General features: G+C 40.0%; 1 protein-coding gene across 1 annotated transcript; it reads left to right on the top strand.

The window, feature by feature from the left end:
• The first annotated feature begins 32000 nt into the window (after positions 1 to 32000).
• Positions 32001 to 69843, top strand: SLC16A1 (solute carrier family 16 member 1). The gene is made up of 5 exons (XM_082614636.1): positions 32001 to 32150; positions 51050 to 51310; positions 56098 to 56241; positions 61880 to 62746; positions 65027 to 69843. Exons 2-5 carry the CDS (start codon positions 51094 to 51096, stop codon positions 65302 to 65304), a joined length of 1506 nt encoding a protein of 501 aa, XP_082470762.1. The 5' UTR covers positions 32001 to 32150; positions 51050 to 51093; the 3' UTR covers positions 65305 to 69843.
• The last annotated feature ends 2246 nt before the right edge of the window (positions 69844 to 72089 follow it).

Raw genomic sequence — 72089 nt, 5'->3', positions numbered from 1 at the left:
CCGCGGCATGTGGGCTCTTCCCAGACCAGGGCTAGAACCCGTGTCCCCTGCATTGACAGACGATTCTTAACCACTGCGCCACCAGGGAAGCCCTGAAGAGTTTTTTTTAGAAAACTCTGTGACTTTCAAATGATGCCAGTATACATGACTTTACCTGCTCTCCTGAAGTATTTCTTCTCTCCCAAGGTACAAGTCAGGGCAGTACTGTGGGTTTAAGAGAAAAACATGAATGGGTAATCTTTGTCCAGTACTGAAATGAGGAGTGCAATTGATTAAGTGGTGACCCACAGATTTCGGTCGGAATGCTTAGGACTGCAGGTGGGAGGAGGGGAGAAGAGGGAAGGGAAAGTCAGTGCAGCCATGTTGGGTACCTCCATGTTCCTTTATACATATAGAGCCTTCTCCTTGTGATTCTCACATGTATATTTATATACTGCTGTTTCAGTATAGAGTCAAGGGTAAGGTTATAAAGGAAAAACAGTTACTGTCTTAAAAGGCTCATTCTTGTGCTTTAGAAATATTCCTTTCCTGGGCTTCCCTGAGAAAACTAATAAAGTTCAGATGCACATTTTGTCCAAGTAGTTCTTTAGCATTTGAGGAACCATTAGATAAGAAAAAAGATTTTGGTGGGGGGAATTCCCTGGTGGTCCAGTGGTTAGGACTCGGCACTTTCACTGCCGTGGCCGGGGTTCAATCCCTGGTGGGGGAACTAAGATCCTGCAAGCCACGTGGCATAGCCAAAAAAATAAAAAAGAGAGATTTTTTTGGTACAAAATGGGTGGTAGAACAAAGAGAGGAACCTCTGGAAAATTATGTTTGAAAATGATCTTTTTGACTTCAAACTGCTGGTAAAATTGGTAGATTAACTGATTGATTTTTATAATGTCACACTTATAGGAAGTCAATGTTTCTAGAACTCCCAAGTATTTGGAACACAGTCCAGGGATTAGATATAAATGAGTAAATAGCCATCAGAAAGCACATGCACTTTGCTCCTTAGGAGTTTTAAGTGCCCTCGTACTTCAATTCAATTGTGTATAAAATATAGGGATTAAGTATACAGACCAGAGATACTGATAGCAGATAGCAGAGTCTGTTCAGATGATCTAGAAGACAGTGCAATCAGCTGGAGCTATTTAGCTCAGATGATAACTCTGGTGGTTATTAACAATAATGGTAAAGTTCCTACCATTTATTGAGTGTTTATTATTGTCTACTGGGCACTGTTCTACATAGTAGGTACAAATGTTATTCCCAATTTATAGTTGAGAAAACTGAGACACAGATTAAGTAACTTGACACGTTGTAATTGACAGAAGCAAGTTCAAACCCACATCTGTCAGACTTTAAAGCCTAAGTCTTACCTGTTTTGTTTTATGGCTACTGTATATTCTTATTCTAATTTTTTCTGAATATATTTTCAAAAAAAGACAAATCTATATTCCACATTGTCTGATAAAGAGCATAAAGAACTATGTAATATGTTTTAGGACATTATAAATCTAATATATATAAACTTGTTGGTATTTTAAAAGTAAGCTTCATATATCTAGAAATTTCAGTTATATGGAAGAGAAAGGACAATGCCTTCACTTGTTCATGTGTCCGTTCAAGGAAGGTTTGATTGCATATCTTTTATGCTTGTCTTAACCATTCCTTAAAGGACCCACTTAATGTAAGATTCCTTCACCTCTGGGGTGATTAACTCATCGAGGTTTGCATGAGACTTTTCCTAGTTTAGCACTCTTAAGTCCTGCACCCCAGGAAACCCTTCCCTCAGTCCTGGGAAAATCAGGATAGTTGGTCACTTTACCTTCACAATACATGTGGGTGCTTTGAGGTTGCTTTTGGATGATGGTGATGATTATAAACAGGATCTGATAGGTTTGAGTCCTCTCTTGGGGAGAAAGACATAAGTTGTTGAGTTTCTTTTTCTCTGGTGCACCTCAAATGATGGGGAAACTTTTCTGAAACCTCATTTCATTTTTAGTTTTTTGTCACTTGTATACATTTCTTTTGCATTCTGAACTAAAAATCTATCTCAATGAAGCTTCCACTCACATCCCCATGTGATTACACGTTAAATATTTAAAGAAATTAAAAAAAAAAGAAATCAATCATGCCCCCCAATCTTTCACCTTCAAACAACATGTCTCCTAACAATTCAACATTTCTTATATTCTTTTACCATAATGGTTATTCTCTTCTCAATATAGTTCAGTTTTTTTTGTTTGTTTGTTTCACTTTGGTTTTGTTTTTTTTGACTGCACCAAGCGGCATGCGGGATCTTAGTTCCCTGACCAGGGATTGAACCCGTGTCCCCTACACTGGAAGGGTGGAGTCTCAACCACTGGACCACCAGGGAAGTCCCTGAATACAGTTCAGTTTGACCCTAAACCCTCTTATATTGTCTTTTCCAGAAAGTTAATCAGCAGAATATGTCACCTCCTTTGTCTAGAATCTATGCTTCCTTTAATTCAGCTTAATATCTTAGTATTTTTCCTGGCAGTCATTAACTTAGGTTGAATTCCTATCTACTAAAACTTCCAAGCATTTTTCTTATGTGCTTCTGCTATGCTATATTTCTTAACCTGTACACGCAGTTAATTTTTTCTAGCTTGAAGTAAAGCACCTTACATTTTACTCTGTTAAATTTTCAATCCCCTCCCCCCTTTTCTAAAATCACCCATCCCCAGCTTTGATTTACAGGTTTGATGAGCATACTTTCATGTCAATAACAGAACTGTTAAAGGGACAAGGCCTTCACTGGGGATCCTTCCTTATTTTATATTAATCTACCAATTAGTCTTCAGTTACAATAATTCAACCATTTGAAATTAATCTAATTTGTTAATGGCAATACATATTTACTAACTTCACCCCATACAAAACCCGTGTGGCAGGAGAGTGAAGTCAGCAACAATAGAAAACGCTCTGTGATGATGAAGTATTTGCTGCTTCTGACAAAACTGTGGAATTGCTTTCTAGACCGCATGTTTTTCGACCAAAGAAGGCATTTCTCATTGTAATTCTCCACTTTATTTACTGGTCTTGGCACTGAGTAAGTTCTGTTACTAAGGAAGACCAAATCTTGTCTTTTTGTTTTTAAACACATTTATTTATTTATTTATTTTTGGCTGTGTTGGGTCTTTGTTGCTGTGTGCGGGCTTTCTCTAGTTGTGGTGAGCAGGGGCTACTTCATTGCAGTGCACGGGCTTCTCATTGTGGTGTCTTCTCTTGTTGTGGAGCACGGGCTCTAGGCGCGTGGGCTTCAGTAGTTGTTGTGGCTCACAGGCTCTAGCGCGCAGGCTCAGTAGTGTGGCACATGGGCTTAGTTGCTCCGCGGCATGTGGAGTCTTCCCAGACCAGGGCTCGAACCCGTGTCCCCTGCATTAGCAGGCAGATTCATAACCACTGCACCACCAGGGAAGTCCAGGAAGACCAAATCTTCTCTTAAAGAACAAAGATTTGCCCTTGTTAAGGGTGTTCCAAAAATATATCACAGATTTCTCTGGTAAGTCCAAAAAAGGAGTTCCGAATAGGCTTAAGAAAACATATACAGTCTTCCAAATGTATTCCTCTAAAGGAAAGGACACTTTTCAGAAGGGTAAGTTTTGCTGTGTTTGTTAAGCCATCAAAGACAGTTTAACCTAGTAGTCAAATACATTAGCTTTGGCCTGGTTCAATGCCCAGTTCTACCACTTGCCAGCTGTTTGACTTTGGGCAAATATATCAACGCTTAGCATAGTGCCTGGCATCTAGTGAGAGCTATTAAAATATAAGTAACTACCATTTATTAAGCAACACTTTATGTTAGGTACTGCATGAAGTGCTTAACACGCTGTCTTATTTGTTTCCAAACAATTCTGTGTTGAGGACATTTTTGTTATCCCCAAATCACAAGTGAGAAAAATTGAAACAGAAAGATTATGAAATTTGCTTAATTTAAAACTGGAAGAAAGGATATATACCAAGTCTCTCTGATTCCAGACCAGGATCCCAAACACAATTTTATCCTGCCAGTCCCTGAATATAGATAAAATGCTTACTAGGTCTTATAACTTTAGGAGTATGAGTAGGAAGGATACTGACCACCAACCAGTCAGGGAGCTTCCAGGGACCCCAAAAGGTCCTCCAGGGCATAGTTTTACTTTGATGACTCACCAGGGTGTAGTTCTGGTCCTCAGTCCTACAGGCTTAGAAATTCAATCAATTAACACATAGATTGTGGATTCATCTCCCAGAGCAGACTCAAGCTTCCAGAAGCTGGTATGCAAAATCAGAACACCAGTTTATTCATAATGAAAATTATGAATAGAAATAGAAATATAATAGCCAAGGGCTAAAACATTCATGTCCTGTGACCAGCACCTGAGAATCAGATTGTAAGAGTAGGCTGCTTGCAGAGCATGGAATCAGAAACAAGGGTGTCTGTTTTATGTATGAATGTTTGACAGAACAAAATTCATCCAACTCCAAAGCAGCAATTTACTTGCCTGTAGAATTGAACAGGCCAGTGTAACCTCTCACCTAAAAACACTTGGATAAACACTGCCAGCATTTGCTTCTTTTTTTTTTTTTTTAATTTTATTTATTTATTTTTGGCTGCATTGTGTCCTTGCTGCGTGTGGGCTTTCTCCAGTTGCAGCAAGCGGGGGCTACTCTTCATTGTGGTGCACGGGCTTCTCATTGCGGTGGTCTCTCCTTCCTGCAGAGCACGGGCTCCAGGCACGCAGGCTTCAGTAGTTGTGGCACGGGGGCTCAGTAGTTGTGGCTTGTGGGCTCTAGAGCCCAGGCTCAGCAGTTGTGGCGCACGGACTTAGTTGCTCCGTGGCATGTGGGATCTTCCCGGACCAGGGCTTGAACCCGTGTCCCCTGCATTGGCAGGTGGATTCTTAACAACTGTGCCACCAGGGAAGCCCCAGTATTTGCTTCTTAGACTCTCTTTTCTTCCTGTTTTTAGGGATGACCAATTCTTTCCTGAATTTAGGTTATTTTTTTTTTCAGGTTACAGCATAATTCTTCTTTTGCTAAGATTTTGGTTGATTGATTGATTGATTGATTGTCACGCGGCTCCCTAACCAGGGATTGAAGCTGAGCCCTTGGTGGTGAAAGCGCCAGAGTCCTAACCACTGGACCACCAGAGAATCCCCAGATTTTAAACAACTATACTTTGATCCATTATGCATTGATTGGAAGGTTTAAATCTAAAAGGGCAACTTTAGTTCCAGGTTCTTAGGGGGAAGTCCTCTCACTGAGGCTCAAAAGTACTGACAGCGACAATAAGAGACAAGACTCCTCTGGCGGAGCTGCCTTCTCCTTCCTGAAGGTTTTGCTGGTTGGTTCTCTAGCTTCAGAAACAGAGACTGTTGCTATCCATTTTCGCCCATCTACTGAAAACTAAAAGGTAACAAAAATGCTGTTCTGCAGCTACTGTAGAGATAGACTGCTTGGAGGAAGATTTACGTGGCTCTGCAGACTCCTTCGGCTGTGCCAGCTCTAGGGGAGTCGGGTGCACACGGTGTTAAGTGACTTTTTTCCTTGGCTCTTTGCTGTAGGTCCAGGCAGCTACAGCAGCAACAGCCATTCCTACTCTCATATAGAGCTTCCAGAATGCCTGGGAGTCTCATGCTGATAACAACATGGAATTTATGAATTCCTTGCAACTAGTGAAGAGAAGGCTGGAAGCCCTACTGGCTAGAGCAGTCAAGACTTAAAGGAGGGAGCGACTTCCCTGGCGGTCCAGTGGTTCAGACTTTGCCTTCCTGTGCAGGGGGTTCGGGTTCAATCTCTGGTCGGGTAGCTAAGATCCCACATGCCTCCTGGCCAAAACAGCAACACATAAAACAGAAGCAATATTGTAACGAATTCAATAGAGACTTTAAAAATGGTCACATCAAAAAAACCACAAAATCTTTAAAAAAAACAAAAGAAAGACTTAAAGGAGGGGAAGCTGCTCCCAGAACCTTTGGGCCCAGGGTAACTGCAGAGTTTAAAGTCAAGTAATGGATGCCTCACTGCCTACATGTGCTATGCAGCAGCTATGAACAGCAGATGATGACAGGGAAAGAATGGTGTGGACAAACTCCTCTCTCTTCTCCTTCTGCAGGTGAGGATTTTACACATCTTCAGGGTACAAGGAAAAGGAAGAGGGTCCTGCCAGAGCAATATTTTTCCAGCACTACTGGGCTGCCACATTGGAAAGGTCAAGAACTGAAGCCCTTTCGAGGCCTACTCTTCCCAGCTCTGTTCTGCCAGATGGAAAGAATTTCAGGTAGACCCAGAGCTCCTGGTGCATAAACACAGGGCACTGGATAGACTCGATAATAGCCACAGCGTCTCCCTGGAGAGATCTCTAGATGGTGCTGGGAGAGGGGTAGGGTGAATCAGGGAAGTCAAGCCACTGGTACTGATTCTCTTCACTGAAGGCCAACCAGGGGACTAGGCTGTCAGGTCCACCCCCTCGAAGTATCATGATTTACCATATCCCACTTTTCCCCAACAATCATACATTAAAATGACGCTCCTACCAGTGATTGGGGGTTAACTGAGTAGAAGACTTGGCCCCTTTATGACTCCAGATTCTTGCATGGAGTTTGTTTTCTGAACATTCCTCTCTGTACGCTCCCCTCCCTACCCACTGAGGTATATTCCAGATCTTTCTCCTGTATCTTTGGCTTGGCTCAAGCCTCTGATCCCTCCACTGTGGAGACTAAAAGCAGGGAGATGGCCAAAATAGGCAGTCAGGGAAGAGCACAGGCATTCCTATTGCATCTGCTCAGTCTCTCAGCAATCCTCAACAATCCTCATCTCAGCAATCTTCGCTCAGTCTCTCAGCAATCCTCGTGTCAATCCTCGCTCAAGTTTCCAGGCTGGGGCCAGAGAGAGAGTCTCCCCTTCTTCACTCCCAGTGTGAGACATAGAGCAAGGTCTCTCAGGGGCTGTCTCCTGAGTGCGGAAAGTCATAGGTACTGGTGTTGAATGTGGGTGTTCTCCAGCGGCTCCCTTCTGGATGTAATTCCTCAGAGCTGTTCCCTGGGTCTGTTGGAGGCAGGGTCGAATGACTGTGCTCCCAACATGACTCCTTGCCCTTTCTCTCATTGTCATTGGCTCTCACGGGAGTTGTTGCTCATGGTTGCACAGGTAACACCTATTATTGTTATTTTTAACATTCAAGAGAACCGACACGCAGGGTTGAAAGATTTCCACAAAGCCAGGCAGTAACGACAGGCAACCACTTTGGCAAGGCTTGCTTGACTGATTGATTTATCAAAAACATTTGTTGAGTATTGGCATGTGCAATGTGGATGTGCAACTTGACGAGGTGGAGGGAAACGAAGATGGGTAAGAAAACAAGATTCTCTCCTCCAGGAGGTTGCATTATAATGGAGGTTTAGCTGCACGTATAAATCACTGAATTATAAGGTGAGGACAGAAAGGCAGGTCACAGTTACCCTCTCCACACCTGGAAAAGTTGAAGGAGAGCATTTTCAACTGTCAGGCCACCAGGCAGATGCCTGTTCATCTCCTGGGGTAGTCTGATTCTGTTTTTGCCTAAGAAGCCAACACTAAAGTTAATAAAGTAAATTGTAACACGTTAAGCACCATAAAGTAAATACTTTGTAATGCCCTATGTGCATATAACAGGAGCTCAGTGTGTTATCACTTTCTTTAAAATGGATCTCTTTTAAATTAATGAAATAGGTTGACCGCAATTCACTTCCTTTTTTTTTTTTTTTTTTTTTTTTTGCGGTACGCGGGCCTCTCACTGTTGTGGCCTCTCCCATTGCGGAGCACAGGTTCCGGACGCGCAGGCTCAGCGGCCATGGCTCACAGGCCCAGCCGCTCCAGGGCATGTGGGTTCTTCCCGGACCGGGGCACGAACCCATGTCCCCTGCATCGGCAGGCGGACTCTCAACCACTGCGCCACCAGGGAAGCCCCACTTCCTTTTTATGAAAGGGAAAGAGAATTAGAAAAATAGAAGGGAGAAGTAGAAGCTGCACTTCCCTTCCCTGTTCCTCAGGGCAACTAACAAGAGAACAAAAAGGGTTCAGTACCAGGAATAAAGTTGACTCATGCTCTTAGGCTTTCTCTCCTTTTAGAACACATTGATTGAATACTTGGAATGGGATAACATTCATTCTCATAGAGAAACAGATGAAGTCGCCAAGGAAGAGAGGGTAAGGAGGGAACAGGGAAAATGAGGTGAAGGAACAGGAGGTAGTGGTTGCTGCACTGCTTTTGACAATCTCTTCATCTCAGAAGAAAAGGCTGTCCCAGGGGAAATTATATTCCAGGCAGAGTGATGAGGATGAGTAGAAATCATATATATTCTGGCCCAATATCCTAGGGGAAGAAAGTAAGTCTTGTGACAACATGAATAAATATATCTTTGTGGCCTTGTACCAGCCCAAGGTCCGCAGGTCTAGAAAACTGAAAAACAAAATCAACAAGAATATAGGCCCTAATATACAGAATTAGTAGTAAAGAGAGGAGGTGGACATTTCCCAAGGCAGGAATCTCAATGAGTGCCATTGAGTAACCTTAGGTCAAGAGATGAGAACCAAACATCCAGGAGATGGCCCAAGGTACATGGAAGTCTTATTTAGGACAAGGACATCATACCTCTTCCACAAGTGCACCTCAAAATAGTAACATGAAGGAAAACAGGGTATGGGGAGCTCTGACACTGGGATCTGGCTTTCTAGATAAAGGGGTAAAAATGATGTCTTATCCTCCAGTAAATTCATTTTTTTTCTGTATAATCTGTCAGTTGTCTTTACACTATTTAAATATTGATGTTTGTTTTTATATAAACTATAAACTACTTGAGGGCAGTGATCATATATTTGTACCTTTGAGGGTAACTAGCTCAGTGCCTGTTCTTATTAGGTCACTAATAAGAAACGTTGTTTGATTTAATGTTATAGGAGAATTGGACTTCAAGGGTCAACAGCTGCAAGGGCCAACAATCCATAGGTCTGGCCAAGAATTTCCATGAGGCAAGGCAACATTTGGCAATTACAAGGGCATCCCAGTGAAGTAAAGAGGAGTGTCAGATTTTGCAATAGTTCTGCAAATAAGATAGATTTTCTGGAGTGGCTGGTTTCTCGGAAAATTATGTGCTGAATGGCAAAAAGTAATCTAAGTTCTCACCTTTATAGAGATCATATATAAACTGTACCAGATTCAAATAGGAAAGGGTGACATTAATAAGTTGTTTTAGATCTATATAGCATTATGCTAGGTACTGCACATGTAGAACATTTTATTTATTTATTTTTGATTGCGTTGGGTCTTTGTTGCTGCGCTTGGGCTTTCTCTAGTTGCAGCGAGCGGGGACTACTCTTTGTTGTGGTCCGAGGGTTTCTCATTGCGGTGGCTTTTCTTGCTGCGGAGCACAGGCTCTAGGTGTGCGGGCTTCGGTAGTTGTGGCTCACAGGCTCTAGAGCGCAGGCTCCATAGTTGTGTCGCATGGGCTTCGCTGCTCCGCGGCATGTGGGATCTTCCCGGACCAGGGCTTGAACCCATGTCCCCTGCATTGGCAGGCGGATTCTCAACCACCGCGCCACCAGGGAAGCCCTGCAGAACATTTTTAAAAAGTAAGATGCTATTACTACCCTCAAGCTTAAAATGTTAATGTAGAGTCGATGTAAATATAAACTAATCAGAGAACAATATGAGTGTTACACTGAGTTATAAATTAAACATTACAGCACTGCTGTTGGAGGTGTCCTAAGACGGTGGCCTTGATATGGGTCTTCAAGACCCCCCAATTTTTGTGGATCTTTGCCCCTTTGAGGCTTTAAAAGTTATCCTGTGGACATTTGAAATATAATAAAGTTTATTGTTTTAGACCCCACCCCACTCCACCTCACTCCCGTCTATTTGTATTTCAAGATAGCATTTCATGTACCTCGTGTAACAATGTTCTTAGCTCTTAACTTTGTAATGCTCTAGCCTTTGAGCTTGAATCTATAACCCTAACTTGTAGTTTCAGCTTCACTCAATTCAAGGACTCAAATTCTTCCTGCTAGAAGAACATGAGGAGACTAGGTCACTAGTTCAATGATTCAGTCTCAAAGGTAATCGAGCTTTAAGGGGATTCCTGTCTTATACTTCTATTCCCCAGAACTAGATTTCTTGCTGGTAACTTCTCCTCCCATGAATAGAGTTACAGCCCCCCAAACTATATTCTTGTCACTGGCGGCTCTGTTTTCTATGGTTTTTTGGATGCCAACTTTATGCACATCTGAATCGGTTCACATTGTCTAATGCTCGCTTAGATTAACACCCTGAATCTTGGATCCATTTTGGACTTTTACTATAAGTAAAAACTTTCTGCATGGTCCTCGGGGGCTAGTTTTGGCATCAGAGTCACAGAGAAGGCAGTACACTGGTAGCCCAAGGGTCTCTTATTTCAAGTGTTTCTGGCTACAAGGCAAGAAGAGCAAGTAAGAGGCTGCAGTTCTGTGACAGGCTCACAGTCATCAACTTGTTTGTGATCCAAACAGTAGCACAGATGATTTCTGCTTTAAAGCATGAGACAAGGGAACAGGTATTTTAGGAAAAAAACTTAATATAGAATTAAGTGGATTAGATAGCAAGATGATCAAGATACTACATGCCTCAGCATTTACATCAGATCAAACGAGATAATGCAAGCAAAGTACCCAGCACAGTTCCTGGCCCTCAACAAACATTAGTTCTTTGTCCTCTGCATATAAATTTTACAGTTAAAGTGCTTTTGCATACATTAAATCCCCTCTTAAAACCTTCAGAATTAGGTATTTCCCCAAAGAATAGTGACTTGACCCCTGGAGCAGCTCATCTGAAAAACCACAGGGCTGAGAGTCAGGCTCAGGTCTTCAGACACTAAAGCCAGTTCTCTTTCCTCTTAACTCCAGACCCTTCTTAATGCATTGCCCTAGATTTAAGGCTTGGACTGGAGTGCTAACAATGCGATGGAGTTCAGAGAATGATGTGAGCTCCTGGGGAGCTGAGCTTAATGTGGTCTTATTATTATATATCCCTTTTGGAAAAAAACAATACTTTATCTCTTCCAAGATACATCTATTTTCACATTTTAACATCTCTGAAATTGAGACAATTGGTCTTTTTCAGTTGTTTTCACTGCTCAGCAGTTTCAGTGTACTTGCTATTGTCAGCTCATCCACAAACTTGGTCATTATTCCTGATGGTGTGACTGGATAACTGAAACCCATGGACGTTTTAGTCAAAAAACCATTTAAGCACCATTAACACAAGAAATACAAATCCTAGTTGTTGCCTGAAAACCTTCCCTTGACAACTTCCAGTAAGATCAAGAAAGCAACAGCATTGGGCTTCCCTGGTGGCGCAGTGGTTGAGAGTCTGCCTGCCAATGCAGGGGACACGGGTTCGAGCCCTGGTCTGGGAGGATCCCACATGCTGTGGAGCAACTGGGTCCGTGAGCCATAACTACTGAGCCTGCGCGTCTGGAGCCTGTGCTCTGCAACAAGAGAGGCCGCGATAGTGAGAGGCCCGCGCACCACAATGAAGAGTGGCCCCCACTCTCTGCAACTAGAGAAAGCCTTCACACAGAAACGAAGACTCAACACAGCAAAAACAAACAAATAAATAAGTAAAATTAAAAAAAAAAAAAAAAGAAAGCACCAGCATCAAAACATGTAGAATGGATGTCAGAAGCTTGGAAGAAAGTCTCAGAAAAAAAATGGTGGAGCCCTGCTTAAGGGATGCTGCATCGCCAGTGCTCTTGATGGCACAGAGGGTGATACTGTATTGAAAATACAGACATCAGTGGCTCAGAGTTGAAAAGTGATTCAGAAGACAGACTCTGGGGCTCCCCTGGTGGCGCAGTGGTTAAGAATCCGCCTGCCAATGCAGGCAACACGGGTTCGAGCCCTGGTCTGAGAAGATCCCACATTCCGTGGAGCAACTAAGCCCATGTGCCACAACTGCTGAGCCCGTGCTCTAGAGCCCGTGAGCCACAACTACTGAGCCCACGTGCTGCAACTACTGGAGCCCGTGCTCTGCAACAAAAGAAGCCACCACAATGAGAAACCCATGCACCACAACGAAGAGTAGCCCCTGCTCACCACAACTAGAGAAAGCCTGTGCGTAGCAATGAAGACCCAATGCAGCCAAAAATAAAATAAATAAGTAAATATATATATATATATATATATATATATATATATATATATATATTTTAAGTGCAGCCTAAAGGGACACAGCACATTTTATTTATTTATTTATTTTTTGCAATACGCGGGCCTCTCACTGTTGTGGCCTCTCCCGCTGCGGAGCTCCGGACGTGCAGGCTCAGCGGCCATGGCTCACGGGCCCAGCCGCTCCGCGGCATGTGGGATCTTCCTGGACCGGGGCACGAACCCGTGTCCCCTGCATCGGCAGGCAGACTCTCAACCACTGCACCACCACGGAAGCCCCAGTAAATATATTTATACATTAAAAAAAAACTTAAAAAAAAAAGCCTCCCTTTTGGCAAGGAAAGTGATTGACAGGGCTGTAACAACAATAAATCACTGTTACAGCCTAGTACTGTGTACTAGCACATAAAAGGTGTTAAATAAATAATAGAAGTTGTATCACTCAAAGTAGTTAATGCCGGCTGTCCCAGCAGTCAAACCCTGAATTCTTAATGACTTAACCAACAAAAATGTGTATCTCACACATGCCCTAGGTTGGCAGGCAGTGAAGGTTTGCAGGCAGTGAAGGCTGTGTTGTTCTACTCCACACCTTCACTCAAGTAACCAAGATGACTCAGGATCTACCATCTTGCAGCTGTACACGTGGAACATGTAAATTCCGAGGTCACCGTGAGGGGGAAAAAGGGTTAGAGGAGGCACATCATCTTATAACTTCCTCAGCCTGAAAGTGATACAAGACTTCCTTCAGGCCATTAACCGGAAGTCATCACTTGACCCCAACCTAGTTGAAGGAAGGCTGGGAAAAGCAGAGGAGCAAAGGAATGTTTGGTGGCTACTGTTTATACTACACTAGTCCTATCATTATTTCCTTGAGGACAAGAATGTTTTACCTATATTCCCAAATATCTAGAATGCTGTCTGGCTTATAGTGTTCACTAATAACTATTGAATTAATAAATCAGTGAATTAATAAATGGCATATGAAGCTGGTTTTCCTTGTTTCAACTACAAATCTACCCTGAAAAGTTTCTAGATATAATTAGATACTCAAGTTCAGGTTAATAGTTCAGAAACACCTAGAGTCAATGAGAAGGCATTTGGGTAAGAATGTATTTGAAGTTGGCAAACTCTTTCTCAAAGTAATCAGATCACATGAAATCTTTTTTATGTGAGCTTAATGATTCTTTAAATTTATGAAAATATTAGGAAACACAGTACTCAACTCTAAAGCCAGTTTGGATTCTAAGTTTTACTTAAAAATGAACACAACTGCAATCTTCCTAAAAATGATTGCTTAGGGAGTTGGAAATAATTTGCCATGATGATAAGAATTCAGATTGTGATACAAAAAGGCAAACAGTAGTCAGGTATGGGGAACTGAGCAATAAGTAGCAGTCCTTTTGGCTCTAATTCAACACCTGTTCTTAATATCACCTGCATGATCAGGAAGGCCCAGAGAGTTCAACACCGATTTTCACAAAGGAATCTCAAAGTAATTATAAGATGTAATTCATCATTCATTCAACAAATGTTTATTAAAGCACCAAATGTGTGCAAAGCACAATGCTTCGTGGAGATTCAGGTGCAAAAGACAGATATGATTCCTACCCTAATGGAACTTAAAATCTAATAGGGAAGATAGACACTGAACAACTATTATCATAAGCGTGACACAGGTTGCAAAAAGGGAAGTACCAGATGCTATGGAGTGATGAACTGGGGGACTTCTTGGTTTTGAGAAGTAAGAAAGTAGGATTAGGAAAACTCTCCTCAAGAAATTAAGATTTCAACTTAAACCCAAAGGATAAAGAGGATTTGGCATTGGACAAGTGAGGGAAGGAGAATTCCAGATGGAGGGAATACCTTGTCTACACAACCCCACTATGAAGTCACTCAGGATTATATGCTTTATCGTATAGCTGGAGAAGTGGTAGAAGAACAAAGTGATTTAAACAATGTTCAAAGAACATTGTTTAACAAACAACTTAATTAGGACCATAGGCCATATTCCTTACCTTTCAGGGCAGAGCACACAATTGTCTCTTTCCTGACTTAAAACAGTAGCTGAGCCAGTCACTCTTTTTTTTTTTTTTTTTTAAATTAATTAATTAATTGTTTTTATGGCTGCATTGGGTCTTTGTTGCTGCACACGGGCTTTTCTTTAGTTGCGGCGAGCAGGGGTTACTCTTCCTTGCAGTGTGCAGGCTTCTCATTGTGGTGGCTTCTCTTGTTGTGGAGCATGGGCTCTAGGCGCACGGGCTTCAGTAGTTGTAGCTTGCAGGCTCTAGAGTGAAGGCTCAGTAGTTGTGGTGCACGGGCTTAGTTGCTCTGCGGCATGTGGGATCTTCCTGGACCAGGGCTCGAACCCGTGTGCCCTGCATTAGTAGGTGGATTCTTAACCACTGCGCCACCAGCGAAGCCCAAGCCAGTCATTCTTATAACCCACCAGGCACATCAACCAGCCATGAACTAGACTGATTTAATAGATATAAACTTATAGCCTGTTTCACAGTGTGCAGGATGAGAACTAAAGAGCCCTAAATGGCTTTCATGCAGGAAGAGGGTAGAGTGTAGTGGCCGAGAGGGAAGCTTCATTGGTGAGAGCCAAGTGCTAAAAGCAGCTGCTTGTGACATTTCCGTCAGCAGTCCTCCCTCCTTCATTGTGTATGAGATACACATCAGATGTTCTGGTTTATGATTTCAGCTTCAGAGGACATACCTTCTGAGATCTAAGCTCATGTATCTCTCCCTGGCATGGTTCCTGTTCATTAACTGAACACTAAGCCCATCTGAGACTGATAACTAAATGCTGAGAATACTGAAACCCCTTTCTCCTACCTTCAAGGAGGTCTGGGATCTTGTGGAGTGGTTGAGTCTTAGGCCCAGGTGCCTAGTTGCTGTACTTGCTAGAAAGTGACAAAGCACAGGCTACCAAAAAGATTCTGTCCAGATGCCAGAACCATGTCAGACACAAGGTCACATACAACTGCTGTCTTCTGTTTGTATCAGCCAGAGGACAGTATATTCTGTTCCCTTTGGAAGACACAGTAGAGAATAACTCATGGAGGTCCCAGGTAAAGCCCCACTTTATCTGCTAGGTAGACCATACCTATGGAGGGCAAGTCTTTCCCTTTTCATATTGTGTACACCTCTCCAGGTAAATAAAGTAGAAAAAATCTATTATTTACAGGGGAGATAACAGAGGAAAGCCCTTACAGGCTTTTGCATCTTTGATTCAAGAGCACAGATCCTGATTTGACTGAGATGTCAGCAAATGAAATGATAAGTTTACATACCACCTAAGAATCTCCAAAAATTTTAAAGTTCCTGATATTCTGATCATTTAAAAATATATTAATTTAGAGATTTCCCTTAAGTATTGGTGTTGAAAACTGTTACTTGCTTCCAAAAATGCTGGGTCAGATAATCGCTCAGATTACTTCCCCAAATTATCTCATGCGACTATGAAAACCATTGTAAAGTAAACGCCAAAGGGTTTTCTTTACAAAGAACAAAAATTACATAATGATGACAATAATCTGTTCTGATCTAAATGACAGCAGTCTCTGAGCACCAAGGCTGCTTGCTTTATCGTTAGGAAGCCACATTTAAATGAGTTTTGTGTCAGAAATCTTTTCATAACCCGATATTAGACCCAATTTGAGGTGACTTGAAAGATGGATTTGCTTTGAAAGGAGGGTGTTAAAGTGAGTAGTGAGGTGATATCAGGGCTTCTTAGTCTATGTTATTCCTCTTATAATCAGTCTGTGGCTTTGAGGAAGGTAGCTGGGTGAAAAGGGAGGATGTGAGAGATATTTAAATCAGCATCATGAAGTTGTATTTATAGGTGTTGTTTCAAATGGGCTACTCTGAAGATAACTACAGTGTATGGGTATTTTTTTTTGGGTGGGGGAGGCAAGTGCCAATTCAAAAACAGGAAGAAAAGCTACGTTACTATGTTATTTAAGATATAGTAAAATCCTAAAATTTTTCCATCTCTTTTCTCAGACTTAAAAGAACACAGTTGCCAACTATTACATTATACAATAAGTAGAAAGGAAGAAAGATGAGATAAAGATTCTAGGAATTAGAAAATCCAATTATTGTTTGGATTCTAAACACTATCTCTGTGCCCTTGGGTAAGTTTAGACTGTATTTTTTCATCTATAAAATAAAGGGAATTGGATTAATTATTTCTAACTCATCCCCCAATTTGAATTGTCTATGGTTTCATCTGACAGGCAAACTCTCCCCCTTTGTCATCCTTGTTGTGGTATATGGAATGCTCAGTATCTTCCAGTTTAAAAAAAAAAAATCACTTACCACAGGTGCTTAAAACAAAATAGCTCTCTTATATAAAGTGTATTCCTTTTTTTTTAGGTAGTCATGGCACAACTTAAAAATTATAAAAAATATCCAAATAAAGATATAAAGAAAATAAATACCACCCTATAATCCCACCACTGAGTAACATTCTTAACATTTTGAGTTATAATCTTCTAATGTTACTTTTGTGCTCATACTTTACTTAAAAAATAAAATCGTGATGGATTTGTGCTTAGTGTTTTGACACCTTCATTCTTTAATAATACATCATAAATATTCCCCATATTTTTCTAAAGCACGGTTGTTTTTCACGGCTACATTTGTAATCCAACATTTAGAAAAAAGTTTTTTAGAAAAATATTTATTTATTTATTTTGGCTGTGCCAGGTCTTAGTTGTGGCACACGGGCTCCTAGTTGTGGCATGCGAGCTCTAGTTCCTTGACCAGGCATCGAACCCAGGGCTCCTGCATTGGGAGCATGGAGTCTTAACCACTGGACCACCAGGGAAGTCCCGAGAAAAACCACAGTTTAACTCACCTATTATCGTTAAACATCTAGGTTATGTATAGTCTTTATTATAAATAGCACTGCACTGAAAAAACTTGTACAAGAATATATGATTATTTCCTAAGGATAAATTCTCATAACTAGAATTACTCCTACTAGCAATGTATGAGAGTGCTGGTTTCCAGACACCCTTGAGAGTTATAAAACTGGTTTTATAATTTAAATACATCTTTGCCAATATGTCTTGTGAAAAACTATTACATAATTTACTTTTTAATATAGCAGGTTTTTATTAGTTATCTGTTTTATACATATTAGTGTATATATGTCAATCCCAATCTCCCAGTTCAGCCCACCCCCGCTTTCCCCCCTTGGTCTGGACTTTATAATTCAGAGAAATCCCTGTCGATATCCATATCTGATTATTATTGAATACTTTTCTGTATTTTGCTTTGGTCATTTGCATTTCTTTCTTTGGTTAAATGTCTATTACCATTCTTTTGCCCATTTTCCCACTTGCTCACCACTTTTCTTTTTGAGATATCCTCAAATGCCTCACTTTTTTCGATGGGGTAGAGTTTAGAAGGTGCCCTGCAGATTCAGGGAGATTCAGGTTTTTAAATTTTATTCATTTTTTATTAAAATATAGTTGATTTACAATGTTGTGTTAGTTTCAGGTGTACAGCAAAGTGATTCAGTTATATACACAAGTAAGTCCCCTACATATGAATGAGTTCCGTTCTGAGAGCACGCTTGTAAGTCCAATTTGTTCATAAGTCCAACAAAGTTAACCTAGGTACCCAACTAACACAATCGGCTATATAGTACTGTACTGCAATAGGTTTATATTACTTTTAGCACAAATAATACATAAAAAACAAACACACACAAAAAAACGTTTTTAATCTTACAGTACAGTATCTTGAAAAGTACAGTAGTACCAGCTACATCACTGCTGCTTTTAAGCTTGCTTCCAAACATCCTGGGCTTGAAATAAAGATACTGTACTCCTGTACTCTATATGGTACTGTACAGTAAAGTACACAAAAGCACAACTACTTGTAGGGGATGCACATGTGACAATGTACGCCAGACACATGAACCAACTTATGTGATTGGACATGGGAACGTATGTTCGCATCTTTGAAAGTTCGCAACTTGAAGGTTCGTACGTATGGGACTTACTGTATGTACACTTTTTCAGATTCTTTTCCATTATAGGTTATTACAAAATACTGAATATAGTTTCCTAAGCTATATAGCATCTTTCATTGCGGCGCACAGGCTCTTCGTTGCGGTGCGCAAGCTTCTCTCTAGTTGTGGTGCACAGGCTTAGTTGCCCTGTGGCATGTGGGATCTTAGGTCCCCGACCAGGGATCGAATCCATGTCCCCTGCATTGGAAGGCGGATTCTTAACTACTGGACCACAAGGGAAGTCCCAATAATGAAATATTTTTAATTTTATTTATTTTTTTGTTTTTGGCTGTGTTGGGTCTTCATTGCTGCTCATGGGCTTTCTCTAGTTGTGGCGAGCGGGGGCTACTCTTTGTTGTGGTGTGCGGGTTCTCCTTGTGGTGGCTTCTCTTGTTGCCGAGCATGGACTCTGGGCGCACGGGCTTCAGTAGCTGTGGCTCACAGGCTCAGTAGTTGTGGCTCATGGGCTTAGTGGCTCCACGGCATGTGGGATCTTCCTGGACCAGGGATCGAACCTGTGTCCCCTGGATTGGCAGGCAGATTCTTATCCACTGCGCCACCAGGGAAGTCCCTGAAATACTTTTAGTAAGATATTAAGACTTCATTAATTTTTTGCATTGAACATTAATAAATCTTAAACATCAGTAAGCCAATACTGGATAAACTGGAGGAACACACATTGCAGGTATTCAATTTTTAAATGTACAACTTCCTAGACTGTATCAAAATTATGATGGCAGAAATTTTTTTTTTTTTTTTTTTTTTTTTGTGGTACGCGGGCCTCTCACTGTCGTGGCCTCTCCTGTTGTGGAGCACAGGCTCCAGATGCGCAGGCTCAACGGCCATGGCTCACGGGCCCAGCCGCTCTGCGGCATGTGGGATCTTCCCAGACCGGGGCACGAACCCGTGTCCCCTGCATCAGCAGGCGGACTCTCAACCACTGCGCCACCAGGGAAGCCCGATGGCAGAAAATTTTACATTCAGATATTTGACAATTTGACTCATCAGATTATGTGGGTGGATTGGCTAGGTAAATAAAAAGGCAAAAACCTTGGAAGTCGCTACCTTCGTTAGAACCTTCTAAAAAACAAAACAAAACAAAAAGCTTTCAGTGATCCTGAAAAATGCGGTGCTCTTTAGACCCCTTAGAAAAAACACTAAGCTAGAAACAATGGAAACCCACAGAACCCCCTTGATGGACTCTGACTTACTGGCTGAGCAGGTTATTGTTGATAGCCGATCATTCAACAAGAACAACTTGTAACATCATGTACAGAATCACAAAGCACATCTTCACATAGCTTATTGCCCCTTTACCTTTTCCTGAGCCTATACAGATTCTTTTCTGAACATGTATTTATTATTATTCTCTTTCCTCTTTTTTTATTTTTGCTTTTTGTGGGTTTTTTTTTGGTTGTTTCATGTGTCTAACTATATTTACAATTTATTTTTTAGAAAAGGTAGAAGTTTGTGATAACTTTTTGATTCTGTAACAAACACTGTCCTACTGACTTAAGGAAATCATTTCACGGTCTTTTCTGGAGCATCTTTTTACTAAAACTTCAATATTGAAATGTGCTGGTCATGATATTGAAATTAATCTAATGTACCCAAAGAGCAATAAACCTTATCCATTAGAAACTGTTAAGTGAAAAAAGGAGAGGTACAGAATAGTATATACAGTATGCTACCATTATATATATATTAAAAAATCTATGTATATACTTATAAGATTTCTTTTTCACTGTATATTCCTTTGTGTTATTAAAATTTTGTCCCATGTACAGGAATTAACAAATTTTTACAAATAATGTAATTATAAAAATCTTATTACTCATAGTAGGTATTCAATAAACATGGAATGAATGAATAAATGGATGAATTAAAGTACAATGAACAAATGTCTTAAACATGCACTTGGATTACTAAAGCCTTGTGGAATCTGTAAGTATAGCAGTGGTATTGCTAAAATGGATGTGCCAAAACAGTAGCAAAGTTTCTGTAAACACCTTCAGAAATGGCAGAAGTGTGGTGCAGCTAGGAAAAGTGTTTTGGTTAATAGAACAACAACATTTTTATAATTGGTTCTAGGCTAGTGCTTTAAAAATTCCTAAGTTGGGATTTCCCTGGTAGTGCAGTGGTTAAGAATCCGCCTGCCAATGCAAGGGACACGGGTTCGAGCCCTGGTTCAGGAAGATCCCACAAGCCAATAAGCAACTAAGCCCGTGTACCACAACTACTGAGCCTGCACTCTAGAGCCCACGCGCCACAACTGGTGAGCCCACGTGCCACAACTACTTAAGTCCACACATGCTAGAGCCCGTGCTCCACAACAAGAGAAGGCACTGCAATGAGAGGCCCGCGCACCACAACGAAGAGTAGCTCCCGCTCACCACAGCTAGAGAAAGTCCGTGAGCAGCAACAAAGACCCAACACAGCCATAAATAAATAAATAAATAAATTCCTAAGTGAACAAAGCCAGATTATCTTCCATCCCCTAAATCTACGGAAGAATTACTAATTGGCAAAAACACCTCTTGTTTTTGTCGGATTTCAGGTCCCGGGACTTCCCTGGTGGTCTGGTTTGGGTAAGACTCAGCACTCCCAATGCAAGGGGCCTGGGTTCAATCCCTGGTCAGGGAACTAGATCCTGCATGCATGCCACAACTAAGAGTTCACATGCTGCAACTAAAGATCCCGCATGCTGCAACGAAGATCCTGCGTGCCACAACTAAGACTTGGCACAGCCAAAATAAATAAATATATATATTTAAAAAGGTCCAAGCTTGTCTAATGGCAGTTTTATCAAACTTCTTCTCACTGCTAAACAGTGAAATTTCATAACTGCATGAAACTAAATGTCTTAAGAAGAGAAAAAAAGTCTGAATTGGAAGGAAAAACTAGTCATTTTGTTAGATTCTAAATTGAACCAATTCATTACTCTTTATTGCATTACAAGGGATAAGGAACCTTCACATCTATCTATCTATCTATCTATCTATCTCTCTCTATATATATATATGGCATATATTTGCTGACCTGGCCAATATTTTTCCGGAAAAATTATGAAAGGTAGAGCAAGCAAACTTCAAATCAACTTTTTAACTGCATCTTTTACTTCAGTGAAGCTAATCAAGGATTTATACCAAGAGCAAAGTTACTTGAGGCTTTGTTTGCTGCTTTCTATGCTAAGATAAGCAAACCAACTACCAGCTGTGTCCTCAGGTCAAGTCTTGAGGGCAAGCATGGACCTAAAAAGTGATAGTTTATTGGAGTTAAAATAATAAAGAGACGACGCTGGAATTCTAGTTATTCTTGTTGGGGAGGTGAAGGCTGAATTGTGGAATTTACTGCAGCACAGATTTTTAAAGCGTTTTGCCAGAAAAATAAAGACAACCAGATAAAAGTGGCTTTACATTAAGCAACTCTACATAAAATGCTTACAACAGTGCCTGGCACAGAGGCTGTGCTATATAAATGTTAGTTGCTATTTAGCATCATTATTATGCTGACACCACTTTGAAATAATCAACCAAGTTGTATTAGCACATATGTAGGTTTATATAAAGCAATCTGTATGATACCAGGAGAAGAAACAGTCCCTGTTTGTAAGAAGTTTATAGCGATACATTGGGAAGGAGAAAAGACAGAAAGTTAAATTGTGAAAGAAAAAAATATTTAAGTTTCTTTCAGGTAATGTCCTTTGCTAGTTCAGCTGGAGTCCTGCATCAAAGGTTGAGAGAAGTTCATAGCCTATTCTTTTTTTTTTTTTAACGTTTTTATCGGAGTATAATTGCTTTACAATGGTGTGTTAGTTTCTGCTTTATAACAAAGTGAATCAGTTATACATATACATATATCCCCATATCTCTTCCCTCTTGCATCTCCCTCCCACCCACCCTCCCTATCCCACCCCTCTAGGTGGTCACAAACCACCTAGCTGATCTCCCTGTGCTATGTGGCTGCTTCCCACTAGCTATCTATTTTACATTTGGTAGTGTATATATGTCCATATATACACCACCACTCTCTCACTTTGTCCCAGCTTACCCTTACCCCTCCCCGTGTCCTCAAGTCCATTCTCTATGTCTGTGTCTTTATTCCTGTCCCGTCACTAGGTTCTTCAGAACCCTTTTTTTTTTTTTAAGATTCCATATATAAGTGTGTTAGCGTACAGATTTTTGTTTTTCTCTGACTTACTTCACTCTGTATGACAGACTCTAGGTCCATCCACCTCACTACAAATAACTCAATTTCGTTTCTTTTTATGGCTGAGTGATATTCCATTGTATATATGTGCCATACCTTCTTTATCCATTCATCTGTCGATGGACACTTAGGTTCCTTCCATGTCTTGCATAGCCTATTCTTTCTCAAATGAGTTTAAAACAGAGACCACTGATATAAACAGAAATTACACAGTAATAATTTATTGCTTTTCAACAATTTTCATGTCATAAAACTTTTTTTTAAACTAGCATCTATCTGGTCTTTTTTATATAAATTTATTAATTTTTAAACTTTTGGCTGAATTGGGTCTTCATTGCTGCGCACGGGCTTTCTCTAGTTGTGGCTAGTGGGGGCTACTCTTCATTGCGGTGCATGGGCTTCTCATTGTGGTGGCTTCTCTTGTTGTGGAGCACAGGCTCTAGGCGCACGGGCTTCAGTAGTCGTGGCTTGCGGGCTCTAGAGCACAGGCTCAGTAGTTGTGGCACATGGGCTTAGTTGCTCTGCAGCATGTGGGATCTTCCTGGACCAGGGCTCGAACCCATGTCCCCTGCATTGGCAGGCAGATTCTTAACCACTGTGCCACCAGGGAAGTCTCCGTGTCATAAAACTTAACTGAATCAAACTCTATATGTATTTTGAATATAAGAATAAAAATTCCCAGGGAAGTCAGGTCCTTGAGTGGGGGCCTACAGAGTAATTTTTTTTTTTCCTGATAAGGATAGAATGCCACGAGGAAGAGGCCAGGAGGAAGGCTGCTAGAGACCTGGATACGTGGGAATGTCTTTAGGCTTCATCTATGTTTGCCTCCATTTCTGAACACCTTTTACCTTTTGATACCTTCCAGTCTAAAAGACAAAGGGAGGAGGGATAAAAGGAACTGTACTATAGCTCTATTGGTTAATCAAGAGGTGGAAAATGTTCTTCAGTGAGTTAAAATTATCTTGCAATCTCTTTGAAAAGAAGTAAGCAAAAATCTTTTTGAAGAGGAAGTCCCAATTTCTAGTAGAGACTGTTCTAGAAAGGTTAACTTTCCAAGTTGACAGAAAGTCATACCAAATGCTAACAAAGAATTTAAATGTCCCTCCAATACATAGATAGAAAATTCTTGGGGCATTAGGCCTTTTTAATCTACCTTAAAAACATTACCTTTCCTTCTCTTTCCCCAGCTTTCTCCCCTCATGTGAAAATAAAGGAGAAACTTAATTTGCTTTGCTGACCTGAGGAAAAGCTTTCTATATGGAAACTGTATAAATTAGACCATAAAATGTTTATATGGCTGTCTAATACTCAAGATATTTTCTGAATTCTAAGACTTAAAAAAAAATTAATTTATTATTTATTTTTGGCTGCATTGGGTCTTTGTTGCTGCGCGGCTTTCTCTAGTTGCGTCAAGCGGGGGCTACTCTTCGTTGTGCAGCTCGGGCTCTAAGTTCACAGGCTTCAGTACTTGTGGCTCAGGGGCTCTAGAGCGCAGGCTCAGTAACTGTGGCCCATGGGCTTAGTTGCTCCGTGGCATGTGGGATCTTCCCGGACCAGGGCTCGAACCTGTGTCCCCTGCATTGGCAGGCAGATTCTTAACCACTGTGCCACCAGGGAAGCCCAATTCTATGACTTTTGCATTCTTGTTAGCTGACAACACATTAGAAGTTTGGAATGCCTGAATTTTAAAGTACAAAGACTGCATCCATTTTTGCTTAAGTCCTTAAAATTTCAGGAGATCCACTAACAGCCTAGAAGAGCCCTTCCCTTGGATTGGCAAGGCTTATGAATATGTAATGTTTTAGAGAGAGCGAGATATGGAATTTAATTATCAAGCCAAAGCTTTTTCCAAAATCATCATGTGCCCACGGGAAGGAAATATGAAATGAAACACACTACATTTAATTTGGATTTGGAGGTGGCCTTCCTAAGCAATTTATTAAAGTGTAAACAGTAATTATGTAGAAGGAACCTGGTGAGTAAATATGATAATTATGAAACTTATTAATTCACGTTAATTAGTGGGGCAGCTAAACTGGGTTACAAAGAGGTTTGAATTATATAATAGAATTACTAAAACTACTCCCTTGTTAGTCTGTCTGCTTCTCTTTCATGTCCATGGTATTCTGTATACAGCTCACCTGGTACACAAAGGAAGTGCTTTCTCTGAAGAAACAGCATGGAACGCTAAGGCTCAGGTTTGGGACTATAAAACAGCCATCTATTTCCTGCCTCTTATCCTCCTCATCCCCAGCCCTCCCTATGACCTCAGAGTTTTAGATAAATGAAAATCGTCCAGCATTTAGCAGCACAAGCTATGAGACCTAGGTTTAAATCTGAGCCTTTTAGTAATTATAAGCTAAAAAATACCCACTTTATGACTAAGCATAAGAATAGCTTAATAACATACCTATAAGTTTGGGGGAATGGGATGGGATTTTCCTAGATTCTTGGTGGAAGGTCTTTGTTAAGAAGCATGGTTCCAGCAACAAGGAACTCCTCCAGTAAGTCCTGGTGTCCATACCTCACTCATTCCATTGGATTTTGTAAGTGGGCTTGGTAATCAACATAGCCTGCATTATATATTCCCATGTTATGGTTGAAGCATATTTGGGCTGTTTCATGTATGATGTGGTCTCACCTGGGTTGGTAAATGCAATGACTAGCAAACCAGAGGGGATACATATGAAGTTGGAAGGCTCCAAGATTAATTTATCTTTTCATTGGAAACAGGAGCAAAAAACCCATTATTTCATTATTACTGTTTTGGCCTGATGCAACATGAAAGGCATACCTAATCTTCTACATGGATGGTTGCCCTGATGTTTGTTGCCTGTTTGCAGTTTACAGCTTTGTGCTTCCTGTTGTTGCTGGCATGTAACTTCTCCAGATTCTGGTTCCTGGTGATGTGGCTATGGCAAGCATACATGAGACAAATCAATGAGGGAGTGGTGAAAAAAAAAACAAAACCCACAGCTGCAGTAGAATGGTATATTCTGAGCTTGGTAAGAGTTACTATGCTTCTGGTTTGGGGGCACTGAATAGACCAGGTATCCCGGAGGTAGGTATCATAGAATAAAGGATATTCTGCTACAAGATATTTCAGTTTCTTTTTTGCTACTAGATTAGAAATGATAAACAGTAAGAGGCATTATGTAGATCTAGAAGACTTAAAGAGGGCTCTCCCAAAGCAGGATAAAATTAAAGCCCTCAGTCTGAGACCATGAGTTTGAGACACTAGGGAGAAAATAACTTGTCTTTAGGCAGTTAGTTTCAAGTCTGGGGCTGGAGGCTGTCCATTGCAAATGATGAAGCAGGCCATTTCAGTTACTGTGGCCATGGTGACCAAAATGGAACCACGGGCCTGGAATGAGAGAAAACTGTGGGTGAAATTGTAAGGCAATCCACAGGGTCTCAGACTTGAATCCTGATCTGCCAAAGGTCGTAATGGAAGGAGAATCTCCTCATAGGGAGGGGACTGCCAAATCTTGTTACTAAGACCTTTGTTTTGAGACTAAGCTTTTCCTTGAAGATCTTTCATAAATCACCACTGACACCATGGGGAGGACTTGGGGGCCAGGAAGGAGCACTCCCTTTTTGCCTGCTTCTTAAATGCTTCAGCAGAGACCAATCTGGAACAGACTAGCCTGCTGCAATATTTGTTCGCCCTACTCCCCATCTGCCTACCCGTTCCTCACTTTCTAACCCGCACACAATTTCCTGTCGTTGTTTTCCCCTTTATACTGATTAAATATAAAGTGTTAGTAATTTAAAGAATTCCATTTTCTTTTGAATTATTGAATAATGTATTATGCAGAAATGTTGAGCAAACTTGTATTGTTAGTGCTATACGTAAAAGTGCTTCATTTGAAACACGTGAACTTGGATGCCTAGATGGATAGATTAAACTTGACTGAAGTTCAAGGATAAGTAGAGTGATGCATCAATAAGCAGACTAACAAAACATGAATATTTACCTTCATTTCTGGGTCTCCAGGAAAACCTCTTTGCCTGGTTCCTACTAGGTAGCTCTGAGGCAGAGGCCATTTCCCCAGAATCAGTGAGGAGGGCCCTCAACATTTCTTACCTCCTCTAAGTCCAAACCCTAAGAAAGTAAATCCAGAAGTGCCATCTTGCCTGTTCCATGCTGCAAGTATTCCTGTGTGAGAATTCTCTTCTTCTCTGAATGATCGATGATGAGAACATTTACCTTATTTAGGGAAATCTTTACACCCTACCCAGAGAGGTATGGCCTTATTCTATGACCACAAAAATTAAGGCTGTCAGGGTAAAATACAATAGGCATGACATCTGAACTCATGATTTGTGCAAAAGGAAAGTGGGTGGAGAGAGGCTTCACTCTATTAATACACAGCTCAGAAGTGAGGCTGACAGCCCTGGACCTCACCTGGGCACAGGTGTCACAGGTGCTGTACGGTGCAGGGAACTGTAGCAGATTCAGGGTTCTCAGAGGTTACCACAGATTGATTTCTGTGCTTTATCCAAGCCTCATCTTGTACACCAGTGCAGCAGTATCAAGGTCCAGTTAGAACATCCAGGCCTGACTCCCCAGGCAAGTGGATACATAAAGTTAGTCATTATGATCTAAGAGGCTTCCTTTGCTGCATGCACCCCTCTTCCGAGTCACACCAGGTTTGAGGTACAGATGTTCAAGGAGTTCCAACTGCCTGCTGCTGCTGTTGGGTGAGGGCCATAAGGTCCAAGTTCTCACGCTGAAAGATCTCACAGCGTGGAATGTGGGTGCCAGGACACCCAGAGCTTCCTGGAATATAGGTGATTTTAAAATTTAGCTGTTGAAAAAGATATCCCAACATCTCCACCCCAACTTACCTGCCCAGAGGTTCACAACTACCCTGATTCAGATAAGCAGGGGGTAGTTCCTTTTGAACTCTCTAGTTTCAAAGGCAGCTTCCATGGCCAACAGTTTTGTTTTGTTTTTTTTTTTTTTGGCTGCATTGGGTCTTCGTTGCTGCGTGTGGGCTTTCTCTAGCTGCGGCAAGCGGGGGCTACTCTTTGCTGTGATGCGCGGGCTTCGCATTGTGGTGGCTTCTCTTGTTGCGGAGCACGGGCTCTAGGCACGCGGGCTCAGTAGTTGTGCCTTGCGGGCTCTAGAGCGCAGGCTCAGTAGTTATGGCGCACGGGCTTAGTTGCTCCATGGCATGTGGGATCTTCCCGAACCAGGGCTCGAACCCGTGTCCCCTGCATTGGCAGGTGGATTCTTAACCACTGCGTCACTGGGGAAGCCCTGGCCAACAGTTTTTGTAATGACTGTTTAGCTTTACCAGGGGTAGAAGCAACCTAGAACATGGTCTTCCTAGGGTGGCCTTCAAAGTCTATTCATTAGTCTCCTATGGTATTATCAGTTACAAATGACAATTTCTACTCATATATTTATACTGAAAACTAAATAATGACTACTTCCTGTTAATTCCAGACAATGCTGATTATGTGACTTTGGGCCAGTTACTTAACATCTCTATATGTTACCTCTGTAACTGTATCTGTCTGTAAAATAGGGATTATATTAGTACCTAGTCCACAGACTTCCCTGGTGGTCCAGTGGCTAAGACTGCACTCCCAATGCAGGTGGCCCGAGTTTGATCCCTGGTCAGGGAACCAGATCCCGCATGCCGCAACTAAAATATCCCACATGCCACAACTAAGGCCTGGCACAGCCAAATAATTTAAAAAAATAGTACCTAGTCCATAGCATTTTTATGAGGAGTCAATGAGTTAATATGTGTAAAAAGCTTAGATCGATGGCTGGCATATACTAAATATTCCCTAAATCTTAGCCATCATCAATTTATTGTTATTGTTATTCCCCCACCCTCAGCCCACCTGCCTAGAATACTAAAGACAGGAAGGGAGGGAGGGAGGGAGAGAAGAAGGAAGAAAGAAAGGAAGAGACAGGAGAGAGGAAAAAAAGAAGGGGCAAGCTCAGGGTTAGCCAGGGTCAAAGAAGTAGATAGGCTGGCAAATATGTAGGACCAGGCCTAAAAGGAATGCTTGCTAGGAAAGGTCCTAAACAGTGATGTAGGTTACAAACAGCATAGGCCAAAACTAGCCTGTGCTGGCAGAGACAAGAAGCAGGAGACAAAAGCCATATCAGACCACTGAATGGAATAAGGGTATGGGAACTGGACTGCCATAAGGAGAGCCTTATGCAGTTTGGCTGAAAACAAACTGAATTAGAGGATCAATAGGTCAAAAAGGAATATTCTTGTTACTTGTTCCCCATATGGACTGTTCTGAAAATTTCATTTTCCACATTCCCAACTAAATTGCTATAAATGCTAAATGGGGGGAATGTTCTTAATCTATTAAGTATTATTGTGTTTTAAAAGAATCCTTTCCTGCTATTTCCTAAGTCACAGAAATGATGGAATAACTGGGAGAATGTAAATGAAGTACACAGTTGATTTCCAGAGAAAATACACAGTAATTTTATTATTCTCCTTTTCCAGATAAAGCAATTGAGTAAATTTCTCAACTTGAATAGTAACTAGTTGTTATGAACTTTCAAATTTTGCATTTGCATGTCTCATTACTAATTTCTGAAGTTATAACTCTTACCTCGAAATCTTCAGAAGTTTTGCTCGCTTACTAACAAGCTTGCAGTCTATCAACCTTTAAAATAGAAAAGTGTACCTAGAAAATTTTGTGATGAAGCCAAAAGCCACTAGAGAGCACCATACCTTCTCTGATTTTGAAAGACTCCATGATGAAATGTTTTTATCTTAAAGATTGCTTAGAACTGTAAGAACCTGGAGCCTAGAGATCTGGTTCTTCTGATCAGGCCACTTATTAGATGGGTGGACTTAGAAAAGTCTTTTAGCTTCCCTAGACCTTAATTTCGTTTTCTGTAAAATGTAGGGGGTTCTGCTAGATGATCTTCAACCTCCTCTTAGCTCTAAATTTCTGATCTTATGCTTACTAGTTTACCTCTTCAGTGTCTCATGGATTAATCAGGAAGAAAACCTGGCAGAAAAGCAAAAATTTTACCTGTGTCATTTCATTATTTTTGCCAGCTCACCCACACCGTTTCTACTTTTTCAGCTAAGAACGCTGGAGTTGCTTTTTTTAATCTTTTACTTTGTTTCCTTTATTTATTTTTTGGCCACGCAGCATGTGGGACCTTTGCTCCCCAACCAGGGATGGAACCTGCGTCCCCTGCACTGGAAGTGAGGAGTCTTAACCACTGGGCAGCCAGGGAAGTCCCACCTTGGGGATGCTTCTGATCTTTGCCTCATACACTTTATGGACAAATTATACCAATATTAATTCATAAACATTTGTAGAGCACTTTCCAAGTTTCACTGCTTTTGCGAATACTATCTTATTTGACTCACAACAGCTCAGGCTGGTAGATATTCCCTTCAACTTATCTGGTAAGAAAACTGAGGCCAGAATAGGTCAGTGAATTAACTGCCTAAAGTAACAGGGATAATAAGTTATGGGAACAAGTCTGATTCCAAAGCCTATGTTCTTTTCACAACACTCCATATCCTACTAGGAGCAGATCCAGATTTTATGAGGCTTGAAGTATAGATAATTTTGGTGGACAGCTTCAAGAAAAGGAACACAAAACTACAATACAACACTAAGTATGATCCTGTGACTACACTGTTAGGACCAAGTGAGGGAACTTTAATCTTTAGGATTCAATTTTATGGTTTTCCATGGTTATACATTTATTTAGTGCTTACTATATGCCAGACACTAAAGTAAATACTGACTTTATTATCATAACAACTCTGTGGGGAAGGTACTGTCCTTGTTGTACAGAGCAGAGAATGAGGGAGGGTCAGAGAGGTAAAATGATTTGTCTAGGGACAAAGAGCTAGTTAAGTGCCAAGTATCAAAGTTGGAATTCAGATCTGATCCTGGGTCCATATCATTAATCTACCACACTATGCTCCTCTATAAGCCTTCTTTTGAGGTTTCCTGGGAATCATCTTATTCTACTACTTACCACTACATTCCATTGTTCAGGTCCTGATAGTTCACCTCTGAACCAGTCCTAGTTTATCCCCCTAATTCAACTCTCCTACCACCTACCCTGAATGCTGCTACTACCCTAACAGTCCTGAAGCACTGCTGTTCTAAATCCTGACCACCCGAGACACCTGAAGAGCCTTCCTTCTCTGCATTTATCAAAGGTAAAAAGCGATTACTGCTTATAAGCAGTACTTGGTTATAGATTCCATACTGTCTTCTAATGTGCTGAACTGTTACTGAAAGCTTTTTGTTGTGTGAAACAGAGTCAGAGTGGGAGAGAGGAAGAAAGCACACGGAAGCGTTCAGAATTTTATCCTTCAATCCCCACTCCATCACAATCTAGGTTCCTCACTTGGAAAACAAAAAGCTGAAGGCCAACCTCACAGGGTTGTAGAGGGAATTAAGTAAGGAGAGGGGGAGGGGAGGAGAGGAGGGCAGGCTCCAAGTACTTGTCAATGTTGGTGGATTTCTACCTGACTCACCCTCCCCCAAAATTTGTAAGGCAGGGGCCTTGATTCGTACATTCTTGGCATTTCTCAAAAGAAATACCTCTGAGACATCAGAAGCACTCCATGAATATTTAATGTGATCACTTTAACAACACCATAGGGTTGTGAGGATAGTTCAGGTGAACTGCTAAGAATACAATCGGCCCTTCAGAACTGTGAGCTATAATTATATCTTGTCCCAAATCCTCAGCGTCCATAAAAAGTTGGCCTCTCTGTAGTCTCATTTCTTCATATTTCCGACACACAGACCCTCCCTTGGGACCAGTGTCGCCACCGTCAGACGTGCTCTTCTCTCCCGACTTCTGCCTTTATACCCACCATTCACCAAATGCTACAGACCAGGCTCTGTAAGAAGAAGTTTCCATAAATTCTCTCATCAAAACCACCAAAAGCGCTTCTGAGGTCGCTTCTACTACTGTTGCCATTTTAGGGAGCAGGAAACAGGCCCTGAGGGTTTGAGTGACTTCCCCGAGGACACGGAACTCAAGCAGCGAGCCCACAGCCCACGCTCTTAACCTCTAGCCCTCGGCCTCTTCCCGGATCGGAGGTGCACCCGCGTCCACTCAAACCCCGCCCAGTCCCCCACTTCCAGTCACTTCCCCGCTCTTCCGCGCGCCCATCTCCCCCAACACCTGAGTCAGGAGCCGGGGGGCACGCCCCATCCGTCCTTAGCGGTTTCCCCCCTTTCTCTGGCAGAGACTGAGGGCGAGATCGACGTTGGTGTCCCAGATGCTAGTAGGTCACCCCGAGGTCCTCCGACGGCTGGCCGAAAGGGCGAGTCCCCCACAGCAGTGCTGCAACGCGGTCCGCGTTGCATAGCGGGGCGCAGCTTTCGGGTCTTGCCGGGCCGCCGGTCACGTGGCGGGGAGGGGGCGCCAGCGCGCGCGCGAGAGTGAGCGGGCGCGCGCCTGAGAGCTGTGGAGGCGCGAGTCGCGGTTCGGGTGTGAGTGTAGGGGGGAGGGGGCGGTGGCCGGGAGGGCCGACTCCGCCCCCTGTGCGCATGCTCCGGCCCCGGCCAGTTATAAGGCAGCCTCGCGGGCTCTGCCCGACAAAGTGCTGGCAAGCTGCGACGTGACTATCCGGTCGCGTGGGTTCCCGGGCGAACGGACGAGGCAGCCGGTGAAAGACGCTACCTGGACCCTGGGCCCTGAGGGACTCCAGCCGCGCCGCGGCGTCACGTTCACGCTCGGCGCCGCGAGCCGCGCATAACGGTTAGTTGGTAACTGGCGGCCGCACGTTCGGCCGGGACCCCGCGGTGCCCTTGCTTCCTCGGCTGGGTCGGAGGGAGCCTCGGGGGAGTGGAGAGCTTGGTCTCTGGGGGAGCGGGGGCGGCCGGGCGGGGGCATCTTGGCCGCAGCAGCCACGTGGCCTCGGAGCGCAGCGTTGGTGAAGGAGACCCTGAGGCGCTGGGGACAGCGCTTCTCCCAGCAGAGCTGCAGCCCCGTTGTCAGGTGCGGGCCACCGGCCTGGTCGAGGAGTGGGGTCGAGGTGCCGGTGACCTTGGGGAAGTCGCTTCCCCTCTAGTCTTAACTAGGCTGCTCCGGAGATGCTTTTGATCTGGTAAAGGATCGACGTGGGGCCGATTCACGTGGTGCCTCCAGACTGCTGGCGGCTTTCTCCCGGGGTAGGGACTCAGGGCGGGAGTTATTTTGGACTCGTGGCACGCCCGGCCCAACCTCCTCGGCCAGCCAATCCTTGTCCCACCTGGCGACTTGGCGGTAGTGGCCTGAGAGAGCTGCAGTCCCCGCAGCCTAGGCGTGACTGCAGTGTCTGAGAGGACTTTGACGAGGGGACGTTGCAACTGGCAGACGCCCGGAGTGGTGCTGACGGGAACTCTTTGTCATTCAACCTGTAGCTGCAAAACGTCCGCCGCAGCGCCCTCGCTCTGGGGCTTTAAGGCGGCCCTGTCGGGAGGAATCTGAAGCATAGCGTTACACTTGGTCTGATGCACGCTTTTTGTTCCAAACACATCCTTTTTTTCCACGTGCGTTTTAACATTTCATTTATTTGTCATGACTTATTTGGTGCGACAAGCAGTTAGTTGCCAAAACTAGTTTGTAATTAATCTTAATCAAAAAAACAAACATTACTCCCCAAAAAACAAACGTTACTACTTTAGTCGAGTTTCCAGTTTGCTTATAAACTAGGCATCTACTGATAAGAGTAAAATGTTGACAAGCTACTTTGTCAACTAGTTTTGAAATTTTTTTTTCAAAAATTATTCTGGTTTCGAAATAAAATGTGTACACTTCAGTGCCCTGATAAAACAAATGTGGGTCTAGTTACTAGAGGAATGTAGTGATAGGGTGAACTCTGAATTGTATGAGAGTTTGAAAGAGTGTAAGTAGGAATTAGCCATTAATAAGCAGTTTTGATGTCAGCTACCAGACCAGTGAGGTGATGCAAAGAGTATGTATTTTAGTGTAGTTTTTTAGTTTGGCACTAAATATACCTGTAAATCCGAGTTTTGTACCGTAGGGTATAATTTTGCCTTCAAATTGCCATAGATATAATAAAGAATTTAAGACATCTAGCCCTTAAAACAAGTATTGGGTAAGTATTAAACAAAAGTTGCACTTAAGTAATTCAGGGATTAGATAGATGCTGTTCTTTCATTGGATTGCAGTGATCCTTGTTAAAAATGCAAGTTAATGGTCTGGGGAGCATTACCTGAGATCTTTATAGCTGAATAGGTTCAAAGGTTTAGTTGTAAGCTTAACATAATAGGCTATAGCATACCTAAACAGATTGAAAAGGAAAAAGGATCATGCCACCATAGGATGAACCAACTGATCAGTGTTTCAATAGTTTACATATTTTTAGCCTTTTAAATATTAATGCATATAACTCTGGAAAAGATGTTAATGACCAGCTAGTCAGTTTCCCTTATTTTATAGATTAGGAAACTAAGGTTGGAGAGGGTAAGTGACTTCTCATCTTAGTTCTGAAAACTTTTTAATGGTTGGGTGGAGATTATGTGTCTTTTGACTCCCATTTAGTGAGTTCGGCGCTCCTGTGCGTTCTCTAAAATTATAAATATAGATATGAATTATCTCATGCCAAAAAACAGTTACTTTGAATAATAACTTCCCAACTTCTTACGTCCTTCATTCCCACTATATTTTACATCCACTTCATAATATGCATTCCTATGCAGGATTTAGGTCCCTGTAAATGCCTACATGGCCAATCTCATTTTGTTAGAGGACTAGGGAGATGCAACTTGATTTATTATTGGCTGCCAGGCACTAGGATTCAGAGAGAGCTAGGATTCAGCAATGAGCAAGTTTTAGCCCTGTCACTCCCAGAGTTTATGGTGTAACTGGAAAACAAATAATATGTATAATTACCAGAACGAGTACTCTTTACAAACAAGTATCGAGGAAGTACAGGTTCCTTTGGGAACAAATACTGTATTATGTAGGTGTGAGAAAACTCCCAATTTAGTATAGAAGCAAAGGTAGGCCTCTCCGAGGAAATGCTATTTAACCTGAGAATTGAAGGATGAATAGGAGCTAGCTAGGCCAGGGAGTGATAGTGGAAAGAGCATTACAGACATGAGTACTAAAGCTACAGTCAGAGTACAGGGTACATTAGAAAAACGTAAAGAATTTCACCAAAGCTAAAGCATGAAGAGGGAACAGAGAGAATGGGGAAAGATGGAAGTAGACAATATCAGATAATGAAAGGCCTTATTAGTCATTTTAAGGAAATAGGGAAGGGACTAGGTAAAAAAAACTTAAGGAAGTGCTCCTGTCTTGAAGCTAAATGAAGCAGTTTAATGGTTTTAAATGGGGCTGGGAATAGCATGATCACATTTTGAATTTTAGGAGTATCACTCTGGATACAAAGTGGAGAATAGGTTGGAGGGAGGCTGTTGGAGTTTTGTGAGACCACAGTGATGGACAAGATGGACAGTAGTGGGAAGATGGAAGAGAGAGGGGAACAGACAGGATTCAGTGATAGACCATTTGTGGGAGACTGGGGAAGCCAGAGAAGTTAAAAATATCTCCCAGGTTTCTATCTTGAGCAAATGAGTTTATTATTGTTCTCCATTTAACCAATATGGACATTAAGAGGTTGTGTGACTAGCCCAGGGCTGTTCAACTTGTAAGGGTTGGAAACAAGACTCAAATCCATTTTTGTCCTTTCTGTGTTTTTGCTGTTATTGTTAGTGATTTTTTTCCCTTCTAAATAATTTATTATGGAAAGTTTCAAACCCAACTGATGTTTCAAACAGCCATTACTGTTTCATCTGTACTCCTACTTACTCCCTGCTGCCCCCTACTGGATTATTGTGAAGCAAAACATAGCTATGCATTTCATCTGTAAATATTTCAGTATATCTCTAGAAGATATGACTCTTAAAAAACCATACACAATACCATTATCCCACCTTTAAGCATTAACATCACCAAATAACCAGGCAGTGTTCAAATTTTCATAAATTGTTTCAAAGTAAGTGGTCTGTTTGATTTGGGATCCAAATTACATTTGGTTGGTATGTCTTTTAAACTACAGGTTCCCCTTTTCTCTCTTATTTTCCTCGTAAGTTATTTGTTGATGGAACCGGGTTATTTTTTTCTGCCGTTTCCCTCATTCCGGATTTTGTTGAATGTCCCTCTGGTATAGATTTAACATGTCCTAGTTTAACATGTTCTCCTATCCCTCGTATTTCCTGTAAATTTGTAGATAGATTGAGGTTGGATTTCTGAGAGGAGGCGTGGTGTGGTGGAGAGGGCAAATATAATTCATAGGTGGTGGTGTGTATTTTTCCATCAGGAGGCATATGATGTTTGGTTGTCCCTCATTCTGCTATATTGATGGCCTAGTTCCATTATTTCATTAGTGGTTTGCAAATGGCAATAATTTAATTGTGCCTTTAATCTAACATTCCTTCGTAATTGATTAGCTAGAATACCTCTATAAAAGAGAGGTAGTTGGAATAGTAAGGACAAGTTAAAAGTTTGTGTGCTTTAATACAATATCATATATGATCACAACACTTTCTTTTTGGAGAAACGTATTTCAATGTATCAAGGTACATCCTCTTTAAAAAGCCAGTACATATTTTGTTAGGTTGTTTTTTAGCACTTGATGTTAATGTTTCTCGAATAGCTTTTAGTATTTGAGATATTTAGAATTTCTGTTCTTAAATCGGTAGGGATTCTTTTGGTCTTTGTTCTTTCTTGGAGAGCTTATCTGTTCCCATAGCTTTGGGGGAATTTCTGGTAGAATCACTCCCTAACCAAATCTAAATCTCTAGCTGTAACCAGATTACAGATTTTAAATTCCTTGAGGACAGGGATTGACTACTCCAGGTAGCCAGACTTAAAATCTGAGTCATTTTAATAGTTCTCCAGTGGGCCCCCACTCTACCAAATGCAGTTAAGTTCCAGCCCCTTCTCCCCTTTGTGTCCACTCCTTCCCACCCCATTCTACTCCCCTTTTTCATTCTTATTACTGCTACCTAATTTAGGCTGCTGTCATTATTAGATTGGTACAGTGGCCTTTTAAGTTGTATGTTACTCATCCTTTAATTTGCCCTGACAAATTTTTCTCCATGCTTTTTTCCTGTAATTTTTTTCTTTTACCTCTCCCTCTCTCTCCTCTCCCTCTTCTCCCTCCTCTTCCTCCTCTTCCCCTTTCCCTTCCCCTTCTCCTTCCCCCCACCTCTTTCTCCCTCTCTGCTTTTGGTTTTAGGATCCATTTCATAATGGATTTATGGCAGGAAGACTAGTGTAGGTGACCTGTTTGAGCCATAGTGTCTTGCAGACAAGTGGTTAAAAGAGCAATAATGATCTTATAGAAATGGTGATTTCTCTCCTGGGGTCACAGTATACACGATAACTACATGAGTTCACATCCAGGACAGTGTGACTGGCTGCATGGGCTAAGCCATTGAAGACTGCTACTGCAGAAACAGTAGGATCCAGCTCCTTTGGTTGTCCACACTTCCCTATTGCTGATCACAGCTACTCATAATGTTGGATCCGATTTGATTTGATTACAATGATTTAGCCTTCATATAAAGGAGAAATTCCTCAAAATATACAGGCACTGTAAGCTGCATATTTGATTATTTGTTGAAAAATATTTCTTCCCTGTGATTTTGCTCTTCTTATATAAATCTTCAGAAGATTATTGAGTGAAGGCCTGATGATACTGTTCTGGTGTGTTAAACTATCTTGGATAATAATAGAGCTTAACAGAGCTTTTGTAAATTGCCTTATTGAGCTTTTGAGAATGAAAGCTAAGTTTTTACTTTATTAACTTTCTCTTCAGTTCCCCAATCAGGTTTTAACCTGGGATCTGCAGATTGATACTGCATGTTGGATGGAATTCAGGGAGTCTGTGAACTTGGTTGGGGAAAAAATTACATCTTTTCATTAACCTCTAAGTAAAATTTAGAATTTATTTCAACTATGAATGCAGGCAACAAACCACAGTGGTATTGGCAGTACCTGTGACTTTGTCACCAATAGAAATCACATTTTCGTATCATGATACAGCGGCTGCAGCTATCTTGAAATTGTTCAAATTCATCACTACTTCGAAATTACTGTGGTTATTAGACCCACTGCTAGATCTTATCTAATTTCTTACTTTAAAAATCACATTATTATATTCAATTTTAAATGTTTTGACAATAATACCTTTGTATACATTTAAAAACATTCTGATAAAGGCTTCATAGGTTTTATCACACTGCTAAAGGAATCTGTGGCACCAAAAAAGCTAAGAACTGCTGCTCCTAACTCCTGTACTTCTGTTGCTCTGTGAGGGTAAAGTTAGCTAGAACCTGTGATGCAACACAGCACACAACTCATGATGTCACAGTTATGTAAATTTTTTGGCCCTTGAATTTTATGTACTAAATCATAAATTCTGACCTCACAAATGAGAGGGAACAAAATGCTTGTGTATATGCTAAGGGAGAGTAAAATGATTTTCACAAATTAAGGCAGAATAATTTTCCCTTGTATTTAGGAAGTATATGTTTAAAATTACTGTTTCCAAAGGAGTTCTATTTTAAGGGCCATAACTTAAATAGGATAATGCGTGTCGTCATTGACTTGCCCTCTTTTGGGTGCTTCAGCAAATGTGCTTAAAATTGCTTCAAGTCTTGTCTTCAGCAGCTCGCTATATTAGATTCAGGCCTTTATTTTGCTCAACTGGAGGAACCCCTAAAGATCTCAGGTTTGAAATACCTACTCTGTAGGTTAGAAATACACTTACTATTATTATTACACTTATCTATTATTACATTTATTATCTATTGTGATTGTGTAATGATGTTATTTGTATTTACTGTATTACCTAGAGAACTACTTACTTGATGTAGTAGAGTGAAGAGGAGTGGTTTAACAAATTACCTGTTTCCAGGAAAGTAAAACATTCATTTGAAACTTACGTATTTTTTATATAGATATATAAATTTATTTATTTATTTATTTATGGCTGCGTTGGGTCTTCGTTGCTGCGCGCGGGCTTTTTCTCTAGTTGGGGCGAGCGGGGGCTACTCTTCGTTGCCGAGCGCGAGCTTCTCATTGCGGTGGCTTCTCGTTGCAGAGCACGGGCTCTAGGAGTGTGGGCTTTGGTAGTTGTGGCTCTCGCAGGCTCTAGAGCGCGCAGGCTCAGTAGTGGCGCAGGGCTTATTTGCACCGCGGCATGTGGGATCTTCCCGGACCAGGGCTCAAACCCGTGTCCCCTGCCTTGGCAGGCGGATTCTTAAGCACTGCGCCACCAGGGAAGTCCCTGAAACTTATGTATTTCTAATAAAGGAACTGATTATTATCTTAACGAGAACACAGATTTATATTGTCAGCAATTAAAAAGGCTATTTAAGTTTAATTACAGTATATTTTTAGGTAATAATGCCGACTTCTTTTTGATAAATCTTTAGTCTCTATTCTTAAAAAGCTTTGCAAGTAAACATTTGAGAATGGTGGATAATGCTTTAATGCCAGACAAACAGTACTCAGTTTTAATACTTACTCTTTTGTGGTTTGTCAGTTACTAATAAAACAAACAAGAAAACAAAACAACTTAGTTCTTTGAGATAATGAGGGTCAAAGGTAGCATAATAATGAAGTTCAGGCTCATTCAAAGGATATTTATTAAACAATTATGTGTATAAGAAATTACTAGAAAGGGATGAAGAAATATATATTTTAAAATATGGTTTGAAACTTTTAGGAAGAGAATTAAGCTTTGAAACGAAATGTCAGCATGTTACTATGTTGCCTCTAGTCTTCAAAACTTAAAAGTTTTTCATGTGAAACTAAGTATAGTGTTAATTTTTTCTGAGTTCAACTTAGCCTTTTGCAAGGAAAAGCTTTCTTTGTTGTTTGCCTTTTAATGAATTGTAAATCTCCCCATTAAGCTTCAGAATACCGGTAGTGAAGTAGATTCTAACTGAAATACCACCAATTATATTCAAATATTGATTTATATTCAAAGTAACATAAATGACACAGTTTTGATATCACATCTATTTGTAATTTTAATTCAGCCTATTATATTTCTTCTTTAGATTTTGGAAGAGGATAGGTCATATATTAATGAATTGAAATGGTAGGTCATATATTAATAAATTGAAATGGCCCACTTAGATCTTGATTTGTTGAATATATATTTGCATTGCTGTAGAAAACAACATATACAGGTATTCCAAAATATAGCCTGGAATTCTGCCAAGCAAAACCTGCTTTTGGAGGACACAGCCTCCAACTTCCCTTTCTTCATTCACTACTGCTCACATTCTTATGTTTTATATAAATTTGAAATGGTTTTACATTTGGAAACTCTTGCCCAAGCAAGAAATAAATTAACATGTGAAAGGGAACAGGACTTGGTCTCAAAATGGACAATAGCTAGTTTTTTAATCTGCTCTAGAGTAAGGCAAAAATGAAGCATTAAAGAAGGCAAAATCTGCTGGTGTAGTAATAACTCAGAAAGTGATACTGATCAGATAAGTTTTGTGCCGAAAGTTGTATTCCATAATTTTTTTTCTTTTATTTAAACAAAACAAAACAAAATACCTTTCTGCCTGTGTTTCTTAGAGTTCCAGAAAGCATAACATCAGTGGAGGGTTTTTTCTGGTTTCATATTTTTCCACACTTCTCAAAAACTGGGAGAGTCAGATTCTTTGAATCCTTACATTTGGTCATGGGGGAGGGGTTAGTTGGTTGTTCCTTTTTTTGGCCTCCCCGCACAGCTTGTGGGATCATAGTTCCTGACCAGGAATGGAACCCCGGCCCACTGCCGTGGAAGCATGGGGTCCTAGACGATGGACTGTCAGGGAATTCCCTAGCTTGTTGTTGTTGTTGAAACAATAGCCTCTGTCCTTAATTCATTATCTAAAAGCACACACCTAAGCTAATTAGGGAAATAGTTACTTACAAAGGAAGAAACAAATATGCAACTTATTATCTTAGAGTTTTCAGAATGCTACCCAAGAAGCATTGAGTTAAAATGTCATGGAGGGGATTAATTCCATGTGGCAAGGTATATTCAGAAAAACAATAGTGATATTGGTGGGCTGGAACAGAATCTTAGCATTAGATAAATTTATAATTATGGTATTGTCAGTTAATGAAAAAATAATTTCATTTTTGCAAATTACTAAATGCTTGTGTCACATCAATACGTGGATTTGGAAAAAAATTATACTGTTTTTGCTTTTGTTAGTTTCTGAATTGATCTTTAACACTAAGGTATCCTAAAGCATTGGTGCCTCTTGTAAGTATAAATTTTAGTTGTGTCTGATATAATAAAGAATTGGTTCTACTAACTTCTCTTAAAGCTTTGATAAAGCAACTATACTCCAATTTTTAAAAAAAGCTTTGAAATATCCATAGAAGTTACTTTTTTTTCTTAATGAGCAAACAACTTTGTTTGTTTGTTTGTTTGTTTGTTTAGGCCACACAGCACGGCTTGTGGGATCTTAGTTCCCCGACCAGGGATTGAACCCCGGGCCACAGCAGTGAAAGCACCTAGTCCTAACCACTGGACCACCAGGGAATTCCCCCATAGAAGTTATTTTCTAATCTTTGGACATCTTCATTTGCCTCCTTATCCCCATATGTAAGCCCCAGTATTAAAGAGCACTTAAACTAACTTGATCTCATGGTTTTTGTTTTAGTTAATTATGCTGCTATTTCCTAAAATGTATTACAGATGTACAGTACTTTAGCTTCTCTGTTGTGTGACTTTGAGGGTAGCCTAAGTGCCTAACCACACACTTTGAGGTGGGATAGTGCCCTGGAAGTTAGGGGTTTGCAGTGAAAAGTAAAAATGAATTTGCCACTTCTTTGACTAGGTGTCCACCTTTTACCCAAGGATTTTAATTAATGCTCAGCCCTAAATAATCCACAGACTTGTTATATTGGAGTATTAGCTGCTTTTTTCGTTTTTTTGGGGGGGGGGTTTGCGGTACGCGGGCCTCTCACTGCTGTGGCCTCTCCCGTTGCGGGCACGGGCTCTGGACGCGCAGGCTCAGCGGCCATGGCTCACGGGCCCAGCCGCTCCGCGGCATGTGGGATCTTCCCGGACCGGGGCACGAACCTGTGTCCCCTGCATCGGCAGGCGGACTCTCAACCACTGCGCCACCAGGGAAGCCCTTAGCTGCTTTTTAATGTAGAAAAAAATGTAATGTTATTGTCTGTCTTAAAATAAACCTTACCATTGTTGACATACACTGTTCTCAGGGTTCTGAATATTTGTATGATTCTTAGTTTAAAGTGTTTTTGCCACAAAATACAATGAAAGAGGAAAAATAGGCTCTTTTTATTTTTTACAATATGAATCAAAAGCCTTTGAATTTTGCAGAAATTCCATATCTAAAAATCTGTCCTAAATTTCTAGTTTACTGTGGTAGCTTTTTTTTGTTTTTTTGATGTGGACCATTTTTAAAGTCTTTATTGAATTTGTTACAATATTGCTTCCGTTTTATGTTTTGGTTTTTGACTGTGAGGCATGTGGGATTTTAGCTCCCTGACCAGGGATTGAACCCACCCACCCACCCACCCCCACATTGGAAGGCAAGATCTTAACCACTGGACTGCCCAGGAAGTCCCACCATGGTAGTTTTTATAGAAGAAAAAAAAAGTAATAACCCATATGTGCAACAATAGGTGATTTTTTTCTTTTTTTTTTAAAGTATGGTACATCCATAGAGTATTTAGCAAATAGTTTATCTCTCTTCAAGGGTAGTATGTACAATTTCTTGTAATGTTGGTTGGATTTACCCTGAATGATAAGGGAGATTCAAACTGTTGGAAGTTTACAAAACCAAGTTTACAATTTTTTTTAAGTTCTTCATATGCCATTTGATCAGAATCATGCATTTCAAAACTGCCGAGTGTTTGCCTAACCAGTTAGAGTAGTTATATTTCTCCTTTTGAAACTGCACACCTCAGATTGGGACTCGAATCCAATCGTACCTCTCAGCTGGGACTTGAACCCACGAGCTCTGGCTCAGGAGGGTACTCAAATCCACAGTCTCTCACCTGAAGCCACACACCTGGTCCTAGGACTTAATGCAGCTGAGGTTTTTTATGTCTCAGTGCAGAAGGAATTCAGCGAGAGGCAAAGCGATAGGCAAGAAGTAGATTTATTAAATACAGAATGCTTGGAAGGACACAAACAGGCAGGCAAGAGGCTCTGCTCCAGAACTAAGTGGGAAAGCAGGTTTATTTAAGGAGGTACACACTCCCGTAGACAGGGTGTGGGCCATCTCAGAAGGTGAGAAGCCCTGGGAGACACATATTCCATAGACAGAATGTGGTCCATCTCAAAAGGCAAGAGCAGCCCTGGGAGATACGCACTCTACAACACACTCCACAGAGTGTGGACCATCTCAGAAGGTGAGAGCAGCCCTGGGTTATGGGGTTGTTAGTTTTTATGGGCTGGGTAATGTCATAGGCTAACTAGTGGGAGGATTATTCCAATTATTTGGGTAGGAAGGGGCAGGGATTTCCAGGAATTGGGCCACTGCCCATTTTTTGGCCTTTTATGGTCGGCCTAGGAACTGTCATAGTGCCTGTGGGTGTGTCATGTAGCATGTGCTTAATGTATTACAGTGAGCGTATAATGATGCTCCAGGTCCACTGGAAGTTGAATCTTCTGCCATCTTGGGCCTAATCAGTTTTTGTCCTGAATGGCTATGACATTCTTTTAAAAGTTGTGCCCTGGGAATTCCCTGGTGGTCCAGTGGTTAGGACTCGGGCTTTCACTGCCAGTACCCAGGTTTGATCCTTGGTCAGGAAACTTAGATCTTACAGCAAAAAAAAAAAAAAAAAAAAAAGGTTGTGCCCTGTCACCTTCCCTCGTATCTCATTTTCATTAGTACCTTCTGCTTGTTTGTGGGGTTTTTTAAAATTTGTTTTTTGTTTTCTTCATTTTATTCAATTTCAAAATGGAAAAGAAGGCAAAAGAAGGAGTTTTCCTAGACCTTGAATCATGTGATTTACCTTGGGGCAAGTGGTTCTGAAAGCCATGAAGCTGGACTAAGGCCAGTTATAAAGAGCAGTAAATTAGCTACTTCAGCACCAATAGCTTCAGTAAATCAGCCTTTCTGGATTTGAATGTGTTCATGTGAGGTTTTTTAAAATTTTATTTATTTACTTTTGGCTGCATTGGGTCTTTGTTGCTGTGCCTGGGCTTCCTCTAGTTGCGGCGACTGGGGACTACTCTTCGTTGTGGTGCGCAGGCTTCTCATTGCGGGTGGCTTCTCTGTTACAGAGCATGGGCTCTAGGTGTGTGGGCTTCAGTAATTTTGGCTCACGGGCTCAGTAGTTGTGGCACGTGAGCTCTAGAGCACAGGCTCAGTAGTTGTGGTTTAGTTGCTCCGGGGCATGTGGGATATTCCCAGACCAAGGCTCGAACCTGTGTCCCCTGCGTTGGCAGGTGGATTCCTAACCACTGGGCCACCAGGGAAGTCCCTCCATGTGAATTTGAAACCTAAAACTGGTCTACACTTAGTAACAAATTCTTTTCAGATAATTGATTTTAGATGCTTTCTGCTTCTTTTAAGTTAACGTACTGGCCATTGTCATTTTAGGAAATGACAGTGGCTTTGTTTTAAATGTTGATGGGGAAAGGTGTAGAGAACATAATGAATACTATTTCCAGGGGCTTTTCTAACTATTCTGGAGTAGAGGCAGAACATGAAGGGTAGGGAGCTCAACTTTGGTTTTCCAGATGTTTATTTGCACAATTCCTGAGACTTATGAGAAAAGGAGAGAAATCAGAAAATCTAGAAGGTGGTTCTTGTCACCACGTCACCACCATCATTGTTAAGAAAAGTTAGGGTTATTTATTGTTTCCCATTGTTCTTTACCCTATCACTTTTTTTTTGGACAGGCACTGTACCTCCTTTAATTCTTTTTTTAAAAATATCTTTATTGGAGTATAATTGCTTTACAATGTTGTGTTAGTTTCTGCTGTACAACAAAGTGAATTAGCTATATGTATACAGTATATCCCCATATCCCCTCCCCCTTGAGCCTCCCTCCCACCCTCCCTGTCCCAGCCCTCTAGGTCACAAAGCACCAACCTGATCTTCCTGTGCTGTGCAGCAGTTTCCCACTAGCTATCTGTTTTACATTTGGTAGTGACAAAGGCAAGAATAAACAATGGAGAAAAGATAGCCTCTTCAACAAGTGGTGCTGGGAAAACTGGACAGCTACATGTAAAAGAATGAAATTAGAACACTCCCTAACACCATACACAGAAATAAACTCAAAATGGATTAAAGATATAAATGTAAGGCCAGACACTATAATACTCTTAGAGGAAAACATAGGCACAACACTATGACATAAATCACCACAAGATCCTTTCTGACCCACCTCCTAGAGTAATGGAAATAAAATAAAAAATAAACAAATGGGAACTAATGAAACTTAAAAGCTTTTGCACAGCAAAGGAAACCATTAAAAAGACAACCCTCAGAATGTGAGAAAATATTTGCGAACAAAGCAACTGACAAAGGATTAATCTCCAAAATATACAAGCAGCTCATGCAGCCCAATATCAAAAAACCAAACAACCCAATCCAAAAATTGGCGGAAGACCTAAACAGACATTTCTCCAAAGTAGACAAACAGATTGCCAACAGACATATGAAAAGATGCTCAACATCACTAATCATTAGAGAAATGCAAATCAAAACTACAATGAGGTATCATCTCACACTGGTCAGAATGGCCATCATCAAAAAATCTAGAAACAATAAATGCTGGAGAGGGTGTGGAGAAAAGGGAACCCTCCTGCACTGTTGGTGGGAATGCAAATTGATACAGCCACTATGGAGAACAGAGTGGAGCTTCCTTAAAAAACTAGGGCTTCCCTGGTGGCGCAGTGGTTGGGAGTCCGCCTGCCGATGCAGGGGACGCGAGTTCATGCCCCGGTCCGGGAGGATCCCACATGCCGCAGAGCGGCTGGGCCCGTGAGCCATGGCCGCTGAACCTGTGCGTCCGGAGCCTGTGCTCCGCAACGGGAGAAGCCACAACAGTGAGAGGCCCACGTACCGCAAAAAAAAAAAAAAAAAAAAAAGATACATGTACCACAATGTTCATTGCAGCACTATTTACAATAGACAGGACAAGCAACCTAAGTGTCCATTGACAGATGAATGGATAAAGATGTGGCACATATATACAATGGAATATTACTCAGCCATAAAAAGGAACGAAATTAACTTATTTGTAATGAGGTGGATGGACTTAGAGTCTGTCATACAGAGTGAAGTAAGTCAGAAAGAGAAAAACAAATACCATGTGCTAACACACATATATGGAATCTAAAAAAACGGTACTGATGAACCTAGTGGCAGGACAGGAATAAAGACACAGACGTAGAGAATGGACTTGAGGACACAGGGTGGGAGGGGGAAGCTGGGACTAAGAGAGTAGCATTGACATATATACCCTATCACTTTAAAAAAAAATCTTCCTGTCGCTTTCAGGCAAACACTAGAGAGTCATAAAATAATAGCTAAGCTAATAGGAAGGCTACTGTGCACATCGTAAGGTTTAAAATATTAAACTTTAATCTCTTTAGCCTCTGGACTTGAGTATTCCTTCTTAGTGGGGCTCTGAATACTGTGCCAGGGGGCCTGCTCACATAATTTACTTTCTGAATGAACCCTTTTGTTTATAGCTGAGATTTGGTCAGTTTAAAAGAAAATAGTGTGTTTAGATAATGATATTGCACACTTTCTATTAGGTACCATCAGAATTTTTAAGTTAGGAAGGACAGCCATTTGTTGGATGGTGGCAGAACTGCGTTGAATCCACGTCTGGTTTTTTGGAGTGTTCTTTTGAAATTTGGATATTCTTGTTTCTTATACTTTTTATTTCCTAATGAATCTTTTTAAAGCTTCTTGAAGTTTTAAATCTTAAGTTTTATACTATGGAATAAGGTATTATTATCTTGATAAGGCAAGTCTTAGAGACTAAAATTTGTAACTGCTGTAACTAACTGGGACAAATCATAGCTGGCAGCGAAGCTCAAAGTTTAATCACGTCCAGCACGTATTAGCCGTTGGAGTCAGAGCTTGATGTGTTAAGCAGCTCTACCGTCTGTGTGTGGGTGTCTGTCTCCGTGTGTGCAAACATTCTGAGGCAAAGTAATCTTTTTAGTGGTTCTTTGAAAAATTTCAAGTGCTTTTCTCTTTTTTCATAATTAGATGAAGGAAAAACTCAACATTAATGCCCGGAGCCATTCTGTTTAACATAATTTTAGCATCCAGACTGTTTCCTTCAGCAGAACTGAGCTATTAAAAAGCTTTTATTTATATTCATTCCAGTAGAAATTTAAGGAAGCTTCAACATGTAAATATTTTTGTCCCACCTGAATCATAGGTAAGTGAAATGCCCTAGGATGAGGTCTTTACTCTTTTAACTGGGTTATATTTTTAATGGAATTATTCTCCAGGTTCTCAGATTCAGATACCCTTAACTAAAAATCATCTCTCCTGAGAATAGAGGCCTGAGGTCTTCTGCTTCTCCTTTTCTAATTTGCTTTATCCAAAAGCCCTTTGATCCACTACACAAGGAAAGTATAGCTCTCATTTATCCCAGTTCTTAACTGTGGTTCACTGCCACAGGCTGTAAAAATCTCTGGGGCGCCCAAAGGAGGGAACATTCCAGAATACATAGTCCCAGAGAGAAAGAGTCTCATGACAGGAGTTAAGCAGAAATATTGGAAGAGGCAGGACCTTATTCCATCTGGACAACCCACATCCAGTTGGAGTCTCAGAGGAGTGGAAAGAGGGAATGGTGAAGAATCAGTATTTGAATATATGGTGGCTGAGAGTTTTTCAAAATTGATGGGAATTCTGTTTTATCGGTGTGATTATCTGTTAGTTTTATAATCTGTGTTTTCTCATAGTGTTTTTTTTTAAGATTTTTCTCTGGCTTGTTAGATTTCCTTAAACTGTAGGTTCATATTATTCATCAAGTCTGGAATATACTTAGCCATTAACTCTTGAAAATTGTCTCTTCCCTACTTTCTCTGTTCTCTTCTTCCAAAGTCCCATTAGATGTTTGCCAGATCCTCCCATTCTAAACTCCATGTTTCTAAACCTTTTCCCTAGCTTCAGAATAAAGGTCTCCCTGAATTTTATTTTCTTCAAATCCATCCTCCAGTTCATTGTGTTTCTGCCCAGCTATGTTCAGTCTGCTGGTTAACCTATTAATTTTGTTGAATATACTTTTCATTTCTAGAAGTTCTGTTTCACATTAACTAGTCTTTTTATAGTATTTTGTGTGTGTGTGTGTGTGTGTGTTTTCATTTAATGCCTTATTTCATGCTTTTAATCATTTTAAGTATTCATATCCAATGTCTATAGTTCTGGCTGCGTTGGATTGGTTTTACTTCACTCATGGTTAATTGACTTGGCGTGTTTTGAAAATTTAGATTGTCAGCTTATACTTGGCAGAGCTTTGTCTGTGGGAAATCTTTGCTAGCAAAATCAAACATAATATATCTCTGGAAGAACAATGGAGGTTTCCCACAGATGTTCCCGTGCCAAGCATAAGCTCACACAGGCCTGCAGTTGTGAATTCTCAGGAGAGAATAATTCCTCTTCTTTGTCCTCTTCCTTTTCCTATTCTTTCTTTTAACCATCCAGATAGGCAAGACAGAGGAATTTGCCTGCCATCTTCTTTTCCTTCTGTATTATCTCCCTGTGCCACCAGAGTTTATCCTCCTTGCCACTGTCCTTGATTATATTTTTTGTTTTGATCAGCTGTATTGAGGTATGATTCATATACAATAAAATGTGCCAATTTAAGATGTACAAGATGTACAATTCGATAAATAATTACTGCCACAACCATAATAATAGAGCATTTCTATGACCAAAATCAAGTTCTCTTGAAACCCTTTTGCAGTCAGCCTCCTCTCCCCAACCTCCGATCTGTTTTCTAGTACTATAATTTTGCCTTTCCTAGAACTTAATGTAGGCTCATGTCTAGCTTTTTTTCACTTAACATAATGCATTTGTGATTTATCCATGTTCTTGCATGTGTTGGTAGTTGGTTCCTTTTTATTGCTGAGTAATGTTCCATTGTATGGCTATACCATGATTTGTTTATCCATTCATTTGTTTATGGACATTTGGGTTTTCAGTTTGGACCATTATGAATAAAGCTACTAGAGAATTCTTATATACGTCTTTGTGAAGATCTATATTTTCATTTCTCTTGGATAATACCTAGAAATGACTGGGTCACATGTTAAATGTATATTTAACTTCATAAAGAGCTGCCAAAATGTTTTCCAACTTGGCTGTATCATTTTGATTTACCACCAGCAATATAGGAGTTCCGTTTGCTTCATATCCTTACCAAGTCTTGGTATTATCAGTCTGAAATTTGGTCATTCTAATAGAGATATATTAGTATCTCTATTAGGATTTTAATTTATATTTCACAAACGAATAACAATTTTTAGCATTTTTTCATGTACTTCTTAGGTAAAGTATCTTTTCAAATCTTTTGCACATTTTTTAATTGTGTTGTTTGTCTTTTTGCTGTTAAGCCATAAAAGTTCTTTTCATATTCTGGACATGTCTTTTCTTGGATATATGATTTGTATATATTTTCTCCCAATCTGTAGCTTGAAATTCAATTTATAAACTTTTTGTGTGTGTGTGGCTGTGTTGGGTCTTTGTTGCTGCACGCAGGCTTTCTCTAGTTGCGGCGAGCGGGGGCTACTCTTCAATGCAGTGTGGTGGCTTCTCTCATTGCGGAGCACGGGTTCTAGGCACGCAGGCTTCAGTAGTTGTGGCGCACACGCTCTAGAGCGCAGGCTCAGTAGTTGTGGTGCACGGGCTTAGTTGCTCTGCGGCATGCGGGATCTTCCAGGACCAGGGCTCGAGCCCGTGTCCCCTACATTGGCAGGTGGATTCTTAACCACTGCGCCACCAGGGAAACCCCAATTTAGAAACTTTTTAATTAACATGGTGCCATGTGCCTTCAGAAATCTTTGCCTAAATTTTTCTTTTCAAATCATAGGGGTGGGTTATCTATTTAGTTGTTTAATTTCTCAGTAATATTTTGTAGTTTTCAGTGTACACATCTTACATATCAGATTTATCCCTGTTCAGTTTTTTGGTCCTGTTGTAAATGTTTTGTTCAGTTTTTTTTTTTAATTTCAAATTCTGATTGTTCTTTGCTGGCTTATAGAGTTGATTTCTATTTATTGGTCTTGTATCCTGAGATCTAGTTAAGTTCATTTTTAGTTCTAGTACCTTTTTTTTGTATATTCTTTAGAATTACCTACATAGACAATTATGTCTTCTGTGAATGAAGACAGCTTTACTTCTTCCTTTCTAGTCTTTATGCCTTTTATTTCTTTTTCTTGCCTGTACAAACTGACTAGAACCTTTAGTACAATGTTGAGTAGAAGTGATGAAACTTATATCCTTGCCTTTAGGGAAACTTCCTTTTGGGACTGTCTTCTTCCCACCCCTACAACGTCCATTGTCTTAAATCATATTTGAAGTGTTCAGATGGATTGGAAGGAACAGTATTTAGGAGATGACTCCTACACTATGAAATTAGGATTTGTGTTTTAGACTAAAGAATGCTGTAGCCAAGAGTGAGTTTGTCATCTGTGACCTGTATTTATTTATTGTATAATACAGTCTGAGTGGAGATAATTTGAAATGGACATGCTAACATACTGTTGTAGGATGAGTTATAGTATAGGGTGGAAGTTGGCTTTAAATAAATTAAAGGAGACCTTCATGACAAAATAGGTAAGCCTACTATCAAACATTCCCATCTTCTCCCTATTCATAATCTAACAGGAAGTTTCATTTTCTAACCTTGCTATTCGTTAGTACTAGGTGGCTTCAAGAAAACGGGATAATCTTTGATTTGAGACTACCATCTTTTGACATTATAGTTCAACTTGTGAGTTTAACTGTATTGATTAGTTGCGTTGTTTAGGAGTTTAACCAAGGAAGTTAGATAAAAGGAAACTTTTCTGAAATAATTTTCCAGGTCATTAAATGAAATTCTTATGTGTTCAGAATTATCTTTTATTTTGCAAATTGCTACATATCTAGTGAGTCAGGTACCTCCTTCCTATTACTTTTAAGTCAGCATATTAGTAAGAGAAAGTCAGTATTGTAGAATACATGGGAAAAGGGAAAAACTTATAAAGCCTGTATTAAAACTTGAAACTTTTGTAGGGTATGTGTTATGTGAATTTTGCAAGCAGATAGTCAAATAAGACATTTATTTACTTATTTAGTTATTAGTAATTTGAGGAATTGTATTAACTGCTAAGACAAGAAGGCTTATTTGAAATACAAAGGCTACATTTATTGAAAAGGATTTGTTTCAGTTATGGTTTCTTAAATGGTGAGGAGCTGTTTTCCTTTAAGCTCCTAAAAAATGTGGACAATATCATGGCTCTAAAGTCTCTTTTTCTGATAATGTCCTTAGAAGATAATGTATATTGGCCAAGTAACGTTGAAAAATAGTTCAGTTACTTGAGAGCTAGGTGTAAAGGGTGCTTTGTTGTTGGGAATGCTAGGTGGGAGTGTTTTACTGCTGACATTTTATTTAAATTTTGTATCGTTTAGATATTTGGATTTGAACTGCATTTTGGGATTTATCTACACTTAAAATGCCACCGCCAGTTGGAGGTCCAGTTGGATACACCCCCCCAGATGGAGGCTGGGGATGGGCAGTGGTAGTTGGAGCTTTCATTTCCATTGGCTTCTCCTATGCGTTTCCCAAATCTATTACTGTGTTCTTCAAAGAAATTGAAGGTATATTCAATGCCACCACCAGTGAAGTGTCATGGATATCTTCCATCATGTTGGCTGTCATGTATGGTGGAGGTAAGTACCCACTAAGGCCTGCTGTTTTAATTTTCATTAAGCAACCAGATGCTCTGTTTTAGGTAACTTTAAAAAAAATGTTTTATTTGGTGAGGTGTTTTGAAATGGTATTTCTCAGAGCTTTATGTTTAGAGTCACATTTTTATTCTTGTTAACAATGACAACTCTTGCTTTGTTTGTTGCACTATAGTATTCCGAAACAGAAATAAGAAATTGTGAGGATTTGTTCCAATACCGTATCATTGAACTTAAAAAAGCTCTCAGAGGGAAAAAAAATTTTTTTTAACTCTCAGAAAAATAACATGTGTACAACTTATTTTTCTTATTGCTCTCTGCTAGACTGTTGAGGTATAAATGTAAATAAAGATTTTAAAAAATTGATGTTGGGAGAATTAAAGTAAATCGGGCTAACCTGAATAGCACAGTTCAAAGTCTTAGGTAAAATCTTTTCATAGTGTTAGAATTAAAGAACTGGATAAAATCCTCCTTGTTTTGTTCCTTGTGATGTAATTAGTCCTAAAGCATTTCAGCTTCATCTTAAACTTAAGTTTTGTCATTTTTTCCCTTTCTGTTTTCTTTGACATGTTGTGAAGGAAATGTGGAGAGTAAGTTGCTTACCTTAATATCATTTAAAATACTGTGGGTTTGTTTGTTTGTTTGCCTTGGAACATCAAAACACAATTTAACATGTAAAAGTCAAAACCTCCCATAATAATAAAATATGTAGTTGCTTAGTTAGCAGAGATTCGAAAGTTAAGTGTATTTATTTTTTGGGATTGACGGGGTTTCATGTTGCTTATTTAGCCAAGCTTTCACTTTTTAAATCATAATTTAGTGCCTCAGATTATTTTCACATGAGCTCTTTAAAAGCCCAGTATAAAGATTCTGCATTTCAACTGTAATACCTTAGCTTAGGCTTCTAATCTGGTGGCAGATTCAACCAATATTTATTAAGCCGTATGCACATAGTCCTCACTAGGCTAGGTGTGAGTGATAGAGAACACTGATCTTAATCCCTGCCCTTGGGAAGTTTGTAATCCTCTTGAGACAATAATGTAATCTCTTGAAACAGGAATAAGTATTTGAAGTCCATAAATTAGTTCAGTACTTAATCTCATTGCACAGAAAAACGGGTAAGTTTTTTGTGCCTTTTAAATTTTGAACGTATGCCTGTTTTGTCTATTGCAAAATTAAGTGCTTTTTAAAAGAACGTAAGTGCTAAATTATAGTGCTTACTTTTTTTTCATGAGCCCAGAGAAATCAAAAGGGATTTTGGACATTTTCTAGCTTCTGAGAACCAATAATTTTGGAGGCTCTGAACTTGATCTGCCAGGATTTCTAATCAGGTTTTGACTGATGGCTTGAAGAAATTGGCGTAAATATTATCCAGAGGTACTCCAGGTTCTCAGTGTACCTTTAAGCTGATTACAAACAAGAGGTTCACATGTTGCAATTCTAAGAGCAAGAGCTTGAGAGCCGCTTGCATCAGAAGTAAGTGATGTCAGTTGTGCTAATTGCACATGACACTTTCTTTTGGGAAAACAGTTCCTTCTTTGTCCTCACCCAGAGATAACTAGCACGTTTCTCTGAATTTGTGTTATAATAGGCCTACAAACTGTATCCCTCTCTATTTTTAATGATAGTTAATTGGGGCCATTCTTCCTGAAATAACTCTGAAAGATAAATTGCATATCAAGAGCCTTGTGGCATAATTTTTACTAAATGGGTTATTTTGTTTTGTTTGGCTCCTAGGTGGTATGACCCCATAAGAATTATATTTAAAACTGCCTTAATTCTTTAACTTGTACATTTCGGCCACACCCTCAACACTAATATGTTTTGAGTTGTGAGTGGTTTAGGGTTCAGTTTTCCTCCCTCCCTCCCTCCCTCCCTTCCTCCATGTGCTTTGGTTCACAGATACATACTGATACTTGTTAAAGTATATTTTTAAAGGAGAAGATCTTAGTTACTTACTCTTGGTTTTTGTTTGAGTTTTTCCTTTTTTTTTTTTTTTTTTTTTTTTTTTTGCGATTGCGGGCCTCTCACTGTTGTGGCCTCTCCCGTTGCGGAGCACAGGCTCTGGACGCGCAGGCTCAGCGGCCATGGCTCACCGGCCTTAGCCGCTCCGCGGCATGTGGGATCTTCCCGGACCGGGGCACGAACCCGTGTTCCCTGCATCGGCAGGCGGACTCTCAACCAAAGAAAAGTAGTGGGGGGGAGGAATTGGGAGATTGGGATTGACACATATACACTATTGAAACTATGTATAAAATAGATAACTAATGAGAACCTACTGTATGGCACAGGGAACTCACTCTACTCGGTGCTCTGTGATGACCTAAATGGGAAGGAAATCCAAAAAAGGGGATATATGTATACGTAGAGCTGATTCATTTTGCTGTACAGTATTGTAAAGCAACTATTCTCCAATAAAAATTAATTTTAAAAAATGAAAGTATAAATTCACATATTTTCAGTTCCACAGTAATGTCATCGTAACATTCCTAGTTTAGAACTTAAAATACTGTAGACTTTACAGCATTAACTTCTACTTCACAGAGTCAACAGTGTGACAGTATTTTTTTATCTTTGTAATTCTGACTATACAAAAATCTGTTTAATGCCTAATTTATATGGACATATTTCATGAATATTCTTTCAGTATTTAATTCTTTCATCATACACAAGCTATAAATTCAAATTATTTCCAAAGCAGCTGTGACCTAATATTTTCATGAAATGACTTAGAAGTTCAATGAGAACTTGTTTATACACATCCTTGGTTGAGCCTGAAGTCTCTCCCGCAGCCATTTCTTGACCCAGCCCCTTAGAGAGAATTGGTCCTCCAAAATACTAGGATATCAAAAGCTTTCATTCCTTCTTGCATGTTTATTATATGTATGTATACATATATACATACCACAGTTTGAATATACATACCATAATTTGAAATTGGGTTCCTTGGGGCCAGAGCCTGTCCTTTTATTTCTTTCTTTATCTTTCTTTATTTATTTATTTTGCGGTACGCGGGCCTCTCACTGTTGTGGCCTCTCCCATTGCGGAGCACAGGCTCCGGATGCGCAGGCTCAGTGGCCATGGCTCACAGGCCCAGCCGCTCCGCGGCATGTGGGATCCTCCCAGACCGGGGCACGAACCCATGTCCCCTGCATCGGCAGGCGGACTCTCAACCACTGCGCCACCAGGGAAGCCCAGAGCCTGTCCTTTTAATCATAGTGCACCATACTGCAACTCTGAATATAGTAGCACTAGAATATGAGTAATGCAGAATTTTTCATAGTGTTTATAGAAATAAAATATGTCAACATATGATCAGTAGTATATTCTGAATATGTGCATTCTGTGTCTGTTTTTAAAAATAGACTTACTATCTTTTAGGGAGCTAAGTATAGAATAAACAGAATAAAGTCAGAATTTACTGTGTTAATAGAAGAGAAACTTGATTTGTATGTCTTCTGCTTTATAGCTTTGGAACTATAGTTCCAAAAATACATGTGTAATGGGGAGAAAATGGGCTGGATTCAAAACTCGGTTCTCACTAGCTGCAAGTTCAAATATTAGTTCTTCTTGTGTCCCCTTCCCTACTGATGCATTGCAGTGACCCTTTCTTATTTGCAGTCATCTGCCTTAACAAGGCAGACATGTTATGGTGTCATGTAAACGAAGTTGTCATCTCCAAAGTCCAGAGCCATGAAGTAGGGACATAAGTATTATAAATAAATGAAATTCAGAGAATGTCAAATGTCATTCGTTTGTAATCAGCAAATATTGTTAGTCTAAGAATTGTGTTACAGCTCTTAAAACATTGTTTGCTTTAGATAAGACTCATAATTAAGACTTAAAATTTTGGAAAAGGGGAATTACAGTTTATACATATTTGTAGCAAGTAAGAGAGGCCATTTGATTTTTTTGTGTTTGAAAACTGATACATGAAACGCATAAAATCTTTTTATTTGTGAGCCTTATAACACTACACTTTTGTTTGGTTTCTTCTCTCACGTTAAAGAAAAACTAATTTTTTGGTATGCATCTCTTTAGCTTAGGAAATTTAATCTGGTTTATGTTGTTAAACCTGAGAATGTTTTGACCATTATCTGACTTAATCTTCTACAAACATTTTTTCATAGTTTTGCTGTCACAAAACAGCAGTATAGGCACAGAACCCGGTTAACCCTAGAAGACATTCCATTCAATTCAATACCTGAGATATCTAGGTGTAAATGGGAACAGTTATGTTTTGTTTTGTTTTAAATTTAGATGTCCTAATTGCAAAACTACTGAACTTGGGGAAAAAAGTATGTATTTTGCCTTTGTTTTTTCTTCTTTTTAAAAAATATGACACAAACTACACTTACGATGATGTGTAAAGAACACTCTTAAAATCTCTCATCAGTCTGCCTATCCCAAAAATTAACATAGAGCAAACTTACTAAATATGTGTTGATCATATCCTAGATAAATCAAGAAGCCTATGAACGTCTGTTACCAAGGCTTTCAGCCTATTATGCCTTATAAGAGAAAGATTAAAGAAAGACTAGAGTCTTTTATATTTTAGTAAAATTCCATCCAAGATTTCAAGATAGAGAAGATACACAATTAATGATTCTTCTAGCATCTTTATTTTCCAGCACACATACCTATGATTATGAAATAATTATAGATAAAAATATTCTTACCATTGCCTTTTGTTGTATCTGCTTATTTGGAAGGACTTGTCGTTTAGTGCCATCAATGCCTTGTGTACCACTAAATTTTTGATTATCTCTTAGGTCCTATCAGCAGTATCCTGGTGAATAAATATGGCAGTCGTCCAATCATGATTGTTGGCGGCTGCTTGTCAGGCTGTGGCTTGATCGCAGCTTCCTTCTGTAACACTGTGCAGGAACTTTACTTGTGTGTCGGAGTCATTGGAGGTGAGTTGATTCATTTTCAAGCATTAATATATTGCTGGCTATTTGGTATTCACCTGCATTGGTCTTTCAGATCTTTTGAGTGAGAGTCCCTCCTTATAGAAATTATCATTTTGACAACCTGTTAATTTAAGAGCAATAGAAAATCAAGTTTTAAAAGAAATTGCTGTCATACAGTAGGTGTACAATTGTTGAATAAATGAATTGAAAGAAATGATTGTATCCCTTGTCCTAAGAATAGTCAGTGATTTGTAGATAAAATGTGTCCAGCAGTCGTTGCAAGGGTGGTCATTGGTTACTATCTCTGTCTCGCTCTTTTTAAAAAATTTTATTTGTTTGTTTGTTTGTTTGTTTATGGCTGTGTTAGGTCTTTATTGCTGCGCGCAGGATTTCTGTGGTAGTGGCGAGCGGCGGCTAGTCTTTGTTGCTGTGCGCGGGCTTCTCATTGTGGTGGCTTCTCTTGTTGCAGAGCGCGGGCTCTAGGTGCACGGGCTTCAGTAGTTGTGGCTCGCGGGCTCTAGAGCGCAGGCTCAGTAGTTGTGGCGCACCCGCTTAGTTGCTCCGTGGCATGTGGGATCTTCCCAGACCAGGCAGGGCTCGAACCCACGTCCCCTCTGTTGGCAGGCGGATTCTTAACCCCTGTGCCACCAGGGAAGTCCTTTCCCCTTATTTTAATAGCCAAATTAAGATAATGAACTGCTGATGAGTATGATAAATAAAGATTATGTATAACTTCACAGTCCAGAGACTTTGACTACTAACATTTTGATGTATATATATCCTTCCCAACTTTTTTCTATGAACAACAACCATATGTATGTCGGGCACTGTCTACATGCTGTGGGCATAGGGCAACAAGTCCAGCAAAGTCGTGCTCTTTCATGGGAGGAGGCAGACACTGCTACTCACAAATAAATAAGAAAAATCAGGGAATGATAAATTCTATACAAAGACCTTGCTGAAGAGATGACCTTAACAGAGTAACAGCAGGAAACTAGCTTTGTGAAAATCTAGGGGAACATAGGTCCTAAATCAGGAGCATGCTTGTTAGCACAGGTGAGAATGGTCTGGTATGAGATCAGGGAGGTAAGGTCAGGGTAAAGGTTATGGACAGAAAGCCAATAGCAGGTTTGCAATAGGGGAGTGACCTAGTCTGGTTTACTGGTTTAAGTCTCTGTGAATAGCTTAGACATAAATGGTAGGGAGCAAGCAGGGGCCAGGGAAGAGCATCTCCAAGTTATTTGAATATTTACTTATACTAGCACCATTTATTGAATAATTCTTGTTGCAATAATTTAAAATATTACTTTTATCATACATTAAATGTTTATATATATTTTAGGTATATTCCTGGACTTTCTGTCCACTTTCTTCGTTCAGTGTTTACCTATTCCTGAGTCAGAGTCACGCTATTCTATTGATTGTAGCTTTTTTTTTTTTTTTTTTTTTTTTTTTTTCCGTACGCGGGCCTCTCACTGTTGTGGCCTCTCCCGTTGCGGAGCACAGGCTCCGGATGCGCAGGCTCAGCGGCCATGGCTCACGGGCCCAGCCGCTCCGCGGCATATGGGATCCTCCCAGACCGGGGCACGAACCCGTATCCCCTGCATCGGCAGGCGGACTCTCAACCACTGCGCCACCAGGGAGGCCCTATTGATTGTAGCTTTTTAAAGTCCATTTAAAATATCTGTTCTGTTTAGTCCCATCCTGCATCACCCAAAATTTTCTGGTGACTCCCATGTGTTCTCTAGTATGTTTTAGAATCATTTTACCTCATCTCCAAAATGAAATGCACTGATATTGTCATTGGAATCACATCAAGTTGGCGCTTTCATTTGGGGAGTATTGACATCTTGGCAATGTTGTGTTTAATTATACAAAAACTTTGTGTGTTGGTTTTAATTCTCTGGCCCTTCAGGAAAGTTATACAATCTAGCCATTATAAATTGCACACTTTAAAGTTTTTGGTGCTGTTGTAAAGGGAATGATTTTGTATTGCATATTCTATTTTAAAAACTGTTTTTAAAACTCTATTTGATAACCGTCTCCTTAATTACCTTCTTTGCTTATATTGATCCTTCACGTGACTTGCCAGATTTGACAGTTAATCACCTTCAAATAATATAAATAACAATTATAAAAATAACTACTAACATTTATTGAGTGCTTACTACATGCCGGGCACTAAGTTCTTTAGTCACAGCAGTGCTATGCGCCTGTTTTACATACCACGAAACAGTCACAGGAGGGCAACGTGTCTGACGTCACACAGCCAATAAGTGATGATGACGAGATTTGAACCTACATAGTCTGGTTTTATTTGTTTATTTATTTCTTCACCACACAGTTGATCCCCTTACTCATTTCGCCCTCTGCCCCTTTTCCTCTGGTGACCACTACTCTGTTCTCTATATTTACATAACTGTTTGGTTTGTTTTGTTCATTTATTTTGTTTTTGTTTGTTGGTTTTGTATTCCACATATGAATGAAATCATTATGGTATTTGTCTTTCTCCATCTGACTTATTTTACTTGGCATAATGCCCTCAAGCTCCATCCACGTTGTCAGAAACAGCAACATTTCATCTTTTATGGCTGAGTAGTATTTCATTGTGTGTGTGTGTGAGGGGGGTATGTATGTATATATATATACATCAACGATCGTTGATGGGCACTTAGGTTGTTTCCATATCTTGGCTATTGTAAATAATGCTGTGATGAACATGGGTGGGTGCCGTTATCTTTTCAAATTAGTGTTCTTTTGTATTCTTTGGATAAATACACAGAAGCGGGATACCTGGATCATATGGTAGTTCAAGTCTTAATTTTTTTAGGAATCTCCATACTGTGTTCCACAATGGCTGTACCAGTTTATTCCCACCAAGAGTGTATGAGTGTTCCCTTTTCTCCACATCCTCGCCAACAGTTGTCATTTCTTGTTTTTGGTAATAGCCATTCTGACAGGTATGAGGTGATCTCATTGTGGTTTTGATTTGCATTTCCCTAATAATTAGTGATGTTGAATATCTTTTCATGTGCCTGTTGGCCATCTGTATGTCTTCTTTAGAAAAATGTCTGTTCAACTGCTCTGCCTTCTTTTTTTTTGTTTTGGCCACTCCTCACAGCATGCGGGATCTTAGATCCCTAACCAGGGATCGAACCCATGCCCCCTGCAGTGGAAGTGTTGAGTCTTAACCACTGGACTGACAGGGAAGTCCCAACTCTGCCCATTTTATAACTGGGGTTTTTTGTTGTTGTTGAATTGTATGAGTTCTTTATATATTTTGGACATTACCGCTTATCAGATATAGCATTTGCAAATAACTTCTCCCATTCAGTAGGTTCTCTTTTCATTTTATTGATCCACTTCCTTTGCTATGCAGAAGCAATTTGATGTAATCCCATTTGTTTATTTTTGCTTTGGTTTTCTTTGCCTGAGGAGGAGACATATCTAGAAATATATTGCTAAGACCATACTGCCTGCATTTTCTTCTAGGAATTTTATGGTTTCAGATCTTATATTCAAGTCTTTAATCCATTTTGAATTAATTTTTGTGTTTGGTGTGAGATAGTGGTCTAGGTTTTTTGTTTTTTGGGTTTTTTTTAGCATTGGCTGTCTGGTTTTCCCAACACCATTTACTGAGGAGACTATCCTTCCTTACTATATGTTCTTTGTTCCTCTGCTGTAAATTAATTGTCCATGTATGCATGGGTTTATTTCTGGGCTCTCAATTCTGTTCCATAGAAATATGTATCTATTTCTCTGCCACTACAATGCTGTTTTTTTGTTTTTTTTGTTTTTTTTGCGTTATGCAGGCCTCTCACTGTTGTGGCCTCTCCCGTTGCGGAGCACAGGCTCCGGACCCGCAGGCTCAGCGGCCATGGCTCACGGGCCCAGCCGCTCCGCGGCATGTGGGATCTTCCCGGATCTGAGCACGAACCCGTATCCCCTGCATCGGCAGGCGGATTCTCCACCACTGTACCACCAGGGAAGCCCTACAATGCTGTTTTGATTACTATGGCTTTGTAGTATAGTTTGAAATCAGTGAATGTGCTACCTCCAGCTTTGTTTGTTTTTCTCAGGATTGCTTTGGCTATTTGGGGTCTTTTGTGGTTCCATATAAATTTTAGAATTTTTTTGTTCTATTTCTATGAATAATGTCCTTGGGATTTTGATAGGGATTGCGTTGAACCTGTAGATTGCTTTAGGTAATAAGGACATTTTGACAATGTTGATTCTTCCAATCCATGAGCATGAGATATCTTTCCATTGATTTGTGTCTTCAATTTCTTTGAACAGTGTTTTATAGTTTTCAGGGTGCAAGTCTTTAACCTCCTTGGTTAAATTTATTCCTAGATATTTTATTCTTTTTCTTAGGATTATAAATGGGATCGTTAATTTCTGATAGCTCGTTGTTAGCATATAGAAATGCAACAGATTTTGATTTATACTACTTTTGTATGCTGCAATTTTATTGTATTTGTTTATTATTTCTAATAATTTCTTGGTGGAGTCTTCAGGGTTTTCTATACATAAAATCATGGCAGTCTACAAACAGTGACAGTTTTACTTCCTTTCCAATTTGGATACCTTTTCTTTCTTTTTCTTGCCAGATTACTCTTGGCTAGTCCACATAGCCTGGCTTTAGCGCTCACACTTTAAACTGCTATACAATATTATGTCGTACTTTCCATTACTTATATCTTTTTTTTAAGTTTATTTTTCATTTTATTGTTTATTGAGGTATAGTTGGTTTACAATATTGTTTCAGGCGTATAGCACAGTGATTCACAATTTTTAAAGGTTATATTCCATTTATAGTTATTATAAAATATTGTCTATATTCTCTGTGTGGTACAGTAGATCCTTGTAGCTTATTTTATATATAATACTTTGTACCTCCTAATTCCCTACCACAATCTTACCCCTCACCCCTTCCCTCTCTCCACTGTTAACCACCAATTTGTTCTCTATGAGTCTGTTTCTTTTCTGTTATATTTGCTAGTTTGTTTTATTTTTTAGATTCCACATATAATTGGTAACATACAGTATTTGCATTACTCTCTCTCTCTAACTTATCTTATTTCACTTAGCATAATACCCTCCAAGTCCATCCATGTTGTTCCCAATGGCAAATTTTTATTCCTTTTTTATGGCTGAGTAGTATTCCATTGGGGGAAAATCATATATATTATATTATATATTATATTATTATTATATATTATATATATTATTATATTATGTATATATTATATATATATTATATATATCCACATCTTCTTTATTCATTCTTCTGTTGGTGGACACTTAGGTTGCTTCCATATCTTGGCAACTGTAAATAATGCTGTTATGAACATTGGGTCTTCTGTAGTTCCATGTAAATTTTAGAGTTTTTCGTTCTATTTCTGTGAAAAATGTCCTTGGGATTTTGATAGGGATTGCACTGAACATGCAGGTTGCTTTAGGTAATAAGGACATTTTGACAATGTTAATTCTTCTAATCCATGAGCACAGACTATCTTTCCATTTATTTATATCTTTTTGAATTATATACCTCTTAATTTCTTTGTCTGGTTAAGTAATGCCAAATATGTTTCTGACATTTATTGGAGTATGTGATTCTTTTTTCACCCCCTCTCCCCAGGTCTTGGGCTTGCCTTCAACTTGAATCCAGCTTTAACCATGATTGGCAAGTATTTCTACAAGAGGCGACCGTTGGCAAATGGACTGGCCATGGCAGGCAGCCCTGTGTTCCTCTCTACCCTGGCCCCCCTCAATCAGGCTTTCTTCGGTATCTATGGCTGGAGAGGAAGCTTCCTAATTCTTGGAGGCTTACTATTAAACTGCTGTGTGGCTGGAGCTCTGATGAGACCAATAGGGCCCAAGCCAACCACTGCAGGGAAACATAAGTCTAAAGAATCCCTTCAGGAAGCTGGAAAATCTGATGCAAAAAAGGGGGCAAGTGATGCAAATACAGATCTCATTGGAGGAAATCCAAAAGAAGAGAAAAGATCAATCTTCCAAACACTTAATAAATTCCTGGACTTATCCCTGTTCAAGCACAGAGGCTTTTTGCTCTACCTGTCTGGAAATGTGCTCATGTTTTTTGGACTATTTACACCTTTGGTCTTTCTTAGTAATTATGGCAAGAGTCAGCATTACTCTAGTGAGAAGTCTGCCTTCCTTCTTTCCATTCTGGCTTTTGTTGACATGGTAGCCAGACCTTCTATGGGACTTGTAGCCAACACAAAGTGGATAAGACCTCGAGTTCAGTATTTTTTTGCTGCTTCTATTATTGCAAATGGAGTTTGTCATCTGGCAGCACCTTTGTCCTCTAGCTATATAGGATTCTGTGTCTATGCGGGATTCTTCGGATTTGCATTTGGGTGGCTCAGCTCAGTATTGTTTGAAACGCTGATGGACCTTGTTGGACCCCAGAGGTTCTCCAGTGCTGTGGGATTGGTGACCATTGTGGAATGCTGTCCTGTCCTGCTGGGGCCACCACTTTTAGGTATAGTATGTCTCCCTATTTCTGTGGTTCTATTAACATAAAACAGGCAGAGAAGATTAGGAAGGTGACAGAAAGCAGAAATCAGCGAGCTGCTTGATAGTCTTTCTTCGCTTCTGTACCCTCAGTGCTGGCACAATGCTTGGTACAGCGTAATTTCTCAAATACTTAATAGAACTGAATTAAAGTGAATCATCAAGCTGAAAGAGGAATAAAAAACTATTACACACTTAAGTATGTATAATAATTTTTCCTGATAAAAAACCTAACATGTTTATTGTAGAAAAATGTATAACCACCTTTAACATACTGTTGGTGATTTCTTTTTAATTGTGGAATTTATCTCAGCAGTAATATTTAAAATAATAACAATAGGTACCAGGTGAGGGCTCACAGTATACCAGGGACTGTCCTAATCTTTTTCTGTATTCTGTCATATATAACAAGTCTGTGATGTAGGACTATTATTGTTCCCACTTTATAAAGAAAGAAAGAGAGTCTTCTAAAAGTTAAATAACTTGCCCAAGATCACACAGCTAGTAAGTGACAATAAAACCTGATGTATTATTCTCTTAAGAATGCTAAATGGTTTACATTTTAAAATTATTATTAATACAGAATGCAACTATAATTTGGACTTCTGGATGTGACTCATGCTTTTGAGATTATGCACTATAAGTAAGGAAGGATACATAACAGAAGATCCACTACTGACCTGTCCACCCTCTCTCCTCCCTATATATACCCAAGGAGATTCCAAATCCTGTCCGTTTTTGCTTCCTAAATCTCTTTCTAATCTGCCCGTTTTCTCTGCATCACAACTGCCACTCATCCAAATCTCCTATCTTCTATCAGTAGCCTTCTAATTTTACCCATATCCACTCCAGCTGTTCTTCGTCTCTTAGAACACTCCAGTTGCTTCCCATGTTCTTAGGGTGAAGATCAGATTCCCTGCTGTGGCCTACTAGGTCCTGCGTGGCCTGGCCCACCTGTGTCTCCAGCCTCATTTCCCACCACTCAGTTTGCTCTGTGCTTCTCCTCTCACACTCTTTGCTTCCTCCTATCACCTGCCTTTTCACTGGCTGTTCTCTGCCCGGAGCCTTTTCCCATCTCCCTTCTCCTTGATAACTCCTATCCTGTAAGTCTTGGCTAAGGTTACACTTTAAGAAAAGGCTTCCTGACCCTAATTGCTGGTCTAAAACCCCTATTTTCTGCCTTCAAACCCTCATTGTAGCACTTGTCACAGTCTGTGTAGTTATTGGATTAACATTTCTCTTCTCCACTGAGCTGTGGATGTTACCTCCTTTGCTCACCCTTAACTCAGGGCCTAGCAGACCCAGGGCCGTGTGTATATTTAGAGAATCAATAAGTATTGCTGAGTGCGTGATGCCCTATGTTGGAAAACCATATGGAATTATATTTGAATTGGTTATTAGGTCCTTTATATGTGTAGGGTTTTCCATAGTTTAATAAATACTAGTTTGAGATGCTAATAAATTTTAAAATAACAAGGAATTCATGGCCGAAAAAAGTTTGGAAACGCCAAAGTAAATAAGTTTCTTTACTATCAGGCCTAATAAAGCCTTTAATAGAAAAGACTATGTGTCATTTCCAAATTTACTTGACTTTGCAAACACTAGGGAGTAACCTGTAGCACAGAAGTTATGGTGCAGGCCTCAGAGTCAGACTTGGTGGGTTGAAAGCCAACCTGTTTCATTTACAAGCTTTGTGACCTTGGACGAGTTACTTAAGTTTTCTGTACTTCAGTTTTTCTGTTATACAATGGGGATGATGCTGGAACCTTCCTGTTGTGAGGATTAAGCACTTAGAATGGTGGAAAGGTGTTGCTGTTAGTTAATGTTTTAGCAGAGGATGAGTGTTCACAGGAACGCCCTTTGGGAAATGCTGATGTCAGAGAAAGTACATTGGCCTGGGAGACTGGAATTAGCTCTATGGCCTTGGGCAAGACTACTAAACCTCTTCTGAGCAACAAATTTTTCCATTGAATATTGAGAGAATTGACTCGAGGTGATCTCTAGGACTTTCCCAATTCAAATTTGCCAAGATTTAATTATTTTCAAGTTCCTAAAGTTAACAGACTGTGCAGGGCCATCCAAAATCAGTGTGACATTATAAGTAAAAGATCAGATAATTATGAGCAGTTTCTTTTTAGACCAATTAGTCATTTATGGGCTCTTTGAATGGATTCTTAAGCTTTATTTGGGAAAGGGCATAACTGTCTACCCACATAGTTTTTTTTTTTTCTCTTTTTGACATCTTTAGGTCGTCTCAATGACATATATGGAGACTACAAATACACATACTGGGCATGTGGTGTAATCCTTATTGTCGCAGGCATCTATCTTTTCATCGGCATGGGCATCAATTACCGACTTCTTGCAAAAGAACAGAAAGCTGAGCAGCAGCAGAAAAAGGAAAGTAAAGAGGAGGAGACCAGTATAGATGTTGCTGAGAAGCCAAAAGAAGTTACCGATGCAGCAGAATCTCTGGAGCCTAAAGGCATAGAAGGAGGCCCCAAGGAGGAGGAGAGTCCAGTTTGAACCTGTGGGGCTGATGGGTAAATGGAGCAGCTCATGACCCCAAATGTTCTATTGGCCTGTGATCTACCAGTGGTGCTCAATGCAAATACTGGACATTTCTGTAGGAATCATACCAGGGGTTCATTGATGGAATTTTTGTTTCACTCCTTACCAGTAGCCTGGGCTAAAAATGTCATAGCCTTTGGGAAGGAAGTGGTTGAAACAGAATGAGAGAAGGAAGTCGGTTTGTGTGTTTGTTTGTTTAAATCTTTGCTTTTAACAGTGTCATGATAATGTGCTGTGGTAGTGTGATAATAATATGTGCCTTAAGTTTTAGTCTTTAGGGAGCCTTAACTTTTAAAACCATTCTGCTTAATTCTTCCATTTTAAGTGTTCTGTTACAAGGAAAAATAACTAGTTTGAGGCAAATTTAAAATTAATCTTGCTTCATTGTTATTTGAAATAATAGTGTCAGACATTGTCACTAGAAGATTTGAAAGTTGGGGTTTTTATAAAATCCTGACTAAAATATTTTCCTAGCATCAATAGTTGCTTGGCATATGTGCCTGCTAGATATATATTTAGGAAATTTAAGGCATAAAACTTCGCAAACATCTTGGCTGTTCTAGATGCACTGTACTCATCAGTACACCTCCAGTATCTTTTCTTGGTTTGCTTATTAGAAGCCAAGTGCTTGAGAGTTGACTTCATTAAATTACTATTTTTGCTCCCCTTTCCAAAGATAAATTTTGAGTGGTCATAGATCACCGCCCCTTTTGAGATCACATAGTATTTTCCCCCCCACTGGAAAAATTAGTATTAAAATACACAAAACTGTGTATTTGTGCCTCCTCAGTAAATTAAACATAGACAGATATTTCAAACAGCAACTGAATTCAGCTTAGGTTTTTCCAAAACTTCAGTTAAACTGTGAGACTTGGAATCTTTTGTTGTTGTTTTTCCTGGAATTTTCCCTCTTTGATTCATAGTGGTTCCATTTATATCCACATCTAGCTTAGCACTGTGTGTGAGATAGTCTTTGTGTGTTCAGTTTTTTGGTTTTTTTTTTTTAATGTTTGCTAGTTAAAGAGACCCATAGAGATTTGGCCCACACAAACCAATAAGGATAAGATTGGGAGAGAAGTTGCTATGTTTGCTTCAATAAGTAACTCCTTTTCTTCTTCTTATAAGGCCTTAAAGAAAGTTATGTTTTGCTTAGAATTATTGGATACATTCTTACTCTTTACACAAACCTAAAGATTTTGTGACCCTTTTCACTTATCTGAAAAGTAGAGAAATGGGTTTAGTATAAGGATAGGAAGGAGGATGGACCAGAATGAAAACTGTAAATGTTTTTTCACCTAATATCTTTTAAATGGTGGCAGGAGGATAATGATAGACATTCAATAAATTATATTCAATGCATTTTAAAATATTGTAATTGACAGTGTGAAAGTATAGATATAAAACCTTAAGAGGCTGGCTTTTTAAAATAAACTTTTTTTTTTTAAGAAATGTTTCTTCTTCCATGTGCTTATTTTCTTGAGGAAAATATTATGTCTTCATTTTTATTATCAAAATTCAATTTGGCCCTTCCTAATGTAAATTATTCAGCTTATGTGTGTTGAGATTTGTGTATATGGCTTATTTTGATTTTTTTCCTTACCTCTTCTTTAAGGCAACCAGGAGGGGAATTTTTTGAAACGACCTCTCTGAAAGCATTTTGAAACCAGAGCAGTTAATCTTAAGGATACAATGAAAGCTCCCTTTCTGTGCCCAAGTATCATGACAGATGGAGGAGGAATTTTAGTGGAGAAGCCTACTGTGATTGTTGTCAGGCTTGGCTGCAGTTTGGACTCTGCCATTTTCCATGGACTTAACCTCTGTGTACCTGTTTCCCCTTCTATAAAAATGAGGATCACCCTTGAGTAAAGTAATACAAGTAAAAAATGTGAGGTGGGGGGAGTAAACCCGGTGTATAAGATTATTTTTCCCCATCCCAGTTGTTAAGCTACACACACATAAGACCCTACTTAGTCTTTTTCCATTAGTTGAATCTTGTTAGTGAAGTGAGGGGGTTTTGGTGCAGACTGACCATTTATTAGAAGGAAGTGTTCTGAAGTTGCTGTATTCTGAAACAAAGTTTAAAAACTGGCTCAAAGCTGGACTAAACAAACCTTTTATCACCCAGTCCAACTCTGACTTTTTCCCACTGAAGATACAAGCTTAAGGGATTTATTCAAGATCAAGTTTGGTAACAGAGCCAACACTAAATCCTGATATAGGCCTACTCTGCCATCTATTCCTTGTTAACAATCAGCTAATCCTGTGTTGCAGTGTTGTGTTCAACACTGGATGCATCTGGGCTCTCTGACTGGGCAGTCTGTTGTCCCTTGCTCCATATGAGGACTGACTAGACTTCTCAATTTTATTTCAGTTGACACAGCTTCAGTGGCTGCTTTGGGAAAATAGAGTACCTGCCTATCTTTGCGTTGTCCCACACTCTCTAAGTCACAGAGAACATACAGTTCTCTAAGTAGTTGTGCCCAAAGAGGCTTGGGACTGTTCAAGAGTATACTCTGAAATAGCCTCCCAATTCAAATCTGGAAAATTATTTAAGAAACTGATAGGTTGGACAGTTGTAGGTGATCATGATAACAAGACCATATTATCACATTATAGTCCTCTATTGAGAACTGAAATTATCTTAAACTATTCAAAATAAATAATTTCAACAAAAAATATTCAGGAAAGGATGATGCTAAAACAAATTATGGAAAATTCAGGGAGGTATTTTTATCCCCGATTTAATCACATTGATGAATAATCCTCTTATTCTTGGGTTGTGTGAATTTAGTAGTTTGTGCCATAGATTATATATGTCAGTATTAATCCTGTATTTTAAAAAGGAAAAAAATTGTTAAAAGCCATTTAATATATGAGCCAATGTTTTATTATATTGAATTTCAGATTGATAAATTGGGTATTGGTTTATATGAAAAACCTCAGTGTCTGGGTTTTACACCTTCCCTAGCAAATGGTCCACAGTGTAATAAACTTATCAAGTGTGTGCCCCCTGCCCCCTCCTTATGGTTGGAAAGACGAGGAAAGGTTAACAGTAAATTTCCACCTTTGCAACAACATGGCTTGTTTTAATAATCAGCTTAGGCACTTGAAAAAAGAGGTTAATGATAGACTTCTGTCACTATGAAAACTTGATAAGGAAGTGATGGCCTAAGCTTGCCTGGCTTGCCCAAATGTGAGAAATTAAGCCACACCTCCTTAGATGCTTCTAATCTGAAGCATCTAAGGAGGTTTCAAGTACATCATTCCTGAAATGTGTTCTAGCTTTTTATCCTTTCCCCCATTTAGTCTGGGCCATAGTGACAATCATTCAACTGAGAGTGATTGGCAAAGTGTCTTTCTCCTCAGCTGAACAGCACTGATTTACTTACTTTTTGCTGACTTTTACCTTGACTTGCTAGAGGAGACTGGAATAGCTAGCAAAGGAGTCACAGCCTACCGGCTGTTTAACAATATAGACTGCTAGGGTTAAGCATCAGATGTTTTCTTTTGTAAGGTATTAATAATTAGTACCATCCCCCACTAGGGTTGTCATGAAGGTTAGCTGATATGTGACAGCTTGTATTAAGTAAGGGCTTAATAAGGGTAAGCACCTGACTATTAAAAAAAAATCAAAGAAAAGTGGTACCTGGGAAAAAATTGAGCTCTTCTAATTTCCAAGGTGGGTGGAGCCTTACATGCAGAGGATAGCTCTAAGGGGGTGACTCTTAAAGATAAGACTATTAGCTAAATGATCAAAAACTCTCCTGTTGGATCAGATCCTCCCATTTAGTCTTACAAATGTAATGGTCTTTGTTTGGAAATGAATGGAAACTAACACCTCATGAGGTTGTTGCATATATGTCCCGGCTCTTTAAGTGAGGTGGATTTGAATCCCAAAGCCCTTGCTCTTTGTACACTGCCTCCACAAGGAAGACACCTGATTAGTAACTGATAATCTTTTCCCTTCAATATTTGTGATGATTCTTTTTTTTTTATATTTAATTAATTAATTAATTTATGGCTGTGTTGACTCTTCGTTTCTGTGCGAGGGCTTTCTCTAGTTGCGGCAAGTGGGGGCCACTCCTCATCGCGGTGCGCAGGCCTCTGACTATCGCGGCCTTTCTTGTTGCGGAGCACAGGCTCCAGACGCGCAGGCTCAGTAATTGTGGCTCATGGGGCTAGTTGCTCCGCGGCATGTGGGATCTTCCCAGACCAGGGCTCGAACCCGTGTCCCCTGCATTGGCAGGCAGATTCTCAACCACTGCGCCACCAGGGAAGCCCTGTGATGATTCTTAAAGAGCAGAAATGTAACTAGTAACCAATCATGATTAAAGTCCTTTGTCCCTAGCAATGTTCTTAAAGGTAAACTGAAAGATTGACGAGATTTTTATTTTTTCTCTACTATATCAATAACATGACTTAAATTATAAATTATCATCAGTTGGTGGCTCAATAAATTGGTACAACAATATTAGCAAAGTGATTTCATAATATGTGTCAAATACCATGAGTTCACATCTTTTCCCTAAGAATTCCAGACTTAGAATTTATATAAGAAAATTGTTCCTTTGAAATTATCAATTTCTTGTATCAATAACTATTTAAACGGATGGTTATGAAGTCCTTATGATATATTCACAGCACAATGTTAAATGAAAAAAGCAGAACACAAACTACCATGGTGTGTGTGTGTGCATAATACATATATACATATGCACAGGGGATAAAGGACATACACAAATATACTAATTTTGTGAGCATGGTAAATTTAGAGGTAACTTTTTCTATATTTTTTCCACATTCTAAATTTTCTTGATATCATGGTTACTTTTATACTAAAAGAAAATATTTAATGGAGCACATAATACTGGTTTACAGAGAGGAAAAAACAGTACCTTTGATCTAGAAGAGTTCTGGCAAGAGACACATGACTCCTAAGAAAATGAAGCTGATAATTATTACAAACAGGTTTTATTTTTCTGCTTCAAGAATTGCATCTGGTGAAAGGAAGGTGAATGAGATGGAAGTCAAGAGCACAGTGGTCTCTAGCCGTGATTTCGCTGGTGCTGGACCAAAGCTGTAGAGTGTAGAGTCCACAGGCTGCACAGGGTGCCTGTGTCAACCACCAGTGTCTCCTTCCTGAGACAGTGCTCTTGGGGACAGCATTCCTTTGGTTCCCCTTGCAGTCATCATTCAGCTGCAAGTGAATGTTTAACTCAGGAAGCCAGAGCATTCCGCACTTACCCACATTACAGTGTTAACGGCTGTCGAACATTATCTTACTGAGATCAGCATCAGAAAACAATACTATGATGTCACAAAAAGTAGAATTTGCTTGTCCGAGCAGCTATTTTAGTTTATTTACTAACAGGTATTTATTGGACCCTTACTAGTTCCCCAAGCATTGTTCTAGGCTTTGAGAATCCAGTCATGAACAAAATGTCTTTCTATGCATCTTACCTTCTAGTAGGGGAAAGCAGACAGTGAACAACAGTAAGTTATAAGGAAAACAGCAATATTCAGAAAAGAGCAGTGGACATAAGATCAGCCTTCATTAGTTCACCTAAATAGTATTTTTTGGAGCATCATCTATGTGCCTGTTTCCTAGATAGAAGGGATAACAGTGATCAGAATGCAGTTCCTGGCGCCCCCAGCTCCTAGTCTAGTGGGGGAGACTGCACATGGACCCAATCTCAGGAGGGCCTAAAAAGGACAAAATGTATATACGCGAGCAAGTTAATTTCTCTGAGCCTCTGGTAAGTTAAACATAATGAAATTACTGTGCGGATTGTGAATGTACACTGCATACAGTTGAGTGCATAGTAGTATTAGTTGAGCTCACAGTAGTTTTAAAAATTAAATAGTGTCAGTTGTCACCAACCAGAACAATAAAGAACATGTGGTAATATTTGTATAGCTCATCAGAGTGTACAAAGGCCTTTCAAGTATGTTCTGATTCATGCACAGTCCTAGGGACATGGGTATAAATGAAAAACACTGACCCTTTAGCTGGCACCACCCCTCCCCCACCCCTGCTGTCAGAAGGGTGCAAAGCAAGACTGCAGACAGCTCAGCTGCTAGAGCTAAATGTACTGGGTGGAAGTTTGGAAACACAAGAATGAAAGAGGTTGAATCCAGGATAATCTTGAAGGGTGAACAGAGACCAAACCAGTCACTTGGATCCTGCACCAAAATAAGTAAAATGGTCCTGTCTCCAGTGAATTCACAATCTGATTTACAATCCTTTTCCTTGGCTTTGGAATTCATAATGTGATTTCTTCAGTTGTGGGATTTCCTTTCCTAATATGCTTTACTGATTCCAGAATTAAAAGTTTGCATTTCCTGAGCTTACTCTGGCCAGGTCCCAAGAGGAAGTGGCCAGAAGCCATTAAGAAGCCAGGAGGGGAACTGGGCTGGGATTAAAAATCACCTGGTGTGCTGACAATCTGTATGTCTGTAATTATTAAGAGAAGGTTTATAATAGTTCTTGTCATTGTGTTTTATCTTTATTTTCCTAACTCACTTTTTTTCCCTTGAGGCTAAAAGTGCCTGGGTACTTTTGTGTCAGGCCCTATTTACATATGCTTTTCAGAATGGGAAGAACCCTTTTCCTTTTAAATCCCAAGTACTATCTTGTTTCTCAAATGCTAAGAATGAGCATAAAGAGGCCTGCAGTAGATGGAGTTCTGAGCTTTGGAGGGCTCCTAAACTACCTGCATCCCAGCCTCTCCCCATTCCCA

Source organism: Mesoplodon mirus (genome assembly GCF_964341445.2).
Source record: "Mesoplodon mirus genome assembly, chromosome: 3".
NCBI classification, from domain to species: Eukaryota; Metazoa; Chordata; class Mammalia; order Artiodactyla; family Ziphiidae; genus Mesoplodon; species Mesoplodon mirus.
This window is presented reverse-complemented; position numbering and strand designations above follow the sequence as displayed.

Bases quoted from the DNA above. Each gene is read 5' to 3' on its own strand.
- SLC16A1 (XM_082614636.1), top strand. From the start codon at position 51,094: ATGCCACCGCCAGTTGGAGGTCCAGTTGGATACACCCCCCCAGATGGA. The intron at 51,311-56,097 runs GTAAGTACCCAC...ATTATCTCTTAG, and splicing joins GGCTGTCATGTATGGTGGAG to GTCCTATCAGCAGTATCCTG. The intron at 56,242-61,879 runs GTGAGTTGATTC...CCCTCTCCCCAG, and splicing joins GTGTGTCGGAGTCATTGGAG to GTCTTGGGCTTGCCTTCAAC.